The sequence below is a fragment of the Mus musculus genome, chromosome 19 (genome assembly GCF_000001635.26).
Source record: "Mus musculus strain C57BL/6J chromosome 19, GRCm38.p6 C57BL/6J".
Taxonomy (NCBI): domain Eukaryota; kingdom Metazoa; phylum Chordata; class Mammalia; order Rodentia; family Muridae; genus Mus; species Mus musculus.
Genome location: NC_000085.6, coordinates 42,724,446 through 42,793,582, shown reverse-complemented (window position 1 = coordinate 42,793,582; position 69,137 = coordinate 42,724,446). Strand labels below are relative to the sequence as shown.

The 69,137-nt window shown below is 50.4% G+C and overlaps 3 protein-coding genes and 2 long non-coding RNA genes across 26 annotated transcripts in view; 3 read left to right on the top strand and 2 right to left on the bottom strand.

The window, feature by feature from the left end:
• The window catches only part of Hpse2 (heparanase 2), a 601,936-nt gene extending 594,894 nt beyond the window's left edge, over window positions 1-7,042 (top strand). For 2 of the 3 annotated variants that reach the window (XM_006527214.4, XM_011247295.1), the window contains exon 11: window positions 4,471-7,042. In XM_006527214.4, coding sequence (XP_006527277.1) covers window positions 4,471-4,636 — 166 coding nt within the window. In that variant the 3' untranslated portion in view covers window positions 4,637-7,042. The remainder of the gene's footprint in view (window positions 1-4,470) is intronic. The other variant, NM_001081257.2, reaches the window with a different exon arrangement.
• Window positions 7,043-12,008: 4,966 nt separating this feature from the next.
• On the bottom strand, window positions 12,009-14,551 carry Gm16244. Its single transcript, XR_386720.3, has 2 exons — window positions 14,240-14,551; window positions 12,009-14,143 (listed from the first exon to the last, which is right to left on the bottom strand). It is a non-coding gene; the product is annotated as a predicted gene 16244 (long non-coding RNA).
• Hps1 (HPS1, biogenesis of lysosomal organelles complex 3 subunit 1) lies at window positions 13,568-38,393 on the top strand. 16 transcript variants are annotated; one of them, XR_003952757.1, is made up of 21 exons: window positions 13,568-13,669; window positions 14,937-15,029; window positions 15,300-15,461; window positions 22,329-22,466; window positions 22,687-22,829; window positions 23,869-23,977; window positions 26,305-26,465; window positions 26,750-26,897; window positions 27,367-27,453; window positions 27,601-27,670; window positions 29,739-29,788; window positions 31,023-31,190; window positions 31,308-31,487; window positions 32,510-32,571; window positions 32,939-33,073; window positions 33,154-33,219; window positions 33,733-33,877; window positions 34,276-34,420; window positions 35,677-35,790; window positions 37,243-37,325; window positions 37,787-38,387. XR_003952757.1 is itself a non-coding variant. In XM_006526770.4 (20 exons), the coding sequence occupies exons 3-20, from the start codon at window positions 15,345-15,347 to the stop codon at window positions 37,947-37,949; spliced, it is 2,139 nt and encodes a 712-aa protein (XP_006526833.1). In that variant the 5' UTR covers window positions 13,568-13,669; window positions 14,937-15,029; window positions 15,300-15,344; the 3' UTR covers window positions 37,950-38,388. The 16 variants fall into 16 exon arrangements, 9 of the variants coding, with proteins under 9 accessions (XP_006526833.1, XP_030106638.1, XP_006526837.1 ...); XR_386447.4 differs by lacking the exon at window positions 34,276-34,420 and having other exon boundaries at window positions 33,737-33,877; window positions 35,677-35,918; window positions 37,787-38,392; XR_877667.3 differs by lacking the exon at window positions 34,276-34,420 and having other exon boundaries at window positions 33,737-33,877; window positions 35,677-36,371; window positions 37,787-38,392.
• Window positions 38,394-40,759: 2,366 nt separating this feature from the next.
• Window positions 40,760-67,726, top strand: Pyroxd2 (pyridine nucleotide-disulphide oxidoreductase domain 2). 4 transcript variants are annotated; one of them, XR_003952824.1, is made up of 16 exons: window positions 40,760-41,246; window positions 44,180-44,199; window positions 45,993-46,086; window positions 46,163-46,236; window positions 50,920-51,084; window positions 53,095-53,248; window positions 55,251-55,312; window positions 55,397-55,494; window positions 57,546-57,687; window positions 58,026-58,160; window positions 59,428-59,500; window positions 59,706-59,866; window positions 62,110-62,264; window positions 63,855-63,961; window positions 65,806-65,926; window positions 66,594-67,726. XR_003952824.1 is itself a non-coding variant. In XM_011247383.3 (16 exons), the coding sequence occupies exons 1-16, from the start codon at window positions 41,120-41,122 to the stop codon at window positions 66,662-66,664; spliced, it is 1,755 nt and encodes a 584-aa protein (XP_011245685.1). In that variant the 5' UTR covers window positions 40,768-41,119; the 3' UTR covers window positions 66,665-67,726. The 4 variants fall into 4 exon arrangements, 2 of the variants coding, with proteins under 2 accessions (XP_011245685.1, NP_083287.2); XM_011247383.3 differs by having other exon boundaries at window positions 40,768-41,246; window positions 59,706-59,862; NM_029011.2 differs by having other exon boundaries at window positions 40,808-41,246; window positions 50,920-51,075; window positions 59,706-59,862; window positions 66,594-67,725.
• Window positions 42,147-47,859, bottom strand: Gm19437. Of its 2 annotated transcripts, XR_386719.3 has the most exons (4): window positions 47,608-47,859; window positions 43,900-44,103; window positions 43,077-43,445; window positions 42,147-42,288 (listed from the first exon to the last, which is right to left on the bottom strand). It is a non-coding gene; the product is annotated as a predicted gene, 19437 (long non-coding RNA). The 2 variants fall into 2 exon arrangements; XR_877865.3 differs by lacking the exon at window positions 42,147-42,288 and having other exon boundaries at window positions 42,956-43,445; window positions 47,608-47,854.
• Window positions 67,727-69,137: the final 1,411 nt, after the last annotated feature.

Genomic DNA, 69,137 nt, shown 5'->3' with positions numbered 1-69,137 from the left:
AAAACAAAAGGCAATAAAACACAGTTGTCCCAATATTTGGATAGTTTAGATACCCTCGGCAATTCACGGAAACTGGGAATCTAAGAGAGATAGCTCAGCTTTGGCTGGGCCACTTAGTGTTCTGTTGAAAAGTCATGACCCATGGAGGAAGATGGTGATAAAGACAGGATGATAAGAACGGCAAAGAAAGAAATGAGATCTGGCGAGCACCACCCGAAACTCAGGCAGACAACATGAAATAGGAGGAGGCAGTCAGCGACAGCCCTGGCTTACCTGCTTATTAGTTCTGTGACCCTGCCGATGCCACTTAACCTCTCTGACCAGGTCTCAGTGTGCTGTTACAAAAATAACAAAGTTTTCATATTGCACGGGGGCTTTAGCCCTGTCACGAAGGGAATCCCTGCACGTACCAGGCCTGCCTCTTCCTGGCTCTGTGACTCAGATAAGTTTTAGGCCCTCTAGACTTTGTTCATGTGGAACACAAGGCTGCTGCATGCCTGGATTGAATGAGCCCAGGCAAAGCAAATCCAAGAATCCTGCCTTTCACACCAAAGTGTTTCACAATCCATGACCCTTTCTTTCAGCACTGATTGGATTGCAAACGTGCCGATTCCTCTCTGTATACAGCTGAAGGACGGTGTTGCCTTTAGCATGATGTGATTTCACTGGGTGATAAATATTAAAAACAAACAAACAAACATAAGCAGAGAGAAGAGGACAAAAGCGGTGCTAAAGCACATTGTCCCTCTCTTAACAGAGGAAAAGGATAAAGACTGTGAGGACTCAAGGTCTCAAACAGCCTCGCCCACAAAGCCAGGAGACCTCCATACAGATCTCTACTCTTCATTTTTCTTTCTTCTTTTCTTTTCTTTTCTTTTCTTTTCTTTTCTTTTCTTTTCTTTTCCTTTCTTCTCTCTTCTTTTCCTTCTTTCTTTCCTTCCTTCCTTCTTCCTTCCTTCCTTCCTTCCTCTCTTTTTTTTGATGAAAAACACTAGCAGTGATCAATGCCCTCCCATCAAGTGGGAATAAGGTGTCTGGTGAGTGTGAGAAACATCGATAATTCAGATCTTATCTAACATCTCCACTGAGAGGCAGAGTAATTGCTAGTTAATAGAATCTATGAAGGCACTCTCTGCAAACCTCCAGGGAGCCTCTCTAGGGCACAGAAACTAATGGGGGAAGCCTAGAAATTTTGCAAAGGGTCTCAAAGACCATTTACTTATTCCTCCCAAAAAGAAATGTTGATTTCCTGCCTTACACCTCCGCAGCACTGTGAGGGACAAAGCCACGAATCACTCCACATAGAGAAAGGAGGGAGGGCGAAGCTAAGAGAGCCTCATCCACGGGTTAGAAAAGGAAACAGCCAGGCAGACCTGAGGACCCCTCACCACCAGCCTGAGAGTGGAGGACGGGCAGCTGCCCAAGGACCCAGAAACAAACTGCCAGTCAGTTGATTTGCACACACTGGAGGGGACAAATGCCGAACCTTCTCACACCAGTCTTTATCATAAAGTCTCCTCCTTGGGCTGGAAAGATGGTTCAGTGGTTAGTGGTGCTTGCTGCTCTCCCAGAGGACCAGCTTTGGTTCCTAGCACCCAAATCAGGCAGCCCACAGCCAGATGTAACTCTAGCATCACTGATACTATCAGCCTCTGAGAGCGGCCCACACACAGCATGCTATAGATATGTATTCACATAAGTAAAAATGTAGTTATCTTTTCAAGAATGGCAAAAAAAATGTCTTCCCAAAATAATAATAATTTTATAACAGTTTTAAGTGAACCTGTACCTTATTAATCTCAACCATGGCCCCTGAGTATTATTTATTTATTTATTTTGTTTTGGGGGGGTTGTTTGTTTGTTTGTTTGTTTGAGACAAGGTTTCTCTGTGTAGCCCTGGCTGTCCTGGAACTCACTTTGTAGACCAGGCTGTCCTCGAACCCAGAAATCCGAGTGCCTCTGCCTCCCAAGTGCTGGGATTAAAGGCGTGCGCCACCACCACCCAGCGGTCCCCTGAGTATTTTAATCCCACTGTACATACCTGCTTAACACTTTCCTCTGGAAAAAAAAATGTACTCCATCTATATGTAAGGCATTTTAAAAATTTTAAACCACCTCTGCATATGTATGTGTTGATGACATCCACACATTAACTGCTCGTACCCCACCTGCCCCTGCGGTCCTCAGCTGGACTCAAGCCTGGAGTTCCCAGGACTGAAAGTAGAGAAGTAGCCAGAGTCAGTGTCATACGGGAGGGGTGGGAGGTGCCAGGCATGAGGTGCCAACAGAGGATCTATAAGCAGGAGGCACAGAGGCATGCTACGAGAGGCAGGTTCTGGGCCGTGGTGACAGGGATGAAGGCGAAACACAGCAGACTTGGCAAACATTGAAGGAGGAGTGGGTTTGACTCTGTGGCATTGGCTGTGGGGGCTGGGGAAGGCATCTCAGAAGAATCCCAGCTTTCTACTTGTGTGACTGGCTAAATAGCGGCTGCCACTATCATAGATGTGCTTAAAAGTAGAAATACAGGCAGGGTTTGAACTGGACCATGCGCCTTTGAAGCTTCTGTGAGGCTGCTAAGTAGAAGCACCTAAGTCCAAAGGAAGGGCCTGGGTGCAGATATGGCCTCGGGAATCAATGACTCGTGAATGGTCATGGGTGTGGGTAACACCCCCTACAAGGAGCCCATGGTCTAACAAGAGCCCAGGGACAAAACATGGGACTCTGCGTCTGGGTAGCTGGAAAGAAAGGGATGGCTCCCATCAACAGGAAGCAGCGTCCAGAGATGGTAGAAAACCAAGAGGGAGGAAAAAGAACAGCGGGACCCAGGGGAGGGGTGCCCTGCAGAAAAGGGCGATGGGAAACTCAGTTCCACAGAGAAGACAAGGACCACCAGGAGCAGAGAGGTCCACAGTGACCATGAGAACAACAGCAGGCACGCCTCCCAGTGCCGGGCTCTTAGTTCATCTCATTCACACTGTAGCTGTGGGATATTCCAACAGGCTCAGAAGCTTCCAGGCAGAGCAGGTAAGGGGCTTGTCAGTCAGCCCCGAAGTACTGACCCAGCTCCTAAAATTGGAGATTTCGGTCCAGGGTCATGACCACGCTCCCGGTTCTGGCTATAACCCACGATGAGGAGATGCAGGAGGGGCTGGTGCGGAGCAGTGACTGTTGATGGCTGAGCATTTGCTTATCACACTACGTTCTGCACTTCCCAGAACCCAGGGGCATCGGTACTCTGGCAGCATCTCTATCTAGAGCGTGTAACCTAAATCCTTGCTCTTAAAATCTATGTATAAGGAAGACTGAGGTTTGCAAGCAGAGAGGTAGTATGCATTTGAGTATGCTTTCGAAGGTTAATTCGTGTTATCGGCCACCTGGTTACTGGATACCCACACCACCTGAAATAAAATAAAATAAAATAAAATAAAATAAAATAAAATAAAATAAACTACAAAAAAATAGAACCTGCCCGAGGCTTCTTTGGGGTCTGGACCCTTCCCCAGCTGCCCCTCCAGTAGACAGACTGTCTTCACATGAGGAAGCAAAGGTTCACCTGGCATTTGGAATCAAGAGCGTCTTCCATATTTGATGAAGTCAATACTGACTTTCAGTCCATTCTCCCTCCCCACACCATCCCGAGGTGGACCTGACTGTTCACTCCGGAGTCTGCTGCTTGCTCCCTCACTCCTCCGTCACTCCAAGTGGAGAGTGGGCGCTCCCTCTGCTCTGATGGAGCTGGACTCAGCCCAGGTCTTCCCCCATGGTTCCAGGCCTGCAGCTCTTCTGCCCCGCTCTTCATTGGATGCCGCTTACAGCCCATTTATCTCTGGGAGTCCTCTGCTTGATCAAGCACGGGTCCAATTATCTCTCTCTAAACCTGTCTGTCCTTCATGATGCAGAAGGAACAGCAAACAGAGGTCTCTATCTCAGGTGTCACAATGGAGGTTGAGCGAAGACCAAAGATAGCTTGCACTGCATGATGCTGGTTATATGACAGTGATGTGCAACCGTATTTCCAGCTGACGACCTGATTTGAATTTTTCTTCCGATCCACATACCCGAGCAGTGTCAGGAAGAGATGAGAAGCTGTGGGATTCCGTACCTTAAGCCAAAGATGGCTGCCATTTCCTTCAGTCTAACATGAGCTATTTGTCTTTTCAAAGTTTGCTGTGGATGCAGTCCCCTTTCTATGAGCTGAAAATGTCTAGTTACACAGAAAGAATAAAAAGAACCAGGAGATGTGAGTGAGGTCACACGTGTCCACATTGCCACCACCGGCTTTCTTGTTACTGCTACAGTGCAAACATCTATTATGTATCAAATATGAAACTCATTCTTAAACTTGAAACATTGGAGCTATCGGTTTGTCTTTGTCATTTCAGAATAATTCTAAACAAGTTGCGTGTCAGTTCTCTTACCTCAGCATGCAAGTATATGATAATGAATCCCCTCTTTCCCCTGCTGTAGGTCAGTGCAGCTCAATGGCCAGCCCTTAGTGATGGTGGACGACGGGACCCTTCCAGAACTGAAGCCCCGCCCGCTGCGGGCCGGCCGGACATTGGTCATCCCTCCAGTCACCATGGGCTTTTATGTGGTCAAGAATGTCAATGCTTTGGCCTGCCGTTATCGATAAGTCACCCTCTGTTCCTGAGCTACTGGTGGGCCTGCTGGACTGCTCTCTGCTCTTCCACACACGTAGCGTCCTTATTCCTCAGACACCTTCTTTAGCAACCAGCCTCTACTCCCATGCTGCTGGGAGCAACATAGACTCTCCAAAGGGAGTCTAACCGTCATAGTGTGAGCTTAGTCTAGGTAGGTGGCATCTGTCCGTAAGGAAAAGGTAGACATCCTCTGGTGTGTCTGTTTACGCATGGACAGCTGACAGCAAGCTTCCAGAGCAGTGTTTGCAAACCAGCTGCCTGCGGTCCTGACCACACAGCAATGTAACTAACTGTAAAGCCCAGGCCCTAGCCTATGGCTGCTGCCATCAGCAGAGGATGGGGGAGGAAGAGATGGGGGTGCAACTCTAATCCTCTTGTAACTCCTCCTTTGTCTGTTTCCTGCTGCTGCCTCGGGTTTCCTGACACCTCTCTTCCCATAGGGAGCTAATGGGTGAGTCAGCTCTGGCCTGCTGGGTGAGCTGTTTATATAATTTCCTGGCTGATGTATGAGTGCGTGCATCTGGGTTTCTGACAGTGGCATCCATCACTGCTGGTCCTCTGGGAACGGGTGCTTCGCAAGTAGAATGACAGTCATACTCTAAAGTTCTATTCCTCTGGGGATCTAGATTCCCTCCAGCTCAGAATGGGGGTCAGGTAACAATATTCACTGAGTGGAGAGCAATGTATTAGGCTCCACAAGAAGAAATCATCATTCTTTATGCTGCTGGGAGGGAGGGAGTTGTAGTACAAAGAAAAAGCACACGGAAACATCAAACCCAAGTGTGCGCGAGCACACACACACACACACACACACACACACACCAATCCAACAAAGCAATTTAGACCTTGCCCTCAAACTGAAAGGATTTCAAAGACTCAAAACAGTAAGAAGGCCTTAGTTGTCTGGTTGACCAAAAACCATTTAGAAGAAGAAAGTATCAATGAAGTCACTGCAGACAGTCGAACTTTTCTGTCTCTTCCCAAGTAGCCGAGTCTTAGTGCATTTTAGGGAGAAAGCTTGAAGGTGACCAGTTCCACCCTACCCCAGGTGGGTGTGCTTACGCATGGTGCAAAGTCTTCTGTTGGCTCTATTAAGGAAGGATGGGAAACTGGTCTGATAGCAAAACAGATGAATGCTATGTGGAGGGCTTCTGAGTTGGGCAGGCAGGAGAGGGACTTAAAGCCCACGCCTGGGACCTTTATTTGGCAACAGGGTATGGGAGTCTTTGGAAGCAAGTTGCAGTCACACGGACTTTCTGTGGACATGGCTGACCTCAGGAAAAAAACAACGTGAATGATGCTGCCTTCAAGGAGAAAGAGGACCCTTGACTCTCCTGGGTACCAGATAAGTCAGGGACACTGTTTTGGTGTGAATAGACAGGCCTGGGGGAGCAGCAGAGGTGTGCCTAAGATGCCTGAAGAATAAGGGCTTAGTCCTGTTTGCAAAGTGAGAGACAAGAGGAAGGTTAGACCGCAAGGTGCCCAAGACTTTCAGCTTGGAGAGCTGGGGATTTGGTAGAGGGGAGCCACCCATCTGATTCTCCCTATAAGGAAGACAGTGGGATTGGACTTTGGGGTGCTTATTTTCAGTACAGAATGAGCATCACACAGCAGATACACTAGGGCATGCAAGGGCAGAGGACTGAAGACAGGCTGGACCCAGCAGCATCTGGAAGGGTGGCCCATGAGACTGCTCACCCAGAGAGGCTCCCAGGGAGCTTCCCTTCTCAGGCACCTTCCATGGAAGCCCAGCATAGCACTGGAGGTCGGAGGGGAGGGAGGAAGGGAAGGAGGGAAGAAGGAAGAGAAAAGACAAACAGGTGGACCAAAGTCAGGAAGAATGTGGGAGGATGGGAAAGGAGACAGATGGGTTGTTGTTTTTTGGGTTTTTTTGTTATTTGTTTTTTGGGTTTTTTTTGTTTTTTTTTTTCCTTGAACATGTATCAGAATCTCTTCTAAGTACTTGTCTGGGGGCAGCTGCAGGGCCGCTGATAACAGCAAGGTGATCAGAGGCCCTTAATGCCAGGCCCCAGGCTAGTTTGCTTTACATATATAGAAGCCGCATAATAAAGTTACTGTTGTTATCCCAAGCACTTGTGAGGCATGGGACGGTCGCTAGGCTGCCCAGCATCACACAGTGAAATGGGTTGGTTTGAAGAATCATCCAGAACCTACTTAGTCACCAAGCACAGCGGCTTTTCCTGTCACCGACTTGCCCCTCACCTGGTGGACTGCTTGTTCGGTATAGCCAAGACTTCCAGAGCCCCACCCAAACACATTTTCTGTAAATAGGCGTTAATTCTTCACTAAGCCTCCCAGAATGTAGGTCATTTTTTGCCGCCTTTGTCTTTTTTCTGTGAATTAAATGCTGCACCCAAGAGGTGGAAGTTCTGTTTGTTTTTGAGCTAACAAAGGGGGAGGAGGGAAGCAATGAGATTTGTCTTCAGAGCCCCGCAGCTCTGTCTTCACAACTATCTCCAGGAAGACCTGCTTGCATTTCTCAGAGGGCACCGAGACACTCACCGGAACATCACAACTGTGCAGCAACTTTGTCACGGGGCTTCTGTCTTGATGCCCTGGGAGAGAGGTGGGAGGAACAGTGATGCTGCTCTTTCTGGGGACTCTACCCAAAGACAGTCTGCAGTAAACAGCGAGGCAGCTGGGGAGAGTAAAGCAGTCCTCCCCCAGCGGCCTCTCTGGGTCAGTTTTCCTTCATCAAGCCAGATACAGCAGAGATCATGAGAGACTTAAGAGCCCTTCATTTTAAACCAAAGAATGGGCTTGTGGATATGCGCACTGAAAGAGTAATCACTCGTAATGAGAAGTCTGTGCCTTTTGTTGAGCTGCTTTTCCGCTCCCCTTGCCTCTAGGAATGATTTTCTTTCTCATTTCTTATCACAAAGCCTCAGAATAAATTCTCTTTGTTATTGGGAGAGAAAGTCCCCATTTTTCTAATGCGCTTCGGAAAGCTGCCTCTGTGGGATATTAGCATTATCTCTGGCTGGAGAAAGGCTTGAAAATATCAGACTCAAGCAACTGTGAGACTAAAGACCTGGGGCTCCCAAAACCAGGATTCCTCCTGCAGTCTTCTCTCTCCTGGGCTCCTTCTGTAGTTCTGCCCTTCCCGGGGAATCCTGTAAGCCCCCAGAGGGCGTGGGCTCAAAGCCCTGTACTCTCATGTAGGATAAAGATAATTCTGCCTGAAGGTCCTCCACCCACTTCCAGCACCAAGGGTGAACGCTGGGGTGCTGGGGTGTTAACCCCTGAGCATCTGCAGCCAGCATATTCTGGGCCAGACCAGCATCTTCCAGTGTGCTCCACATGGGTGTCCAGCATGCACAAAGGACTCTGAGGCTGCGCCTTGCAAATCCATGCAGAGTGCCTTCTCTTCCAAAAACAAAAGGTCAACGCTTAATTTTTGCAGAAGGAAAGGCAAACCAGGTAGATTCCCATAATGGTCATAGCAGAAGCAACAGAAAGACTTCACTGTTTTGAGGTGCAAGCAGAGCTACCCAGCATGATAGTGATGTGCCCAAGAAGGCCAGGAAGGAAGAGCTCTCCCTGCAGTCCCAGCACTACTGCACCCTGCTGGTGGCTCCTCCCTTCTGTCAGCCACTGTCCCCAAGAGGGAGCCCAAGGAAATCTGCTCTTCTGAGACAGAGTACGGGTTCAATTTTAGAATTGTCTGTGCTCATTTCTCAGCCTCCAGCCCCTGAAAAGAAGAGACTGAGAAGTATCCCAGACAGAGGCAATGCCAAGATGAGCTATCCTAGTATAAGGCCCAAGCAGCTGGAACTTTTAGAGTGAAGGACCGCCATCTCTTTGTGGGGATGTCCTCCTTCTCATCAGTAGTTAGACTCCACTGTCACCAGGAGGAGGGAGACAACAGCCTCCCCCCACCCCATTTCCTCAGCTCTGTTGCCCACCAATAGCTTTCTCAACCCCTGTGCCCATCCCATGTCTCACCCGCTTGCCTGACCTGCCAGGAGAGTGTTGACCTCAGGTTTAAAGCAGCCCAGGAGCAGCTCTGATGGAAGTGAGGAAGATGGAAGTGAGGCAGCAGTGAGGAAGACAAGCCTCTGCAGTCCAGGCTCACCATGACACGCAGTGACCTTCCTGGTCTGCTTCTCTGGGTTTCTCTGTAGGACAGGCTAAGAGCCATTCCCACTTATCTCCAGCCCCCCAACCCCCACCTTTGATGGTGATGGTTGATATGTTCTGCATCATTTGGAGGTAAATGGCAGAGCCAGCCAGCACTTCTGTAGGCACCATGTCCCTCCCTCCCTCCCCCACCCAGGTATGGAAGTCTCTTCATCTGCCCACACTGAACTGTAAAGGGGATAGCAGCACCCCAGGGGTGATACCACATGCAAAACTCCAGAGCAGCCCCTGTGAGAGCTGGGAGCATTTGGGAGGAGCTGAGAAGTTTCCATTTGACTGGCTCATTAATTCCTACCATGGCCCCCCGCTAGCCTGCTGCAGGAAAGGAGTCCTTCTGACAACCCAAGTCAGGAACGTTACTCTTCTAATTATTATTCAGGAAAACACCCTAGGTCCAACTTGTAAATGTTATGTAATAAATTATCATTTCAGAAGAAATAGAAAGAAGCCTTGACTTTATTCATCTGGCAGCCAGTGAGATGAGTACAGGAGACCTTTCAGGGAAGGCTGTGTCTACAGGGATTCTAACAGGCGTTAAAGGCATCCAGAACACACAGGAGACTGAGGCTTTTGCAAACCTGGCGATTGCAGGGAGTTCGAGTCCATGAGGTAGTTCTTTACTTTAAGGTAATGTTTTGTAAGAAATAAAATATGACTACTTTAACTTTCCGTGGTCAGGGTGTTTTGTTGGGGGGGGGGGGGGGAGGCAACAGTTTTCCACACCACTCCTGGACCTAAGTCTGAGCACTGAGACTTGAACACTAACACACACCTAACACACACCTAACACACACCTAACACACACCTAACACACACCTAACACACACCTAACACACACCAGGTCCTTTGATTTCATGACGCTGTCTTCCTGCTCTCAACAAGCCTTGCCTCAGACAACTGAAGTAGAAATTGTCTCTCATAATTCAAGTTAGATATCCTGGGCATCTTGGTTACGGAAGCTGGGGTTATTAATATTACATATTATATATTAATATTACATATTATATTACATATCAGTCGGTGGGGATGTGAAAGGGGCAAAGGCTGTGTCCCACACAAGTCACTCCTGTCTAGACTGACGGGGATCCACTGCCTTCCTCAGCACCTTCTTTCAGGGCTGCTATGGGTACCAGAGGGGCTGACTAACAAAGGAGAGAGAGCATGTGGGATCAAGTGAGAATAGTGAGGGCCCTGGCCTGCACCCCAATAAAATCCCTTCCACTCGGTCCACAGACCCATCTAGAACTGGGCTCTAGAAAATGAAGCCCTTGCCTGGTGTATTAGTCAGGGTTCTCTAGAGTCACAGAACTTATGGATAGTCTCTAGATAGTAAAGGAATTTATTGATGACTTACAGTCGGCAGCCCAATTCCCAACAATGATTCAGTCGCAGCTGTGAATGGAAGTCCAAGGATCTAGCAGTTACTCAGTCTCACGCAGCAAGCAGGCGAAGGAGCAAGAGCAAGAGCTAGACTTCCTTCTTCCAATGTCCTTATATTGTCTCCAGCAGAAGGTGTAGCCCAGATTAAAGGTGTGTTCCACCACACCTTTAATCCCAGATGAAAGGCGTAGCCCAGATTAAAGGTGTGTTCCTTAAACTCGGAGATTCAATCTTCTGGAATCCATAGCCACTATGGCTCAAGATCTTCAAACCAAGATCCAGATAAGGATCTCCAAGCCTCCAGATAAGGGTCACTGGTGAGCCTTCCAATTCCGGATTGTAGTTCATTCCAAATATTGTCAAGTTGACAACCAGGAATAGCCACTACACCTGGGAAGCAATGGATGGCATGAGACCCCATCACGGGTTTGCTATTGGATGATGATTACGGTTTCTATGGTGATTCCAAAGTCTACAGAGCCTGTTACACAGTGCCCTACCCGAGCTTTCTCCTTCACCTGCCCCACTCCTCAAGTCCTGACAATCAAGTTCTTGGCTCATTTTAATCAAAGAACAACCTGAATTAGTCCATTCCTAGTGAACTAGTGAACATTAATAGTACTAGATACTGCGTCCTCTACTGGACATGTGAAGAACAATTTGAAAACCCAGATAGTGTGTGACTTTTCCTGTCTTGCGTGTGCCCGACTCAACCATCAAGAACGACGCTGCAACAGGATCCTTCTGCACACGTTTATTGGGAGAGCTTGATTGCAGAGGCGAAGAGACCCTGAGCCCAGAACTGGTGCTGCTTATATAGGCCTAGGAGAGGCGTGTCTCACACCCAGATTGGTTATGCACTATGCCTCATTTGTATGTTCCTCATCTGATTGACTACTCTCTCTCAGTACCTCACAGAACCTCATTAACATACCTCATTTGCATGTCTCACATCTGATTGGTTATATTCTCAGTAACTCATTAACATGCCCGCGCCAGGCAGTGACTTGACAAAAAGCTTTACTGCGTATGTACACATTGGTTGTTTGTCCAAACTTATGCGTGGTGGCCAGCAGTAGCCAGCGCCACTCTGCAACAGCACATGTGGCTTCCCACATTCCTGGAAGGATGTGTGCAAAGTCTACTCCGCCAAGACAGGGCATCAACGATAGACCAGAAAAAAAAAAAATGACTCCCTCAAGGTCTAGCTTAATGACTGAACACATTCACTGAGGTGACTTCCAGGAGCACGGGCTACTCAAGAGCAGCTGCACCACACAATACCCAACCCAGCATAGAGGACAAGTCATGAAAGCTGCCTCCCTGGCTCCACCAGAGTCTCCTCTCCCTAGCTTTCATGACCGTGGGGAGGGACCACGAGAATCCTATAATCTACTGAGTCTCCAAGGCTTTTCTCGTGAGCCCGAGCCTCAGAGGCTCCTCCTCCCACCAAAAGAGAAAGTTTCCGTTCAGAGGAATGAGTTACAGAGCAAACTGCAAGGTGGGCAGTTGGGCCACTGAAGGTGCAGAAGCTAAGCCACATCCACAGGCCACGGCAGCACTACCAGACCCATTTTGATCACTTCAGAAGAGAAATTGTCCAGACTCTCCGTCCCTCAGAGTCCTCATCTATAAAATGAGGACTTTAGGTTAGGTGTTCATGACTGGGCCGGGACAGGAGGTAACTCTAGAGTTTGCTGGCAGCTAGCCTGACCAAAAAGTAGTAAACTCCTCATGTACTCATGGGCCACACTTAAACATACACACACACACACACACACACACACACACAGAGACAGATCAAATAATGGTATTTTTAATATATATCTAACTTAAAACATATCTACAACATAAAGAAATCTTACAATCCAATAATAAGTCAATGGCTAAAAATAGATTAATAATAATAATAATAAAAGGGGTAGAAGATATGAATAAATGTTTATTTGAAAGCAAAAAAAATTTTAAAGCTACACAAATGAAGAGAAAAACCACATGAAGAGATGATCGGCGCCATTCTTTAGTCATCTGCAAGACACAAGTCACTAGCATCAGGTAACATGGACTAGATTAGTTATAAATTGTTCACGGGTAACAGTTATTCAGGCTTACAAACTGTTTGAAACAAGGGGGAAATGACCGACCGAAGTCAGGATAGTGTCGGCAGATTCAGGACTCCAGGAGACTGATGCTTGTGGCTGTACTGTGGAGCCTGGCTGAGCAGGGTGGTGGCGAAGGCGCAGGCGCAGGCGTTTGCGATGTTGTTTAATTGTACCTTAGGTAGCTAGAGTGGCCGCAGCACTGGCTCTTGGCCTCTGCCTAGTGGGTGCGGAGTGCTCATGCTGGGTCGTACACAAAGTTTCTCAGAAGCACCAAGGTACCCAATGAGGACCTGTGGTAGGCGCCCAACCTCTTCTGTGGACTCCATTGGCCTTCTTCACTCTTTCTGCCCCTCCAAATACACATAAAAATCTTGATAGTATGCAATCACTCGCAGGTTCAAGACAAAAGCCCTAATGTGTATGCAGCCCTCAGTCAGACTGGGAACCTTTGTAAATCAAGGAGCCCAAAGGTAGCTGGGCTCTTCTGCATGGTGTACTGGCTGGTTTTGTGTCAACTCGACACAGCTGGGGTTATCACAGAGAAAGGAGCTTCAGTTGAGGAAATGCCTCCATGAGATCCAGCTGTAAGGCATTTCCTCAATTAGTGATCAAGGGGGAAAAGCCCCTTGTGGGTGGGACCATCTCTGGGCTGGTGGTCTTGGGTTCTATAAGAGAGCAGGCTGAGCAAGCCAGTAAAGAACATCCCTCCATGGCTTCTGCATCAGCTCCTGCTTCCTGACCTGCTCGAGTTCCAGTCCTGACTTCCTTTGGTGATGAACAACAGTATGGAAGTGTAAGCCGAATAAACCCTTTCCTCCCCAAACTGCTTCTTGGTCATGATGTTTGTGCAGGAATAGAAACCCTGACTAAGACACACGGGTTCCGCCCCCTGGAGGTAAGTAAGGGAAAGCACCCACAAAAAGGGTACCTTTCACCTACAACTAGATTCGGCAAGAAAACGAAAGGCTGGGAAGGGCCAGGTGAAGGTGCAAGGAAACCTGGGTTCTGGTTCCATTTGTTCCTTCTTCAGCAAGGGGGTTCCCTCGGGGTTCTCAGTTGCCCCTTCTGTAAATCTGTGGGGAATCCCTTTAGCTAAATCAAGCAAAAGAGACTCTAGAAATGTCACCGGCTCAGCTGGTGCCTCTAAAGGCAGTGAGATACCTACTTATGCCAGGGTGAACGTGGCACGGCTCCCTAGCGGCGGGTGACCAGCAAGCACAGTAGCCTGAAGGGTGAGCAATGCCTGACGGGGCGGGGCTCGAACCCACAAAGCAGGCCCCGGTCATGTGGCTGAGTCACGTGTCCTACCCGGAAGCGCGCCGCAGGCTGGCTACACGCTGGGCGGTGCGAGCCGCGGATCCGGTACGTGGGCATCGTGGGTGACCAAGCGCAGTCCTGGGTCGCCCCTCGGTGGGCACCTCCGGCAAGCTCTCCCAGTTTGGAGAGGCCCGGGCACCCGGGGAAACCCGCATCAGTCTCATGCCTTTTGGAGCGGGCGTCACAAGCCAGGCCTTCGTCCCCGGGAGGAGAGGGGGAGGGTACGTCAGAATTTCTGGGTGTCGTTGAAAGAGTGCTAAGCAGCTATTGGGCGGAGCCACGCAGTGAGGCGGTGCTAAGCGGCGCAGGGAGAGACTCCCTCCTAGGCCAGCTGCTCCTGCTGGAGCATCACAGGCTATAGTCCCCACCCCTCGCACCCACCCCCCAACTGAGCTGTGTTAGGCGGGACAGAGGCCACGGGGACAGTTTGCTAGGGACAATGAGAGAACTGTGACCCGGGTGGTAAAAGTGGGTGCAGGGGATTTTTCTCAGAATCGCCCTTCTCTTCAAAGTTTCCTCCTTTTAGAGCAAAATATAAAGAGAACAAAGATCAGAAAATGAGGTTAGCCGCAACCGTAAAACCAGATACCCACCGAAAAGTATGCGGGTGCTTACCGGAAGTTACCATCAAGGCAAGCCCGAGAATGGTGCAGCCAGGCTCAGAGTTTCATTGCTTTCAAAATCCCCAGGATCAAACCTTCCTCCTCCGCCTTAGATTCTTCTTGCCTGTTATCAAAATGGGAGGATTCCAGAGGCAGCTTATTTCTCTTGTTATTTGAAGCCGGGAAATAAGAATAACACCTACCCACCGTTCTTGTCCTTAAGATGAGCCTACTGGGCTGAGGTTGCGACCTGGCTGGTAGGAACCCCGTAACCCGGTAGGAAGGTGCAACAGCGCTCTGTTCCCTGGCCTCCCAAGAGGAGTTTGAATCTCTGAGTTGAATGGGACCTTAGGAAAGCCCAACCAGAACCAAACCCGAATGCAGCTTTTCACTGGGACCTCCTGCCAGCTTGCGATGGGTTGTGTAGTAACCCATCCCTGCTCACCGCTCCCTGGGGCTGCTCAGGGTGGGATTGCTGACCCCACCTGTGTGTGAATGAGTGACCCAAATATAAACTGTCCAGTTGCAGAGGAGGTAGGAGCTAATGTGTCATCAACGCTTGCTCCACATAAAGGACACCTTCTAGCTTGTGGTCCTTAAAATGGGGGAACCTGTGACTTCTCAGCCCGTGTCCAGGTTGTCCACTCTCAGGAACAGGCGGCAGTGGAAACCAGACCCTCTGAATGCCTTCATGCCTTTTCTGCCTTAAGCATTTGCAGGCCCAAGGATGCTGTGCTGCTGTTGTCTGCTGACCTGGTCAGAGTATCTAGCTCCTCAGAAGCCCTGCTGTGTGCTTTGCCAAGGTAAACCATGCTCCTCTCCTGGAGGATGGAGGGTGGAGAGGTGGGCAGCACCCACTTGAAGAGCAGAATGAGAGGAGCGAACTGAACTGCCACATGCACCTCTTTGTACATTTCTTCCCCCTCCCCCTCTCCAGCCCTGCCCCCACCCCCCATGTCACTACTTCATTGGGGGAACCAAAGACAGGAACCCCAGAAGGACTGGGTGATGGCAGGCATGCAGACGAGGGTTCCGTGAGTGTCCATTGTTTTGAAGCCCATCTCCTTACCCAGGCTGAACTCACGGATGTGACCTTTGCCCTCGCTTTTCCCTGGAAGATGAAGTGCGTGTTGGTGGCCACCGAGGGCGCAGAGGTCCTCTTCTACTGGACAGATGAGGAGTTTGCTGAGAGCCTCCGGCTGAAGCTCCAGCAGTCAGAGGATGAGGAAGAGGAGGTAATTACAGAACAGGCCGTCCTGGTGGAGGTGGGGTTGGTAGAGGAGCCACAGAGCCACCCGAGGCCAGGAGGTCCCAGTGCCTCTTCCAGGCAGGCAGGAGGAGTCCGCAGGGCCTGTGCCTGGCCAACAGGGGGCAGCCTTTTGATGTCTTGAGTACTGTGATTTCCTATCTCACTGTCTGGGCCAGTGATTGGGGAAGGGGGTAAATTTTAGCCTCACAAGAGGGAGACTTGATGTCAGGTTCTCCATCTGAAAAGCTTGGCGTACCCATAATGATTAATTTTTAACAACTCTATTAAGTATAACTAGACCAACTGTTATCTGTTCACATTTAAATTATATAGTCCGATATATCTATATCTGTGATTCCATCATAGTCAGTGAACTGTCTGCCACCCCCAAAGGCTTTAACCCCTCTTTCACTTCTTTTCTCCCTAAGAGTCAGTGAGCCATTGCTGTCCGGTGAGTCTGTTATGTAGACCTATCTAGAACAATCATACACAGCAGTGTGGGTACATTTTGTGTTGTGGTTGGCTTGGGCTGGCTCTTTTACCTCAGCGTGACTCTTTGCCATGTCTTCATCTGTCCCAATTAGCGCCTATCAGTCAACCAGTTCTCTCATATCTATAGGCTGTAATCTGTTTCTTCGTTTCCTTCTTGGTGGACGTTTGACTTGGTTTTAGGTTTTGGTTACCATAGACATATGTTGGCTGTGAACATACACATCTTTGTGTGAGTTTGGACTCTGTGGGTGTTTGTTGTTGTTTTGTTTTGTGCGTATGGATGTTTTTCTTTCGTGGTTTGTTAATCCTGAGATTTGCAGGAGAAAAACCAGTCCCACCATTTTGAGCCGAATTTGAAGCAAGCTTTAATTAAATACTGACTGGGATGGGCTTTGGTCAGGACTGTCCCCTGGAGTTCCCAGCTGAGTGGCCCTAAGACACATGTTGCAGGGGCTTATAAGGAGAAACCCATACAGCCACCATATTTTCCCTTAGAGCGTAGTTATTTTCAGAGAACTTCAACTCCCAGCATTCCAGGAAGTTACCTGGTCCTGGGGTGGGTGGCCTTATAGGTTAACCTCAGGTCTTAACAGTGTATCTACATACCATGTGCATGCAATGCCCACTGAGGCCAGAAGGGGGCATTATATCACTTAGAATTGAAGTTACCAAAAATTGTGAGTTGTCATGTGGTTACTGGGACTAGAACCCAGATCCTCTGGGAGAACAGCAAATGTTTTTAACCACTGAGCCATCTCTCCAGTCCCTGTACTTCTTAAGAGACCCCCCAAACTCTCCACAGAAGAGGTATCCACCATTTTACGCCCCACCAGTCGCTTTCCAGTTCCTCGTTGATACTTAATATACATCCTTTTTTATTTTAGCCAGTTTAATAGATGTCAGCTAAAATCTCGAGTTGTATTTTTCATCCTTCAGTGACTAGTGACTCTGGGCGGCCTCTCGTGTGCTACTTTGCTGTATCTGTTCCCTATATTAGATCAGTTCTCTCAAGTGATCCTTATTGAATTTTTAGAGTTTCTTACACAGCTCAGACATGTCTTTTATTAGATCTCCGTTGCAAATATTTCCTCCCAGATTGCGGCTTGTCTGCGCATGCTCTTGAGGGTGCCTGCAGAGAGCACGCGTATATAGTTCTGATAGCGCAGTTTTCCAATTTGGCAATTACAGGTTGGGCTTTCGGCGACATAGCTAAGAAATCTCTGTCTAACCTAAAATTGCAAGGAGTTTTCCGCAGATCTTCTCCCGGAGTTGGTTTAGCTTGGGGTTTGGTTTGGTTGGGGAGTTTTGTTGTCTTCATTATTGTTGAGTTTTTGTTTACGTGCGTGCATGCACACCCGTGTGCACATGCCACAGCCCATGTGTGGCGGTCAGAGGACGCCTTGCTTTTCCTTCTGCTGTCATGGGGATCACACTGAGACCGTGAGCCTTGGCAGCAGGCATCTTTAGTTACCGAGCCACCTCCAGCCCCTATTGCTATTCAAACAAGATTTTACTAGGTAGCTCAGGCCAGCCTCTAACTTGCAATCCTCCTGCCTCCACCTCCCAAGTACTGGAATTACAGGCACACACCTCCATGCCAGATTTAGGTTTAGATTTCATATTGAACCTAATGAGCCTTTACCTTGAATGTAGTGTAGCGTATGGCCGGAAGCTATTCTGTATGTGGACATCCAGTGTATTTAGTATCGCTCAGAAATGGCTGCCGTCTTCTCTTAGATAACTCCCATTGTGCATTTCACAGGAATCATTTATTTTTTTAATAGCATTTTTCCAGGGTTAATTTTGGGTTAAACTTTTTTTTTAAGATGTATTCATTCATTCATTCATTCATTTAATGCATATGGGTACACAGTAGCTGTCTTCAGACACACCAGAAGAGGGCATCAGATCCTATTACAGATGGTTGTGAGCTACAATGTGGTTGCTGGGAATTGAACTCAGGACCTCTAGAAAAGCAGTCAGTGCTCTTAACCACTGAGCCATCTCTCCAGCCCGGGTTAAACTTTTTTATTAGAACTGCAGTGATCAAAACATTCTTGCATTTCCTGGTACACACAAATCTAGCTGCTCCCCCAGAGCCAAGAATAAGGCAGGTGCCTGGCTGGACTCACTCCCCTCCCCATGTCCACATCACCATCAGCATCACCATCAGCATCAGCATCAGCATCAACATCAGTATAGTGATGCCCTTGTCCGTTGTTAAGAGGAAACAAGACTGACTCAGGGGGTTGTGGATATTCAGGTGATTTTCTAAAGTAAAAACCAGGCCGTCTCTTTAGCTCTTTCATCTTTAAAAACCAGCACATCTAATCTTTAAGAACCTATAAGAAATATTTCAGTTCTTTTGTCTAATTAAAACCTGGTACAGGGCCAGGCAGTGGTGGTGCACGCCTTTAATCCCAGCACTTGGGAGGCATCGGCAGGTGGATTTCTGAGTTTGAGGCTAGCCTGGTCTACAGAGTGAGTTCCAGGACAGCCAGGGCTACACAGAGAAACCTTGTCTTAAAAAACTAGACAAAAAAAAAAAAACTTGGTACAGGAATAAAATCCTGTGTTTTCAGTTCCTAAATAGCTAGCATAAGGAGCGAAGTCCCCGAGTTCTGATGTGTGCATGTCACACTTAGTTTCCGCTGAGTAACAGGAGTTCTTGTGGGGAACCTGAGAACACACAGTAGTTTGTAAGAACCTCATAATGCCACCACCTAGTGCTATTAGCTCTTGAACAAATCTGCTTTGGGGCTTTACCTTTTACATGATGGGGTTAGACCACATTTATGTTTCATTTCTAGATTTTTTTTTCATTTCATTATATCAAATCATTTTTGCATTTTGTTAAATGAACACAAAGGTGTAGTTCCTAATGGTACCATTATGTCCAAACATTTGAATAAATGTATTTGCATTGAATGATTTCTGTATACATAGATAGCTATGTATGTGTATTTATATACATATATGTGTGCATGCACACACAAACATATATCCTAGTTAGCTGTCATTGGGAATATTTATTTGTGCTTGAATTTCATCCTTTTGCCCAATTATTTGATATAATTATTTATAGAAATAAAAATGAGTTGAAAGCCATTCAAAATCATTTCAGCACTTTATCATTTTACCAATTGATATATAAGAATATTTCTTTATTTGTATTGAAAAAATTAGTCACAAAAGATTCTCAATTGAAAAAGTTACTGCTTTTATTTCACTGTAGGGTAAGTCACTGCACTTAGTCTAGAGTTTTTAAAATGACTTTCAATATAATATATGACAGTTAAAGAAAACAATAGAATATTTTAAAGGAAATAATAGAATTTTAATAAATCACCAACATTTGTTCCTACCTATGCTAGGGGATAGTTGTTTAACAATACTAAGAGCCTGAGGTTTGCTGGCTTCTGGGGGTACAGCAGCAAGTGTAGCAATGTGGTCCCCACTCTTAGGGAGTGAAGGTCCAGGGAGCCACCATGAACAGTCAACTGTAGGTAGAGTAGACCCCATGCGATTACGCTGAGCTCCACCAGTGACAGCACTGAGTGGGCTGAGTGGCTGCGGTGGGTAGTCCGAGGGTGCCAACAAAGAGGCTGGCTCTGTAGCAGACCTCGGGGTGGGATCCAGGCCTAGCTTCCTGAGCAGTGGGAAGGTTGGCAAAGCAGCTGCCCGGGCCTCTGCTGCTCATCACCACTGGGCAGCCACTTGGTTCTGTTTTCAAGGTGAGGGACTCCTTTGTTCTTTATGCATTTCAACATTCTTCCTGATGAGGAGCCAACTCCCCCAGCCACATTTAAAAATCTCAGAGGTTTCCCCCTTCTCCTCACTCCAGTATTCAGCTTCCTCCAATGGTTCACAGGCTCTTGTATCTGCTGCTCCCTTCTGTTGAGGGAGGGAGGAGGAGCAGTGGGGATGATGGAGAAGAGTGTTGGGGAAGGGAGGAGGAGTAGTGGGGATGATGGAGGAGACTGTTGGGGAAGAGAGGAGGAGCAGTGGGGATGATGGAGAAGAGTGTTGGGGAAGGGAGGAGGAGCAGCGGGGATGATGGAGAAGAGTGTTGGGGAAGGGAGGAGGAGCAGCGGGGATGATGGAGGAGACTGTTGGGGAAGAGAGGAGGAGCAGTGGGGATGATGGAGAAGAGTGTTGGGGAAGGGAGGAGGAGCAGCGGGGATGATGGAGAAGAGTATGTCCAAGTAAACACATGCTTGTTAAGGATCAGAAAAAGTATAGAAAGAAAAGAGAGGGAGGCAGGGTTGGGGGAGATCACTCATAAGTCACTGAAACAGTAATATTTTAAGTAGCTGTATGAATTCTCCATCTCTTAGCTAAGGGCTTCATAAGTTTTCCCACTGCAACCTCTTTCACCGCAGATATTTTTACATGGGCCCAGATGTATAGGTGTAATATAAATGTGGAATTAAACATTTACTGATAATAAATAATTAAAATGTTTTGAACAATTCAGTTGTATTCATTAATGAAAGAGGGACACAACATTAAACACTAATGGCATGGGTGTACTTGTTTATTTTTACTAAAGAATAAAACCTGGGCTGGAGGGATAGCTCAGTGTTCCGAGCATATACTGCTGTCAAGAGTGCTGAGTTCAGCTCGAGCGCCCACAGGAGTCCATAATTCCAGCTCCAGGGTATCCCATGCCCTCTTTAACCTCCACAGGGACCTGCACTCACAGTGACATGCACACACACAGGCACGCGCACACACACACGCGCGCGCGCGCACACACACACACACACACACACACACACACACACACCAGCATGCACAGAGTTTAAAATAAAACACAGCTTTTTTATAAAACCAATTAAACTTTGGTACTGCAGGACACAGAGCACTTCCTAGGCTAGTTTATATTTTGATTTTATAACTGTTTATGTTGAGACTGCCACTTTACCTAAACATTAACACAGAATAGTAGAAATATGATTACTGCCATTTGTAAAGTTTTGATAATTCTGCCCTAAAACCAAATCAAAATTCAGTTAGTTATTTTTATGAAATTAAAGTCAATCGCTCAAATATCTACTTTTAAAATCAAATACCCTAGTATAATATAGTCTGAGACACACTAATTTATTGCTTACATGCACTGGAATGACAGTAAGAAATACTAAGTGTTTTTCATAAGCACAACAATATGTTTCTATAAAAACACAAAACTATGGGTGGTAGTGACACACCCTTTAATCCTAGTACTTGGAAGACAGAAGCAGACAGATCTCTGAGTTCAAAGCCAGCCTAGTTTACAGAGTGAGTTCCAGGACAGCCAGAGCTACACAGAAAAACCCTGTCTGGTAACAAACAAACAAAAGAAACAGAAGGTGTGTACAGTAAGAAGCCTGGAGTCCATAGCATATTGTAGTCTCCAGCCTGAGCTGGGGCATTAAAGGCTGTGTTCCTTGGTGGCATGTGGCTCAATGCCATGACAAGTGCAGAGAGTATGCCGTATGCCAGGCCAAGGCTTCCTCTGACCCTTTGTGCTTTTTATTTTGAGTTCGCTTTTGGTGGCTGTACACTCAAACCCTTGCTCCTGTTGCCAGTTTGCAACTACAGTTTAAGAAACTATGGTAAAGATGTATTACTTTTTAGCCATTTCCCTAGGATTGGACATCTCTATTTTTTTCCCGGTTGTTTGAAGTTGTACATTGCTTTTATGAACGTGCCTGTGTGCACACACTTGTTTTCTTGGGCTAAGTTCCCTAAAGCAGTCCATGTCTACTTTGATATGTGTAGGAGACTTCCTTGGAGTCATAGAGATCTCAACTGAATATTCTAAGCATTCTATGGGGGCAATGGGGCTCAATTCCTTGCAGTTTATCCAAACCTCTGTCATGGTGACAAGATAGTATTTGCAGAGTTCATGCTTAAAGACCATGCAGTAATTACAAAAGAAAAAAGGGGAAAAATTTTCACCCAAACTACCCAAGTTTGTGGCTTTGTGTCCGGCCGCTGTCGTAGCTTCTCTTGGGGTGCTTGTGGCCTGTGGGCTGCACTCAGACATTCCCATCTGAGTGTTTCCTTCTGGATCCGGACCCTGAGCTGCAATCACTGGTCTGAGCCCACCCTCCCAGACACCACACAAGGTCTGGGGTAACTGGCCTCCTACCTGCCCCATCAGGATGGCAGTGACCCCTTGGGCCGGTCTGACGCTGCTGGCTCTCTTCCTGTAAGGCCTGGGTCTTGTTTGTTCCTTTGTCCCAGTATCTGACATACTTTTCAACATGCCCAAGCTATGACTGTGTCCACCTTGTTGGTAGACATCGTATCAGTGTCAGCATGCCGGGCATCTGTGCGGGGTGGGCTATGCTCTGCTCTCTCTTGTCTGCAGCTCCCTGTGCTGGAGGACCAGCTCAGCACCCTCCTGGCCCCAGTCATCATCTCCTCCATGACGATGATGGAGAAGCTCTCGGACACATATACCTGCTTCTCAACAGAAAATGACAACCACCTGTATGTCCTGCATCTGGTGAGTGTTAAGACCCCGCAGCCCGCAGTGGACTGCAGTCCACATCTGTCCAGTCCTTGGGAGCCAGATGCCTCTTTCTTGCCTTGGACTGTAGAGTTCTTTGGAAGGCAGAAACTGCAGTGTATCAGAGTCCCCTGGGACTCTCTCAGTCCTTACTCTCTGAGACCTGGAAGGCAAAGGGAGTCCCCAGGGGACCAGCTGACACTGTGACCACCTACAGTTTGGAGAGTACCTGTTCGTCGCCATCAACGGAGACCACAGTGAGAGCGAGGGGGACCTGCGGAGGAAACTGTGTGTGCTCAAGTATCTATTCGAGGTGCACTTCGGGCTGGTGACTGTGGACGGCCAGCTCATCCGGAAGGAGTGAGTCACTGCCCCCACCCCCAACCCCTATCGTGTCCCCTGTGAGTCAGGTCTCAGAGCTCAGGAGTGCCATCGGCTCTGGTTTCAGTCTGCAGATGGGGACACTGCAGAGAACTTAGGCACCCTCCCTAGTGCACCCAGCTGTGTAGCAGCAGCAACCACCAGCTGTCCCAGCCTTGGGCTTCCCTGCTTCAACGTTCCGACATTACACGGGGATTCTGCTCATCTCTCCTGACTTCTCAAAGAAGCTGTTTAGTCCCCGTACAGAAAATTCAGTCCCCTCCACCTTGTGTCATCCTGGGCCTACACTAAGAGCATACGTGGAGCAAGGAGGGCCGTGGAGGAGGGTGGTTTGAAGTTAGGACCCACGGGAATAAGACTCAGAGTAGAACTGCCTGATTCAACCGCATGAAAGGAAAAGCCTCAGGGGTTGAGACGCTCGCTGTCTTTTGAGTTTTGAGGCGCTTGCTGGATTCGCCAGCATTGCTTTCTTGGGTCACTTCAGCCCTGTGGCTGTGGTGTCAATAATGCAGGCTCTAGCATAGCCGTGGGTGCCTGGAACACAGCCACAGTGGCAGCGCTGGCTAATAACCCTGAGTTGAACCCTGGTTCTGAGACAGCCCTGTGGGGCTGTAAGAAGTCTAGGAAATGGAGGTGCATTCTTGCCCCTTTCTGACTTGCCTTTATTTCTGTCTCTACTTCTTGTTGTTGTTTTCAATGTTGGGCTCAAACTCACCCATTTTAGGCAAATACTCTACCACTGAACTATACCCCAGCCCCGTAGTGGTCTTATATATCCATATAAGAAGGAGTCCAAGGAATGAAGTCATTCCCTCCAGGGCCTGAGCCCTGGTTCCCTGCCCACGCTGCCGACTCACACCAGTACACACAGCTGGCTTCTGCGCATGCCTGGCCTCTGTGCACACGGCAGGCCTGACCACTTAGGTGTCTGATGCTGACCTGGGACAGGAACCTTGGATTGGGGCCGGACAAGACCAACTTTCCCACTGACCCTTGCCCTCCCTGGTTCTCCCCCCAGGCTTCGTCCACCCGACCTGGAAGAGCGTGCCCGGGTGTGGAAGCACTTTCAGAGACTGCTGGGGACCTACAGCTACCTGCGGGACCGGGAGCAGAGCTTTGCTGTGGAGGTGACTTGGGCCCAGGGTCATCAGGACTCAGGGGTGTCCGGCTTGGGGGTCTTAGATCCTGGAGGTGTCCAGCTGTATGTTTTTACCATAATGGGCAAGAAGACAGCCAGACCCTGAAATTATCCCATTGTCCTGTTATTTTTTTGCCTGGGCAGCAGGCTACATACTCTGGTATTCTGTTCCATGGTGAGCAACTGAATTCCGGGTGAGAGTTTCAGGGCAATATTTGGGGCTCACTGTAAGTTACAGAACCCTCTGAAAATGACCTTCAACCTCACTCCTCCCAGGAAAAAACTACAGTGAGCTTAAACTAGAGTGGAAAGCAGTGAGCAGAGGCAGCAGGTGAGGCAGGTGACCTCGGTCCTCTCTGCTCCCCTAAGGACAAACACAGGGTGTTTCTGTGGGTCTCACTCTCTCTCAGCATTTGTCAGATAAGCAGGCCGGCTCACTGAATGCAGGGGAGTCCTCACCCACAGATTCTCGCTCAGCAGAGGCAAGACAGAACTGTGGAGTTTCAGCTCTAAGAAGGGCCCAGTGATACCGTGTGGCCTCAGCACTCTCTGAAAACTACTAAAGTAGAGGGTGTGTGTGTGTGTGTCTTTGTGTGTGTCCATTTGCCTGTCTCTGTGTGTATGCCTGTGTGTGTGTCTTTGTGTGTGTCCATTTGCCTGTCTCTGTGTGTATGTATGTCAGTGTGTGTGTGTGTGTGTGTGTGTGTCTGCCTCTTTGTGTGTGTGTGTGTGCATGTGTGTCTGTCTGTCTTTGTGTGTGTCTGTGTGTTTCCCTTTACAATGTCTGTGTGTGTTTGTCTCTGTGTGTATGTCTGTCTATCTGTGTGTGTCTGTGTGTGTGTGTGTATTGCTCATAGTTAAAGATTATCAGAAATACAAGGAAGGAAGCTACCATAGTGAGCCAGGATATCAGACAGTTATCAACAGGTTTAGATACCAAGAAGTTGAAATTTCTGGATTAAAAAATACAAAATGAAACTCTTAAAGATGTGAAAAAGAACACCACAAATAGAAATAATGAAAGGCCCCAAAATGGCCAGGCAGATTGAAATAAGAACTCTCTCGCAGGTAGTGTAGAGATGAAAGTTGGTGGAACAGCTTGGGATGTGTTGGACAGCCAGTGAGATGCAGAGGAAAAGCTCTCATGAGCTGGGAATGGATATGAAAGCATTTGTTCTCACATCCCGCTCACTCATAATGCCAAGAAATGTACCTACTGTGTGCTGGATGATGGACCAGACCATAATGCCTAAAGACACCCCCAATCTTGAGAGGAAAACAGACATGCATACATTCTAAACACACAGCAGAGTGGCCTGGTGCCTGATACCTTCTCCATCGAAATCCACAGTGATACAAAAGATGGAGTGGCCAGCTCTGTCTCGGGTACCAGGAAAGGCTGATGTGGTTAAGATGAAATCCTAACCCCTCCCCAAACCCACCAGGGCCTAGAGGCTCTGTCATTGTCTACCTTGACCCACCTTCCTGTCAGGCCTCTCACTGTACAGTGGTGACATGGGACATCCATGGTCTCAGGAGTCCTGTGTCTCAGGCCACGTAACAAGCTTGGAGCTTCTGAACACCTGAAATGCAGCTGGCCCAGACTCAGCTCGGCCGAGTGTGTCATGTGACCAAGCTTTGATGATGACAACAGATGTGACTAGTGATGCCTTTACACTAAGTTATATTATGTTGTTAATATTCGGTAAAAAATTTTCCCCTTTTTTACATTTGTTACTGGGGGAGGGGCAGGTACCCAGGTGCCCTTCCATGGCAGTGGAGGTCAGGGGTCAGCTTGTAGAAGTCAGTTCTCCCCTTCCACCTGTGGCTCCCAGAGGCCTGATAAAGGCATGGCAGTGGGCACATTTACCTACCGAGTCATCTCACCAGCCCTGAGAAACGGCTTAAGTGTTCATTGCACTTGCCGTCCACTTGAGTTGCACAGCAGTTCTGCAGACTGTCTGCAGGTCTCAATGCCTTTGTGTGCATGGCCCTTTGCTTCTCCTCTGCTCTGTCTGGCAGGCTTTCTGATCCCTCAGATATCGGTTTAAAGGTCATCTCCTCAGGGGGCATTTCTTTGAACACTCTTCTCTAGTTCAGTATTGTGTGTTCCTGCTTGGCACATACTACAGTTGATTTTTCCATCTTTTCTGCGCACTGTTGGAGCCTGGACCCTCACAGGACCCTCGTCCATCTTCTTCTCCCGGCTTGCCCACGCCAGTCTCCTGGTGTTCTTCGTTCCCTATGGGCTGTGGGAAAGCAACCTCCAGCCAGCCTGACCTGCCAGTGACCCTTCCCTCACTCGTCCCTCGATAGGCAGTGGAGCGGCTCATTCACCCCCAGCTCTGCGAACAGAGCATCGAGACGCTAGAGCGGCACGTGGTTCAAGCCATCAACGCCAGCCCCGAGCGGGGCGGTGAAGAGGTCCTGCACGCCTTCCTGCTGGTGCACTGCAAGCTGTTGGCTTTCTACTCCGGGTAAACCTGAGGGCCTGACCTGAACCAAAACCCTTCCAGACCCTTGTCTGCAGTGAAGCGCCCCAGGTTCCGGTCTCCACCCTTCGCCTTCTCCCTTCTCCGGAATTGGTTCTAACCAACACTTGGAGTCTATCGATGGCCGCTGGAGCCTTCCTAATGATAACTTTTGTTTTATATATAATTTTTAATTTTTAAAAATCGGTAGGCTAATCTTCTTTAGAACCTGTATATCTCCAGCAAGGTTTTAGTTGCATGCTCACAGCCCCCCTGCCCTTTGTCTGCAGCCATGGTGCGAGCACCCTGCGCCCCGCAGACCTCCTGGCGCTCATCCTTCTGGTGCAGGACCTCCAGCCCTCCCCAGGAACCACAGAGGAGGAGGAGGAGGAGGAGGATAGCGACAGCCCTCAGGTCCCGGAGCACAAGGGGAACAGGGTGACATTTGTCTTGCTGCTCTAAGATAGAAGGACTCTGGAACGGGTGGTCTGGAGGGTTGCACAGATCCGGGGAGTTGGCACTGTTTTGAAACTTGGCTTTTCCACTTAGCCGTGTGAGCTGAGCTCACACTCACTTGCCATCTCAGGGGGCCTGGAGTTCCTTGTCCGGGTGGTGGGGACTCTGGGGACAGGGTCACTCATGCGGATCATAGAGAACCTTGCCATGCCCAGCATGCTGTCAGCCTTGCCACACTATCGTATGTCATCAGTGATGCCAGGCTGCACAGGTTCAGATACAACATGTCAGACTTTCTAGGATTGGAGGGCCCTGGACAGCCGGAGGGCCATGTCCCCAAGCCAGGGCAGAGAGGGGGCATCTGTGAAGAACTGGGAGATGGGGCTGTGGGAGCAGCCAGGTCAGCCTCACTGACTGCATCTCCCTGGCTTTCCCACAACCTTTCCCCCAGAGGAGACCCAAGAGCAGCCAAAACATCCCAGTGCAGCAGGCAAGGAGCCAGAGCACCTCAGTCCCCACCAGGAGTTCCAGGGAGACAGTACGTGCTGGGTCCTTCGGGGGAAGAGGGCGTCTCCATCTTACCTCAGGCCAGGCCAGGCCTTTCCAACTTTCCCCAGGAGGGCAGGCTTGGCTGAACCTGTTGGGAGAGGCTGCCTGGCATCTAATGTGATGTCGTCTTTTGCAGGACACAGACAGCATCTCCCTCCCTGAAGAGTACTTCACTCCTGCTCCTTCCCCAGGCGATCAGAGTTCAGGTGATGCCTGTGGAGTGGGTGGGTGGGTGGCGTCACGGGGCAGAAGCCAGTCTGCAGCCTAGAGAGGGCGTCTTGGGGGTCATTGTGTTCTGTTCCTTGTGAGGGACTGAGTGCGTCACTTAGACTGCTATAAATCAGCTCTGTGGCAGCCCTCCCCAACAGCCCCAGCTTGAATTCAAACAGTGCTAAGGTGGCTGGAGAGATGGCTCAGCAGTTAGGAGCACTGGCTGTTCGTCCAGAGGACCCAGGTTCAATTCCCAGCACCCACATGGCAGCTCACAGCTGTCTGTAACTCCAGTTCCAGGTAATCTCACACCTTAATAGCCTCATGCAGGCAAAACACTAATGCACATAAGGTAAAAATACATAAATCTCTTTAAAAAAAAAGCACTGTGCAAATGGTATCACCCAAAACTCTGTGCTTTTATATAACTACATATATGTGTTCTCTCTCTGCTTCTGTGATCTTTATAATTAATAGTTAAGTTAGCAACTAAAATTAAGCAATAGTTCACTTGACTTCAAGCCCATTTTAGAGTATAAATACTCAGTTACAGAGTTTTTTTTTTTAAACCTTACCTGTTTTTCCAAGATCTGTGAGTAAGTAGTAAAAACTCACTATTAACACTATTAATGTTCAAATTGCCGTTTGAATGCACAGCATCGCTTAGAGGAGGAGATAAGCCAACCGCCAGCCTGTCATCAGCAACAGGAAAGAACCAAGGTCTTAGGACAAAAGGAGGGAGCCTGTGGCTCACCCACCTGACAAGAGACTGGCTTGCAGAAGGGACACATTAGGAACTATTTTTAAAAGAGTTTCTATGAGGCTTCCCTAGACTCAGTGGCTCTGAGCCCTGGCTGCACTCAGCACAGCCGAGCCAATCTGAGGACCTGGGGCCATGGGGACCTGCGGTGTGCGCTGAGCCCCACCTGCAGCTGGCCACCCCTAAGGAGCTTCACAAACCACCAAAGCTGAGCTCATTCCGAGATGGTGACAGAATTAAGTTGCGCTTTGGTGGGGCTGCAGGATAGCTTTCCTACAGAGGAGCCCAAATGATTTCCACATATGGCTCAAGTTGAACACGCTGAGCTAGGTGTTCTTAGGAACCTTAGTTAGGGCTGGGCTGGGCTTTGGGGTACCTGGGAGACTCAGAAATTACAGACTGATTTTTATGGTCAGACATTTTTCCTGGGGGTGGGGCCCATAGCCGCCTTTGGCCTTTCTAAATACCTCATGCCCCAAGGCATAACTGCAAGCTTTGTATGACCTCAGCCTCCGTTACACACTGCCTTCCCTGTCCGTCTCCACCCTCCTCTCTCTGGGCGGCTGGGTTTGTACTCCTCAGAGCTGTGCATGTTCTGGCATGGAGGGAGCTCCCCGCTTACGAATGGAGCAAGGGTGTTCCTAGGTTTCAAACACCTGATGTACAATGGATGACTGCAGTGCAGGTCGTTTGTAAACGGAGAGTCCGCACATGCCAGAGCTCTATTCGTAGCTCTGAAGCATCTGAACCTAGCCACCCAGAGACAGGGAGGCAGCTTACAAATGAGGGCTATTTACAGTGAAGTGCAAGAAAGGATAATATTACAAACGTGTAATGTTTCAAATACATAGTGGCTTCAGTAGGCTGGTGAGCCGGATAGGAGGGAGATCAAACTCAACTCCCTGCACACAGGGGGTGCTTAGCAAGCTCGAAATCTGAAGAACTGGACGGGGAACGCTGACTCCCTATGCAAGGAAAACCTGAAGGAATAGAGGGCAGAGACAAGGACTGGGTGGCGGGGGTGGGGGGTGGGGGTAGGGGTTCTGAGGAACGTGTCCCACCCTACGGCCAGATGCCTGGTGAGGGTTCAGTTCTCGGAAGGCAGCTTCTGTTCCTGCTGCTTTAACCCTGGACATCCAGAGCTCAGCTGGCATTGGGCAGCTCTGAGGGAATGGCTTTCAGACACTGCCGAGCCCAGTGCTGGGGCCAATGGCTGGAGCGTTCAGTGACCTGGAGCCCCTGGGCTACAGGAGTGGGGGATGGGCCGAGGGCTCTTTCCACAGCTCTGTTCTCACTTGTGGCAGGTAGCCTCGTCTGGCTGGATGGTGGCACCCCGCCCAGCGATGCTCTTCAGGTGAGTCTCCCGTGTGGCCTCCTCTGGCCATGCTGAGGGCCAGAGTTCCCTTCTGGGTAGCTCCAGCAACCGCAGCTGCACCACACCACGGCCTCCTCGGCTCTGGAAGCGGGGCTAGGGAGAGCAGCGAAGGTGACCCCCTCCCCAAGTTCTTGGAAATGAAGAGCCAACTTAAGTTTTAATATTCAAAAATTAAAGTTTAAATATATTTCTTAAATTTAGATAGGAGAAGTAACAAAAGTCAGATGTGGAAGGGACTGTCACTAAGACCCACCCTTGAAGATGGCATAAGTTCTAGGTGCTTGCTTCTGGCCGTTTATTTTGTACACACACATTCATATACACAGATGCACGCTCACACGTGCATACTCATACATACATACACACACACACACACACGCACACTCACACACACTTTACATGAACATGTGTACATAGCTTATGCATTTTTCTTTTTCATAGTTAGAGCCCACTGGGCTTCATTGTCCTTTCTACTGAAGCGTTCGCCTGTCTGTGTAGAGCCCTTCAGTGTTACTTCAGCATTATATGAGGGGGTTTCTAGAGTCCACCCATGCACATGTCATACTTACTCAGGAACTCCCAGAACAATGAGCACATGGCTCTCCACTTGTTATTGTTGTGTATAACTAGAGGGACCTCCTTACAGAGACATCCCTGTGGTATCTCTAATGACTTAAGATTTCTTATACATGCAGAGCCCCTTAGCCCCACCCCAGGCTGGAGACCGTTCATAGTCATCTTGTGCCTCTGTTTCCCCAGTGTAACTGGGTAGAGCCATTGGGATGTTCTGGGGGTGACTGGAATGTTAAGCACATTAAAGCTCTTTCCTCAAGGCAGAGCTTTCCCCAGCCTGCCTCTGTATCTCTTCAGATGTTCCTTGACCACCCACCCAGTTCCTGTACCCCCTCCCGGTGCCCATCGAGGTATCCTGTCCTGATTGGACAGAACAGCCCAGCAGAAGCTGAGAGTCAGACGGAAGAGAAGGGAGCCACTCTTGGCTACGTCATGGCTATCTAAGCAAGCCTGTTTCTTGTCTAAAGCACTGCCCTAGCAAGGGCAGCTTCCACAGCACAGAGACCTTGGGGCTGGGCTTTGTGGGAGCTATAAGTCGGGCAGGGAATGGAAGCCAAGGTGCATGGCTTCAAGTTGTGGATGAGCCTGGACCTTCCTTCCTCCACTTCCCACCAGACTGACAGATCTTCCTCCCCTACAGATGGCTGAGGACACCCCCGAGGGGCTGGCGTCTCACTCCCCAGAACTTCCCAGCCCCAGAAGGATCTTCCTGGATGCCAACATAAAAGAAAACTACTGTCCCTTAGTGCCCCACACCATGTACTGCCTGCCCCTGTGGCCAGGCATCAACATGGTGCTGCTGACCAAGGTACCGAGCCACCAGCCCACCTTAGCAGCTCCCGGGCCTGCGTAGCCTCTCGCTTCCGGGCCTGCGTAGCTTCTCTCTGGTTGCCCCGTTTCACTTGTCACCCACTCTTCCCGGCAGAGCCCCAGCACCCCACTGGCCCTGATCCTGTACCAACTGCTGGATGGCTTCTCCCTCCTGGAGAAAAAGCTGAAGGAAGGTCAGGAGGCCGGAAGTGCCCTGCGATCCCAGCCCTTTGTTGCAGACCTGCGCCAGAAGATGGACAAGTTTATCAAGAATCGAGTTGGGCAGGAGATTCAGGTATTGTCACAGAGGCTGCGTGCACCAGCTTTGGAGGAGAGGCGGAGCTGACCGTGGGCCCAGCTACCCGCTCATCCCCGGAAGATGAGGGGCTCGCTCTGGTTCTCGTCCATGTATCCCTCGGTCTGGGGCCCTAGTCGTCCTCATGAAAGGATAAAAACCAAATAGTTGTACTTGATGGTTGTTTAGAATCTTTTTCTAGGAAGTTGGCAGGACTCAAACTATAATTCCAGTGCTTTAGACAGGAAACAGGCTTGCTTAGATGGATAGCCATGACGTAGCCAAGAGTAGCCTGCCCATAAGCAACGCACCCATAAGCCAGAACTTGTGCGTCACAGGGCACTCTGCCTGCCAGGCTCCTGGAGAGTAGAGCCGGGTGGAGACTGAGGCCAAGCACTGAGCAGTATGGGAAGTCAGTGACGAGGCCATCATAGGCACCAATCACAGTCTACCTCGGGGAGGGGGTTCTCGAACAGAAGGGTTCGCTGATACAGCGAACTGTAGCTGCTGTAGCTGGCTTTGCCTGAGTCTGTTTGAGGAGCTGGTGTTCATTGGAGCTAGAATGTGTGTTAGTCTGAAAGGGGCAGAAGGATTAGGGGAAGCAGAGCAAGTAACCGGAACCCTGGCTGTCGGCCGACAGCACAGTGTCCTAGAGTGCCCTGGGCATCGTGGTGGCACACCTGTTAGAATGTTGGCTTCTCGCTTAAGGAAGAGTCATCCAAGACCCCCCCCCTGAAGCTACCCCAACCCACCCACAGGCCACCTGCAGCAGCCACTTCTTCAGACCCCAGCTTGTGCCCCCTTGAGGGACTCACCTGGCCCCTCTGATGCCATTACAGTCCATGTCTGTGCCCACCGAGGCCACATGACCTTCACCTGGCTCACAGAAATTGCTCTTTACATCATGTCCTGCTCAGTGACGGAGCAGGTGTGCCTGAGTGTCAGGATGTAGGACGGAGTCTCCCCTGGACCTCCCTGCAGAGCACGGCCCAGAACAGTCCTGTTACCTTTCTTCTTTACAGAACACCTGGCTGGAGTTTAAGAGCAAAGCCTTCTCTAGAAGTGAGCCAGGATCGTCCTGGGAGTGAGTAGCTGTACTTGGGGCAAAGGGGAGTTGTTCAGGGACAGTTGCTACAGGGTCTCCCCAGGCCCTGTGGGAGAGAAGCTTGAGGATTTAACAGTGGCAGAGAGGGAGTCCCGGGGAGCTGGGGCCGGAACCACAGGAGGTTGGAGGGGACATGGACCTAGCACCAGGCACGTAGGCCTGGGCTATACCGAGATGCAGCACCAAGCAAGTGCCACTTAAGGAAGCCACCACTTATTAGCAGAGTGATATGGTTCAAGGAGATGCAGTGTGTCAGAGAACAGCAGGAAAAGCTGGGCAGCTGCCTCCCTGTGTGGTGGGGGAGGTGGCCATGAGCTCTGTGTGTCTTCTCCGTATCACTGCCCAGGCTGCTCCAGGTCTGTGGAAAGCTGAAGCGACAGCTGTGTGTCATCTACCGGCTTAGCTTCCTGGTCACTGCACCCAGCAGAGGAGGACCGCACCTGCCCCAGCACCTGCAGGACCGAGCCCAGAAACTCATGAAGTAAGGGTGCCATGCTTGAGGGAGCGAGAGGTGGGCAGGGCTCGTGAACAGCTGCCTAGCTCCCAGTTTTCCCTCCCCAGGGAGAGGCTTCTGGACTGGAAGGACTTCCTGTTGGTGAAGAGCCGGAGAAATGTCACCATGGTGTCATATCCTCTGCCTGGCTTAGCCAGAGGCTAGACATGTGTGTCCCACCATGGTGTCCCACGGAGCCATCTATAGGAATAGCCCACAGCTGCATTTCAGAATCCTGCTGCTCCAGAGTTACCTTAGTCATCTAGGACTTTATGTCCGTGATTTCCACCCATCAAGTGGCAATCCTTTTCCAGGGGTGCCAGGATGCTTGCTGTGAGAGCGCCCTGCGTATCCTCCGTGGATGGTCACAGAGTAGTGACAAGGAAGGGCACCGAGAAGGCCTGCCACAGATGTCTCTGCATTCCAAGAGGCACAACCTGTGTATTGTAGAAGCTAGTTCTGTTGAATGCTGGTTTTCTGGGGAGGAGCTGAGGGAAGATGAGGTCCCTAGGGCTTAGTGGAGGCAGAAACTTGTGTCGACAAGCAGCCTGTCACCTCTGTATAGCCAGAACCCCATGACCAGGCCAGAGGCACCCCCGTCATCCCCACTGTCTCTGGCTTTTAAGCCCCTTAACTCAGGCCTGCACCTACCTGGAGGATTTCCCAGGCCTGGTCCACTTCATCTATGTGGACCGTACAACCGGGCAGATGGTGGCCCCCTCTCTCAGCCCCAACGAAAAGATGTCTTCCGAGTTGGGCAAGGGGCCCCTGGCTGCCTTTGTCAAAGCCAAGGTAACTGTTCCCCTGGCCCCGGGTGTTCTTTGCTGCTTCTCAGGGTGGGATACACTGAGGCCCAGCCCCTACTATGACCCAGGAGAAAGAGGCTATTCTGGTCTCTGAGGCACTAATCACTTCCGGTGTGACCCTGGCATTGCCTGTGTGCCTAGTTAACCCACCATGAGTTCCTCAGGCACAGTGGCTTGTCCTCTAGACCAGTGGGGCTCGGTACACACGGGCAGCCCCTTCTGGTGTACCTCAGTGTGCCTGGCGTCCCCAGAGTGCTGGTGCCAGGCCAGAGCCCAGCGTAAGTGGATGCGCAGCAAGGATCTGCTGAGTTGGCTGAACTGGAAAGAACCCCGGGGGCCAAGCAATCTGAGCATCAGAATTTGATTTAATTCTTGCCCTGCTAGGTATGGAGCCCAAGGACTCGTGTACTGAGACAGCACTCTGCCCTCTCTCTGAGCTGCTCCCACACCCCAGCCGAGTGGACAGGGGTGGTTTCCACTCAGGAAGCATCGTTCTCTGCTCTTCTGATTTAATGACGCTTCTTGACAGGCTGGTAGTTTTTAAAGGAAAGACTCCGCCATTTCTAAAACGTTTTATTTTTATTTCATCTATATAAAATGTATCACGATAGATAAGCTAGGTGGTGAGAGGCCAGAGCTGGAAAGCCTGGTCAGTTCTGGTTGACTGTGTGGCCCTGACGTGCTTTGGTTATATTTCAGTTCTGGTTTAGTTCAAATATCCATGGCAGAGATAATGCCGGTGTAAAGGGTATAGGTCACTAAACACAGATGAATTCACAGAACAGGGGCAGAGCTGAGCCAAGCATGCCTCACACAGCGCGGCCAGCTTCCTCACCTACCACATTACCCCTGCATCCTGCTCTGGGGCAGAGGGGACTCTAGGCCATTGCCCTTCATTGTCTTCATCTCAGTGCTGCCCACTCTGCATGCACAGGCCTGTGTGACAGATTCTCATGTTGTGTCAGGTGCCTCTCTTCCTGCTGTTAACTCTTTCCATGCCTCGCCTGTAGCAACCCTATGATGCAGGCGTAGCAGAATTCACACAAGCCGTTCCCCGCTGAGTCCTTGGTCAGATGGGAGGGCTGTTATTGAAGTCATCTATTTCTGTGGTCAGGGTACATTCCTGGAGCTGGCAACTGATTCCCGTGTCTATTGCAGATATAATTAGATAGTATATTGTGTCAAGTGCAAAGAAAAGACCACATCCCTTCACTGAGGCTTCTGACAGAGTGGGTTATTTCCCAGCCCTGGCACACAGTAGGCAAGCCTAGTAGAGCAGATCTTCCCTCAGGCTGCTCTTAGGCAGCCTAGGTGCCAACACTCGCTTTTGGCAGAACATTCCCAGGGCGCGAATGTCCTTCAGAGCCTCTGTTTCCAGCCACCATATAGTGAGCCTACGTTTGGGCCTGACACCTAAGCAGGTGATGTCAGAGCTCAGGGCTCACTGTACATTTAGGTACCCCCAAGGCCTCCAGCACAGAGCCTGCACCAATTCTTCCCAGCCCTGCAGGCCTGGGCAGTTGGATTTATTCACAGTCTTCTTGGCTGTTTTTGGTCTCAACGAGCAGTTTACTAATCCATTGGGTTGTGTGCAGTAAAGTTACATGAAGCACTTCCACTTGTATTTTATCCCCATGGCAACTGGAGGGGGAGCCTTCTCAACTTCCACACTGTTACGGTTCGTTCCTACAACCAGGACCCCAGACCTCCATGGCTCCGTGCTGTGCTTTTCCTTGCAGAGGTGGCGGCCCTGAGAGTGATACTAAGCCATCTCCCCCTCCCCAGGTCTGGGCTCTGGTCCGACTGGCGCGCAGGTACCTGCAGAAGGGCTGCACCACACTGCTGTTCCAGGAAGGGGACTTCCGCTGCTCCTACTTCCTGTGGTTCGAGAATGACATGGTGGGTGTGCCCAGTCTCTGGGCAGGGCGGTCCTGAGAGCTGTCCACTGCTCTAAACCCTTGGATACCTTTCTTCTGGGCTGTTCAATCTATCTGTCTCATCTCCTCTTGTCCCTGGTGGAGCTGCAGGTAAGCACGTGACTGGGGTGTAAGACTGCCCAGGTAGATGTGAGCCAACGGGAAGCACTCCCTGTTCTGAGGAGAAGCCATTGTACCTGGCTACTATCTCCTAGCCACAGGACTGTCAGTACTGTCACTTGTAAACAAAAGAAAGCTACACCATGACCTCCACTCTCTGGGAGGACCCAGGTTCAAGGCAGTTAACCAGCCTGTCTGAGGCTTGCCTCCAGCAGGGCTCAGGTCCCTCCCTGGGCAGTACCATAGACCTCACCCCACCACAGTACCACAAGGCCATTGGAACCTACTGTCTCTCCCTTTCCGCCCCCTTTCTCTTCCTCACCTCAACACTTCCCACTCACTCACGCTAATTATCTAAAAATCACTCCTCCCTCCTCAGGGTCTCTTGTCCTCCCGTTCCTGTACACTTCCTGGCTCTTGCTCTGTTCTCTCCGCTTGCTGAGGGTGTGTGTAACAACTCAACCTTACTATAGTGTGGTATAGTTTCTTCATCTGTGCCTCACAACCTGGGGGAATGGTTGGGATGAGTTCTGCTGACCCATTTTACAGATGGGGACACACTGCTGTCTTGGAAATACACATCATGGCTGAGTCCACAAAACCCAGACAATGTCACTAGAAACCAAGATTTGATGTCCTGAGCCTCAAGTTCCTACTCTTCCTAAGTGCCCCAGAGTACTAGAGCTTCCAAGGACAAGTATTTGGTGACTAGAGTGGCCCCGTGGGGCAGTGGAATGCAGCCCAGCCGTGGGAAGCCAAGTTTTGACCACTGACTATGACACTCAAGCCACACAAGGGTCCCTGAACACTGCTGAGTCATCTCCCTATGGGGCAGGCCTCACGGTGCCACCCGAGCCTCTGGTGGGAGGATCTGTGGACACCGTCATCGTGCCTGGCACTGTACATGTGCCTAGCTCATCCTCTTCTCCCCTACCTTACCCTGCCCTGACAATTCCCATTTCTTCCAAAACAGAGACTTTGGGTCTTTTGAGAATTCTTTGTTTCTCAAGACACACACACACACACACACACACACACACACACACACACACACACTCTTCCTGGGCCTTTGTGAGCTCCTCACTACTGCAGCCTCGCCTGTTGGTAGCAAAAGCTGCACAGTATGGTCAGAACTGATCACGGGGCCCCATTCCATTGTGTAAGGTGGTGGTGGCTCTCTCTCTCCTTCCCAGGCAAGGAAGTAAGGCAAAAAGCCAGGCCCTGCAAGGGCTCCCACACACCCCTTCAAGCCCAGCCCCACCCTTACACACTGCTCCCTCCCTCTCATTCTAAGACCATCTTCCCCCTCCCACAGGGATACAAACTGCAGATGATTGAGGTGCCTGTCCTCTCGGATGACTCCGTCCCCATTGGCGTGCTGGGAGGTGACTACTACAGGTGACACTGACTGGCCCCGGAGCCACATGTGCCCCAGGTGTTGGTGGCAAGGCCTCAAGCTCCCATGGGCAATAGCCTTTCTAAGAGAGAGCAGCTACCTTGATAGGATAGAAACCTGGTGGGAATCCCACAGGAAGAGAAGAAGCATTCGAAACACGCCCTGCTCTCCTGCTGCAGCACGGTCTTGGCTGCGTGGGAAGACTTCAGTAGGACGGACACACACACACACACACACACACACACACATACACACACCACACACACACCCTCTGTCAGCTAGAACACTGTCCAAAGATAGCCCCCAAGAGAGGGACTGTGTCCTGGTGTTGAGCTGGAGCTTAGGGACATTAGGTAGTGCCACACCCTGGGCCATTCTGTGAGAACTGTGGGGTGGACATTTGGAGACTTCTGTGGCCAGGAAGACCCCTAGCCCTGCCTGAGTCCTGTCCCGTCTCCTGCAGGAAACTTCTGCGCTACTACAGCAAGAGCCACCCCTCGGAGCCCGTCAGGTGCTATGAGCTGCTCACGCTGCATCTGTCCGTCATCCCCACGGACCTGCTGGTGCAGCAGGCCAGCCAGCTGGCCCGGCGCCTGGGGGAGGCCTCCCGGGTGACCCTGCCCTAGGCCGTCTTGCTTGCAGGCTTCTTCCAGTGCCTTCTCTCATACCCCACTGTGGACTCCTCCACAAAGGCTGAGGAGCAAGCCTTCTCTGAAGGGCAGGGATGCCATGATTCTGTGGCCCCCAGAACTGTGTGGTCAGAGGTGGCAGCAGCTGCTCTGGGAAGCTGCCCTTCTGGGTGCCCGGGAGAGCAGAAGAACGTCTTAGTGCTCAGGCTGTCTGAAGCCACCCACTTCCTGCCATTCTGCATAGGGTAGCTGCTCCCTACCCCAATCAGAAGGTACTCCCTCTGGCTGGCGCCATTCCAGCTTGGCTCCTGCTCCCTTGCAACTGAGTGGATCCAGTTTCCTCACAAATTGAACTGACAACACCTACCTTTCAGGGTGGTCAGGAGGATTGCTGGATGTGCTCGGGTGCTCAATAAATGTTGATTCTTGTCATTATTCAAGCCTGTCCCTGGCCTTTCCTGTGCCACTGAGATTCCCTTGCCTCCTAAATACCATGATTTGGGAAAAAAAATATCATGTATGTGTGTATGTATTTGTGTGTGTACATATCTGCCTTCTACCTACCACTCTTTAGGATGCCCATTTTATTGGGAAGAGGGTGTTGCACATATGCGCTTGAGACCAGAGGTCGGCTATAGGAGTTCTCCAGATGCCATCCACCTTGTGTTTTTGAGATGGTCTTTCACTTGGTCTAAAGCTAAGCTAGCCTGGCTTACCAGCAAGCCCCAGAGCCTACCTGGCTCCCTCCCCTGACTCCTAGCACTAAGGTGCATGAGAGCCACCACTCAATGGGTTGTTTTTTATGTTGTCATGACTGTGTGGCAAGCACCTGACTAACTGAGCTATCTCCCAGCCCCACTAGGATACCCGCTTTAAAACTATAAAAGTTTTCTCTTAAGTCTTAGAAGCCACATGGTATGAGGTATCTAGTTTAACCCATACCCCCCACTTTACTATCATCCCTGGGTATCTGTGGAGTATATTCCAGCAACCCCTGGAGATAGCAATATCTGCAGACTTATAGCATTTTCTTAGAGCCCTCAAATCCCCTCTACTTTAATCTCTGTGTGTCTTACACCACAAACTATTCAAATACCATTGAACTCGTTATTGTACCTGCTGAGTGAACAAAGACAGAACAGGTGTCTGCTTACTGAGTGCAGATGCAGCTGTTTATTAAATACATCGATTTCTAATTGATTGCATGAGTGTGGAGGTAGAGGCTTTGGACTCGGGGTTTTAGGAGAGATTCTTGGACAGTGTAAACCTTCCTCGTGTGCGGAGTGCTGCCCATGCTGAGGGTCGAGGGATTCTCAGAGGCCCTCTTACTCAGCCATCTTTGCCATGCCTTCTGGGTTTGAATCATTTCTGACACAGGTTCCTATTACCGTCTAGGGGGTCTTGATCCAGTTCATTTTCTCTGGCAGTTAAAGACTTCAAAGGGAAGGAAAAAAATCTTGAGAGCCAGAGAAATAAATTCTCAAACATAGCAACCAGCAGCAGACAGAAACACTGGAGAGGCTTTTATTAGGGGTGAAGAAATACACCCCAGCAGGGTACACACAGAGAAAAGGCCGTCTGCACAGCAAAGGAGGTGCCCTGGAACCCAAAGGGCCAGGGCTTTTAAGAGTGGGGTAAGCAAGGCCTGGGCTGGCCTTGAACTTGTCATCTGGTCCCTGGGCAGGCAAGTCTACTTGTTAGCATTTCCTGTAGGCTTCTCCTAACAGTTACCTAGCAAGGGCTAGGTGTGAGCCAGGAGCCAGGCACATAAGGACTGTTTGGGCTGCTGCTTCTGCTTCTCTGCCTCCTCCCTCCCTCCTTCCCTCCCTCCCCCTCCCTTCCTCCTCCTCCTCCTCTTCCTCTTTTCTCTTTCCCTCTCCCCCTCCCCGTTCTCATCCCCCTCCCCTTGTTCTCTCCCTCCCTCTATCTCTCCTCCCCTCCCCTCCCCACCCCATCTTTTTCCTCTCCACGTGTTCTTGCTGGCCACTGCCCTTCTTGCTCCTCTCTCTTTCTGTCCTTCTCTGTCCCCTTTCTTTCTCTTCCTCTACTCCTTTCCCCACACCCCCTTCCCGGGTCTCAGATAAACTTCCTTCTATACTAGGCCTGTCCTATGGCTGACACCTCAGAGGAACGCCTCAGCATGGGCCTGCTAAAGCACCCCTCTGCTGCAGCATACCCAGTTTTTAAAAAAACAGCGCTACTAGCCAAGAAAAACCTCGTCAGGCTTTTGTCCCAGGTCAGGAGGGTAAGGAGGAAGCCAGCCATCTTGGAAGCTGGCCAAAGTTATGACCTAGCTACGGCTCCGCCCCCATCTGTCTTTCTCTTGTCCAAACTGCCACACAAGGCTGCCCGTTTCATGATTGCAGCTCGCCACTTCCAATGCCTTTCTCCTGTAGAGGAGTGACTCCTGAGGAGTGGACCGGTCCTCTCTGTTCAAGATAGGGCACAGGGATTGTATGTATGGACTCATACTAGTTGAGGTAATCTACAGGTGTGAGCCCAAATCTTTGAGAAACTTTGGAAAACTGGAAAGGTGCCCAAACTGTCCATATCCTTCCTCCCAGCAAGACTAGCCTCACTGGAGTGTGCGTGAGAGAACACACACACAGCTCTTGGAGACGTGGGTGGCCTTTTCTGTCGTCCAAAGGCACTGAAAGATGACTGGGGAGGATCCCGCAACAAGGAGCAGTGGTCACCTTGCAAGGTCCCTGACTACCAGACAAGCAGGAGTAAAGTCTGAGTTGACAGCGCCCATCCCACAGCTTAGGATCTCGGCCCCGCCCCCAGGCTTCTGCCGGTACAGAAAAGGGAGGCAAGAGGAAGGCGGGGCCTCTGCGTTGGCTCCTCTTCTCCCTTAGCCCACTACCGGGCCTGGGAGAACCTAGTTAAATTGTTCTCTCTTTGGTCCCTACTCGCTTGACTCCTGGAGGCTACTCAGACTCTGCCACCTACTCGCTTGACTCCTCGAAGCTACTCAGACTCTGCCAGTTCTTAGCCTACATGCCCCCTCCTCTAGGCTGGCTTGCGCAAACTCAGAGCCGCAGAAGCTCGGACCCTGGGAAACGGTGGCCCAAGGCCAAGGCTGACACTGAACTGTAACTCCCAGCCCCTCCCCTTGCCTGGGCCTCTGGAAAGCTGACTGTGCAAGCAAATTGCTGGGGGCAGAAATGGCTGCCGGCGGCCGAGGTCTCATCAGGGCCTTGCACTCCTCTCCCTGCCCTACTTGGAAACGAGCTCAGTCGGGAGCCAACGGGCGCCTGAAGCCCGAGTACGATGCCGTGGTGATAGGAGCAGGTAAAACCAAAGAGGGCAGAGCCAGAGCTCAGGGAAGGAAGGCAGCGTTCTGCCCACCGGCCTTGGAGGGGCCTCCAAGGAGCCTTGCTGCTGCCTCTCCTATGGGCACGACCTGGCCGGGAGTTCCAGTGAGCAGGACCTGGGATGGAAGTCCTCCCTGGCCTGGGAATCAGGATCCCTGGGTTCTAATTCCACCCTGGTGTGCTGTGTGGACTAGAACGGCTCTTGCCTTCTGGGTTTAAACCTTTCTCTCTAGAATGATAATGAGTGACTAAATAAACGCAGGAGTTTCCCTGTATCTCCCGCAAAATGAGTGAGTTCCTCCCGGGACCTTATGCAGGAAGCAAAGACCTCCGGACTGTAGACAAATGAGAGCCAATCTCACTTCTGCGATCATCCATTGGAAAAGGAAGCCAGAGTTGTTTCATAAAGAGAAAAGGTGGTTGAGGGGTTCCCAGACACCCTAATGCATCCACAAAGGGTGTCATCTCCCATGGCTTCCCTCAGACATAGATACCTGCTACAGTGGTGGTCCTGCAACATCTTGCTGACTCTCAGCCTCAAGTACTAGGTTAAGGCATAGCCTAGGGCCAGGCTGCACTCCACACCAGGGCCTTCCGGGTCACACTTTTGGGACCTGAAGGCTTTTATTCCCAGCTGGGCTTTTACATAGATGATAGCAGGTTCACATTTTTTTGTGAGACGCATCACACAGCTTTAAATAAATGCTGGCCTGGTTTGGCTTCTTCTTGTGTCTACTGAGAACCACCCTCTCCAATTTGTGCACGCATGAGTGAGTGTTTATTATACACAGACTTGGTTTTTTTTATTATCGATACTAAAATAAAGATATGTCTCACACAGTTTTTACAAATCAAATATATGCAACTCTTGATTTAAATACCAAGTTGGTTTTTTTTTTCTTTTCCCATTGAAAACATCCACTCAACACTCCACTGTGTGAAGACGATGGCAGAAGGGCCCAGGCTCAGTGGGCTCCTGCTGGGTGGGCATCCCCCTGAGGGCTGGGGATTAGCAGATCCTGCAGCAGAAAGGGACAGGTCACCTGAAGCCACAGGAGAGTCAGTCAGGACTTGGGGACTGGACTTTGGGGGTTTTGTTCTTTGTCACTTAAAATCTCCTTGTCATTCATTCATGGCTGAACTGAGACCAGTTGCCAAGGAAACTTGACAAGTTTTCCAAGACTGATGAGCCACCAATGAAAAGCCGATAGCCACCACGTTTGATGCAGCCTTGCAGCGGGCTGAGTGTTTCTTAGACACTGCTAAGTCTCCTCCCTCAGTACCACAAGGTTCCACATTATATATGAATATGTATGTATATTATATATATATTACATGCATATTACTCTCTGCCTTACAAATGGAGAACTTCAAAGCAGCCACTGGTTGTTAGATGCCTCTCTGGGGGTCAAGCCAGGTGAAGCCTGGGCTGCCTGCCTTGAGTTTATGTCTATATTCAGAGAATGGTTCCTCCAACTGCGGGTTCACACCAAGGACAGGCCCAACGGCATTTTTTTTAACTCTCATGAAATTTTTCTAACATTTTAAAAATAAAACCACATCGAGTCTCCCAACCTGTGGGTTGTGACTCCTTTGAGGGTCGAATGACCCTTTCACAGGGGTCAGATATCAGCTATCCTGCATATCAGATATTTACATTATGATTCATAACAGCAAAATTACAGTTATAAAGTAGCAACAAAAATAATTTTACGGTTGTTCACCACAACACGAGGAGCTGCATTAGAGCCACGGCATTAGAAAGCCTGAGAGGCACTGCATGGCATAGGTCATCGCATAAACTTACCACAGGATGGGTTACTGTGAGAGCATGGAGCTTTGGTCCTGTGAAACATTTATTAGTCAGGTGAGTGCTAGGTCACGGTGTAAAGTACATTTATTCTTGTGAATAGTGAGCAAAGGGCTTGAAAACTCCAGTTTCGGAGACTCCGTTAATGGCTGAGAAGTTGGCTCAATGACCTCTAAAACTCGGGACGTCTCCATGTGGGAAATTTAAAACGAAAGCAACTCAGCCATGGAGAAATTCATCACAGGGGGGGTCACGGCTGCTCCCCTGCGTGTGGACATTTGTCAGATAAGAGTCAAGCATTTAGATCTGAGCCCACAGTGGGTTCGTCCAGGCGGGTGCTGCAAGATCACAGGCATCTATTGACATCTGAAAGATAAGAATGGCATCTGTCACCAACGTGAAAAATAACCAGGGGCCCCAACGCTGGCCAACACCCTCATGGCCTATTCTCTGCCTGTGAATGATTCTCCATCAACAGCTGACCTGTCTCCGTGGGCAGGGCACAGCCTGAGGCCTGTGCGCTCGGGGTAATTCTGATGCTGTTTGCACAGAAATCACTGGGAAATTGTAAGAGATCAGGTTCCAACACAACACCCGCAGCCTGCAGGAGGGAGCCTGTGTTGTTACTGGTGCACACCTTGAGGCTCTATGAGTTACTCGCTCCATTTTCTAAAATTCTGAACTATTCGTATGTCCTTGTTGGAGCACTGTGGACTGACAGAGACACTATTGTGCCTAGTTCGAGCCACCTTGGGTCAAACAAGCTATATGTGACAGCAGCTGTCCCCATGAGTGGCACTCAGCCCCTGCCCATACTTACCTTCGAAGCCTTCCCAGTCACGTAGACCCAGACCATGCCACTTGCACACTGGCTCTCTAAGATCAGAAGTCCAGGGACATCCCCCTGACCTGAAAGCAAGGAAGAGAGCTTCTTCCAAGCCGAGTCCAACAGACCCAGAGTGGCTTCCTGGTGCCCCGTGAGATGCTGAATCCAATGGAGGACAGAGGAGAAGATACCCGGGGCCTGGGGAAGAAATAAGGGGACTCAGCGCTTAAAGAGCATGTGTTTAGTAATACTTTTCTTTCTTGTCTCGTTGCAGGACACAATGGGCTGGTGGCTGTGAGTACCTCTTTGGTCTTACTTCAGTGTCCCCAGCAGCAAAGGGGGGGGGGGGCAGGGATTTGAAAAGGCGAGCAGGACAGAGGCCACAGGAACAAAGGGAAGGGCAGTCTGTCCATGCATCTAGTGTTGATCCAGGGCCAGCTAGTGGGGATGTCATAGACTGCTTCCTTGTCCTTGCCCCAAGCCATGTGGGAGGGTCCGAGGCTTATAAAATGCCTCTCACTGGTGTAGAGGAACAAGTTGGAACGTGGAGTGGGAAGAGTACCTCACCCCAAGGCAGTTTGTGCTCCCCAAGGAAGAACGCGTTGGAAAGGACCTAGTATAGAGTCTAATAAAGAAGGCTTTGCTCGAGATTAGATATTGTCAGCAAATGAAGACGACCTGGGACTCTCAAAGCTTGTCTGGAGTAGACGGGGAGTGCTCAGTATTCTGGAGACGGTCAGAGACGCCCTTTGTGCTCAGACACTGCTGTGCAGTGGGCCCGCTCAGTGATTGCCTCATTCCTGTGGTCTCAGAGCAACCTGCTTCACAGATGTGGGTCTATGAAGTAGTTTCTGTCTCTTAAGAGAGCAGCATGGCTTCGCTCTGTGTGCCAGGCCAGCTAACCAGGCTCACTCTTTTCTGTTCTCGGTACAATATACCTGGAGACTAGATTCCCAACTGGCCTCCTCAGAGCTCCGGGAGCCTGAGGCAAGCTGTTAGCCTCACTGAACCTCAGTTTCCCATCTGTAAAGTAGGGGGTAACACAACAACTGTTCCTAGCATGGTGGGCTAGCTACACCCATACAGTAGTTACCAAGTGGACTTTGCAAAAGGTGACTTAGGAAGTTCACTGTCTTTACTGTCACATGGATATCAGGGGTACAAAGACACACGTGTGTGCGTGTCTGCACACATGTGCATGCACACACACACACACACACACACACACACACACTCACACTTTCTCTCTCTGCAGGTCTGTAGGCCTAGACTAGCTTAATTTAATTTCCCACTAAGTACCAGAGAAACTGTGCATCAGTCATTTCCCTCAAATAAAGTTTTACTAAAGCCACGGCGTCCCTTTATTGCATAGGCCACAGGTGTCAAGGCACAGTCAGTAAAGCATATTTTTAAGGACTCACTAGAGAGCCGCTAAGGCAGCAGTTCTCAGCTTGTGGGTGATGACCCTTTAGGGGGTCGCATCTCTGATAGCGTGTGTATCAGATATTTACATTACGATTCATAACAGTAGCAGAATTGCAATTATGGAGTAGCAATGAAATAATTATATGGTTGAGGGTCACCACAACACATGGAACTCTATTTAAGGGCAGCAGTGTTAGGAAGGTTGAGAGCCACTGAGCTAAGGTAACCCTCACCAGCCCTGTGGAGCTGCAGAAGTCAGAACTGTAATCACTAGCTCTGCCTTTGCATGTGAGGGAACTGGGCCATGTGGATTATCAGGAACGAGATGCGGATGAGAACCCGAACCTGGAGATCCAGGCCTGTGTCCTCAACCCCACCATACTGCCTTTGATGTGCCCCAGTGGAAGAACAGGGCTTGCTCCAGCCTGGGAGGAAGGAGATGGACACCCAGGGCAGAGTAGACACGATGCAATATGTGTCCTCCAGGCCTGCCCTCTGGGAGGAAAATCATCTTCAGCTAGGAAGTTGAGGGGCAGATGTAGGCACACCAGGTCTGAGAGGACAGACATATAGACATCATACCCAAGGGTTTGGGGCAGGCCCGGCAGTGAGGCTCCTTGGTCAACCCCAAGAGATCAAGAAAGGACCCTGTGTCCTCCCAGGCAGCGTACCTCCAGAGACTGGGGGTGAACACCGCGGTCTTCGAGAGGCGCCATGTGATTGGGGGCGCAGCTGTCACGGAGGAGATCATTCCTGGTGAGCCCTGAGAAGAGGGTGGGGGGGATGCAGTGGTGATCGGGGTGACTGACTGGTTCTTCTGATTTGGTTCCAGGGTTCAAGTTCTCCCGAGCATCCTATCTCCTGAGCCTACTGAGGCCACAGATTTGCACAGACCTGGAGCTGAAGGTAGATCGCCTGGCCTGGCCTGGTGGTTGGTAGAGGGTGGGTGTGACTCCTTCTTCTTGGCCTGGGAGGGAGGCATCATATCCATGCCCTAAGCAGCTTCCTGCCGGAGGTCTCTCTTCTCTTCCAGGCTCTGTCTAACCCACACCTGTTCCTCGGTATCCCATAGCTTGATTTTTGTCTCAGCCACCCTGTGCTTTAAGATCTGGCAAATCTCAAATAAGAAACAGGCCTCTTGAAAAACGAGGGTTGTTGTTGTTGTTGTTGTTGCTGCTGCTGCTGTTGTTGCTTTTACCATCAGACTTGCCGTCTGCACGCCAGCACCTGGCAGGGTCTTCCGACTCCTCCTAGCTCCCTTAGCCTCCTGGTATCTTATCTGGTCTTCATAAAGCACCCATAATGCAGCCTTGGGCACCCAAGTTTACAAAGCTGCCCTTGTTAAACTTTGGCATCTACCACCATTCTTGATAGCGTGAGCAGAAAACAGCGTCACTGTGGGCAGAATCCCCTTTACGAATTCATGGTCTCAAAGATAAAAGAATCTTAAAACAGACACAGAAAGAAACTCAGAGGTAATGTATTCAAGTCAGAGGGAGACGGTCCTGAACATGACGTCAGGGTACCAGGAGAAGGAGCTAGTGAGGGAGAGACAGTCATATTTTTAATGACGTGCAGAGCAAAAAAAGTATGTTATGAGACACAACATAGGCACACCAGAGATAAAAAGAATCAGATACCCATAGCCTTACCCCTGGGTTTTTGTTGGAATAGTGTAAGATTGTTCCCTTCCCAGGGTTGACGTGGGCTTTGCACGCTCCACCTTTTAAGGCCGAGCCAATGAGGGAACATTGAACCTTAGTGTTTAGGGATTAGACTTACATTCTACTAAGAGTTAGTTGCTCTCTGTGGCCTGGACCTTGGGATGTACCTCAAACAGGGAGGAGGAATAAGTATCGCCTCAGTTTACCTTTTAGTTGTGTGACCAGAAAGGAAAAGCATTTATTACCACAAATTTATCCTTCAATTCATTAACGTTGGGCCAGGAAGGACTAATTAATTGTATCTACTGTCATCGTTTACCCCTTAATTCCAACAGGCCTGCTGTGGGGGTCCAAGACCTTTGGGGGCAACACTTGGGGTGTAACAATATACTTGTATACTTTTCTTTTGTCTTATGAGACAAGTTCTCTTTTTGTAGCCCTGGCCCAACTCTGGGACTCACTCTGTAGATCAGGCTGTCCTCAAATGCACAGAGATCCACCTGCCTCTGCCTGTGGAGTGCTGGGACTAAAGGCGTTCTCCATCACACCCACTCCAGTATACTTCTTTTAAGGGCGTGGCTGCTAGTCACTTATCACAGTCTGTAGTCCTTACCTTCGGTTGGCCTCATTTACTTGTCAAACAGGGTTTTCTCTTTCATGTGTGTGGAGATCTTGGCTAAAAGAGACTCCCCTTCTTCACCCGGTTCAGACTTTAGTAGAGGACCCCCTGAGACATTCGTCTCAGAGGACTGGGGCCTCTTCTGGGTTCTGGGCCGTCTGGTTCGTCTTTCCTGTCAGCTCACCTTTGTTCACTGGCTGGCCTGCCTTTGCCCACCTCCTCCTCCCCCTCATAAACTCAACCGCCTCAAGTCCTGAGGCCAACTTGGCTGTCTCCCATCTTGGGAAAAAAAAAAAAAAGAACCGTGGTGCCTTTTATACTGCATAAGTCCTGCATGAAATGAAGAAAACACACAGGCACTGCTTACAAAAGCTCTTTCTAATACAGTGGTTCTCAACCTGTGGGTCCAGACCCCTTTGGCAAACCTCTGTCTCCAAAAGTATTTATATTAAAAGCCATAGCCATAGCAAAATTGCAGTTATGAAGTAGCAAGAAAGGTAATTTTAATGGTTGTAGGTCATCACAACATGAGGAACTGTATGAAAAGGGGAACTGTATGAAAGGGTTGCTTTGGGAAGGATGAGAACCACTGCCATAGAATCAAGGACCAGAGACTACGGACCAGGCGATAACAGAAGCCCAAATGGAGAGAGAGAGAGAGAGAGAGAGAGAGAGAGAGAGAGAGAGAGAGAGAGAGAGAGAGAGAGAGAATGGAGGAGATAGATACAATATCAGAACCAGACAGAGCTTAACCAAAGCCTGGCTAAGGTCCAGGGTCGTCAGTCTGTCTCACTGTAGCTGAAGGAAACTGTATTAATGGAGTTCCAGTTTGTGGCGGCAGACCTGGGGAGGGGCAGAAGCAGCCTCTGTCTTCCCTCCCATCCCCAGGGGATCTTCTAGACCTCTTCCATCAATGCTCCTCCCACTCCTGCTTTACTGAGGAAATCTGCCTAGGGCGAGGCCCCTGAAACCTCTCTGCTGGTGGGAATGACCTGACCTATCTGAAAGAACTCAGCTTCCCCCGGGCTGCTTATCGACTGGTATGGTCAGTCTGTGTTCCCTGAGTGCCTGCTTTGCACCAGGCCCAGAACAGGCCTAGGGACAGGGACAGTGGGGAATCTGAGACACAGCAAGGGAACGTTAAATGAAGGTAGGTGACAGAAAGAAAAGAAAAAACAGAAGACAGTGTGATAAGAAGTGAAGTTCCACACTTCCCTGGTGACGGTGACTCCTTGAAGGGGTGACACATGCGCTGATGTGATCTAGCCACATGTATGTCTGAGAGAGAAAGTACTCTGGTCAGAGGAAAATGGAAGCTGGCAGGCCAAAGCAAGTATGAGCAGAAAGCCCCTGTGGCCAGAGCATCCCACTACAGACTATGTGGGGGACAGAGCAGGGGGAGCTCACGCTAGGACTGTGTTTCATCCAGGGACAGTGAGGAGCCAGAAGAGGTATTCAGTCAGGAAGCAGAAGTTTATAGAAGATTCATCAGTCCCCTGGCCCGTGCTGGAGATGGTGTGGAAAGCCAGATACCAGAGGCAGCTGCTCAGTGGACCACAAGATGGCAGTCTGTGACGAGGGCACAGGGCTGGAGAGGCGTGCACACTGTACAGAGCTAATTTAGCAATATAAAAGATGTCATTGGTAAGGCAAAGGGAGGAACTGAGGATAGCCCCTGCCATTATCAGGAGGAACCAAGGCAGGGGCTGGAGAGCTATCTCCACACTTCAGTTAAGAGCACTTCCTGCTCTTGTAGAGCTCTTGGCTTCAAGTCCCAGCACCCACAGGACTGTTCACCCCAATCTGTAACTCTGTTTTCAGAGCTTCTGATGCGGTCTTCTGACATCCACAGGCACCTGGCACATGATGTACCACACACATGCACCATACACATACATACAGATAAGACAGAGACATATACATACATGCACACACATACCATATATACACACACACACCACACACATGCATATACACACATACACATGCATGCACACACACATGCATACACACACATACACATGCATGCATGCATACATACATACATATATTACACACATTATACACACACATACCACACACACATACACACACAGGAACAAAATATCTCTATGCATAAAATTAAATTTTAAAAAGAGAGCCCAAGGTAGAAGTTTCTCCAACCTGTAATAAAGATGTCTCAACTTTAATGTTTAAAAAAAGGCCAAAAGTTCCCCAGGCCAGACCCCACCCACATGTGGATTCTGCTCTGTGAACGCCTGCGCCTGGGCACTGGTGTGTGCTGGAGCATCTGTGGTTTGGGCAGCCCCTGGAATGTTGGTAGGTCATCTTTCCACATGCTTCCCTAGCACACGGAGTGAATGTGCCATGCCCATGAGAGGGACACAGCAGCGGCAAAGCAGACAATGCCCCCTCCTCCTCAAGGAGACGGAGACAAAATGTACGTGTAATTAACCATGTGGTGACAAGGGCTTTGTTCTTCTTTGGATGAAGAACACAGATCGTGCCAGCGTGGTTGGTGCCGGGTGGGGCTTGCTGATTAGTATCTGAGCAGAGCCCTACAGTGAGGAAGCAGGCCACGGATCCGGACAAAGAAATCTCCAGAGAGCGGCCACTGTCCGTCCAGCTGATGTCAGCTCAGTCTCTGTTGTGTCCGCTGGCCCTTTGGAGAAGCCGACGCGCTGTGAGGAAGCTCGAGAGAATCAAAGCCGACTTTAAAATGTATGGAGGAGACATCCACTTAAAGTGACAATAGTAAAGTAGACTGCCATGCAAATATAGAAACTAAATGACTAGTTCACCCACCTTGTACACGTGAATTTTCACATAACCATTGCTTTACTGTTTAGCTCCAAGTACTGCCTTCTGAAGTGATGGGAGGCAGCTATAGATGAGGGTCTCAGGTCCTGGGAGTCACAGAGGTGTGGCTTTGATAGACAGATTGCCTTCTAAAATGACGTGGGAACAAACTATTCAACTCCCTGAACGTATGTGGCTCTCTAGGCTTGTAATGTAGACGTAACTGTAAAGATCCCTACCTGATGAAGTGGGTACTGGGTGGATGGGCGGGGACGTGGTACAATATGGTATGCTCGGTGTGACATTGTGCGTCTTGGTTTATTGCTCTATCACTGGGTCTCTGGACAAGAGGGCTATTTATAACCTTTGTTCAAAAGCTAGGAACCAGGTCTGTACACCTCAGGACCAACGACGAACATACCTAACTGGTCCCACAAACAGAACTGGAGAAAGGTCAAGAGCAGAAACATAGATCCCTAAAGTGTGTGTGCTTTGTGTGCTCTGCAGAAACACGGGCTGAAACTTCATCTGAGAGACCCCTACTCCTTCACCCCCATGCTGGAAGAGGGCACACTGAACAGGCTGCCCAGGTCCCTTCTGCTGGGCACAGATATGGCTGCAAACCAGAAGGAAATCTCTCAGTTCTCACGGAAGGATGCTCAGGTAGGGAAGGTGAGCGGGGACTGAAGCTTCCCTCAGCAGCCCACACACAGCAGGCTCTGGAGAGGAAATGGATGCCAAGGCTGTAGCTCAGTGGTCTGCTTTCCCTGGACAGCGCGGCCCATGCTAGCCTGTGACCTGAGGCACTTTGACCGGGATTGGTGGACAGTGCTTAAGCACAGTAGACACTGGGACTCCTGGCGCCCGCTGCTGGTGTTCATCTGAGGCGGCTCGCCAGGCGGTCTTTGCAGGCTGAGTTTCCTAACGGAATCCCTGGAATGCATTACCCCTCTGCTTTTGCTCAGAACCCCACGTGTTACCCATCCCAAAGCCCAATGAAAGACCACAAGAAGAACTTAGGACAGGAAAATGTTCTTTCAGTTTGACATCAATCCATGACAACCAAAGCAAGAAAGCGTCCGTGGTGGTGTGCAAAGCTGCCTCCCAGAACACACACCATATGGAGAATGCCGGCTGCTTCCTGCAGATCCAGTGCAGGAACACGTTTGCTGGCTTTCTCCAGATGAGTGGATGGGTGATGTAATGGACCTGGTATGGCGGGTTTCTGCAGTTGAGGAAATATTTTAGAACGGCCGTTCTTGTACCAGCCCAGATGCCGGCCGGAGGTGTACCACCAAATCCAATCTCAGTGGAGGCATGTTTATAAAGAAAAACCTAGGTTTTTGCCCTCGATGCACTTGCTTTCTGGTGTGCTAGCCTAGCACTGGGCAAAGGCTGGACAGCCACAGGTGAGCAGCTCTCTCCCCTTTACCCAGAGCATCCTAAACCTGGCCGTGTTAACTGCTATTCTCGAAGCTGTAACAGAGAGTAAACTACAAGTAGCTTAAAAGAAGAAGGCCTTATTTGGCTTGTTTAAGAGGGAACGGTTGGTGATGGCAGGAAGGCGTGGCAGGAGCAGCTCGGCTGTGACGGCAGGCATGTCAGGGGCTGGCTATTTCTCCTCAGCTGTCAGAAACAGCTCTGTGGAAGCAGAGCCAGCCCGTATCCCTCAGAGCTTGTCCTACATCCTGCCAAACAGTCCCATGTCTCAGAGCTTCTTCACCCCTCTCCCAAATAGCATCACCTCGTTCCAAACTGTTCCAGTCGCCTGTGGGCAACTCGGATGGAGATGTAGCGCTGACTGACAATTGGGACTGTCCTCTCACCTCCCATGCCCTCAGCGTCATGAGCATCTGATGTAACATGCTGAGGACCCCTCTTCCCAGTGCCTGTGGCCCTACTTGCTACTAAGACCACACAGTGGGAGGGCTGGGTCCATTTCCCAAGGAACCCAAAGACCTCGGCCTATGCTTTTGTGCTTGAAAGCTATTTTGCATGCCTAGTCTAGGCAAAAATGTATTATTAGCAATAATAAAAGTTTAAAAGTTCTTCACTACAGAACTGTATGTAATACCACAATTTCCTGGGTTTATCTCTATATATATATATAGCTGAGCCAGACTTCTGGTAGCAACTTCCCTTGGTGTTCCTATCACCTAGCCCCAGTAAGGAGGGAAGAGTCTAGAACACGGCTGTAGAGAGTTCTGCTGTGGGGGCTGCTAGGTGAGAAGATAAAGATTTCTGTGGCTATATGGGATGAAGCAATGTGTCAGTCTGAGAGACCAAATGAGAGTGGTCAGCATGCTGGGAAGAGATCTGCCTTCCACCAGTCACAAACAGAGGACATGAGAGAATTTCTGATCTGTTTTTGTCACAGGGCCTATACTCTCAGACACACGACCGTTTTGTGTGGCTAGTGTGGGGCCATGCTGACCCTTGGCCCTGGTGGCTGTTCTATTGCACAAACTGCTCTGCCCTTCACATATGACATACAGACCTGGAGATGAAAGAACTGAGCAGAGCCAAGCTGAGCCACAGCTGGGGATATGGCCCGAGGAGCCACCAGGGCTACACTCTGGGGAATGGCAGCCATATGGGAGTGTGGCACAGAGGACCAGGCACGAGGACATTCTCCTGTGGGATTCTGGGCTGTGGCATGCTAACGTGTAAGCTCTGTTGCAGGCTTTCCCCAGATACGAGGAGTTCATGAAACGCTTGGTGCTAGCCATTGACCCCCTACTGGATGCAGCTCCAGTGGACACAACAGCCTTTCAGCATGGCTCTCTGTTGCAGAGGCTCAGGGCACTGTCCACCCTGAAGCCCCTGCTGAAAGCAGGTAAGTCTAAAGTCCAAGGATCAGGGTGTGGGGAGTGACCTTTGTGGAAACAAACCTGGATTTCTAGACCTAAACCTGATTCCCAAGGGAGCCACCAGGTGCAGTCAGCTAAGCGGCCATGGCCCACAGAGGCTGCCAGGAACTCTCCAGGGAGAGGTTCAGCTTAGGCTACCCCCAAAACAGAGCCCAAGACCAAGGGTTGTGATTACTTAGAAGGGTGACCACAAGGCACCCACAAGGGGGATGGGAGGAGGAAACTGCAGAATGCATTAGGTACCCTGTATCACTGCGTTTATTTTAACATAAGGTTTCAGAGGGTGAGAATCCATAATGGTAAAGACAGCGTGGCAGCAGGCAGCAGGAGTCGGAAGCTCGCTGGCCAGAGTTCATCCACATGCAGGAACTAGAGGCTGTAAACTGAAAGGAGATAGGGCCTATAAACTCCTAAAACCCACTCGCAGAGACATACTTCCTCCAGCAAGGCTCTGCCTCCTAAAGGTTCCATAAGCCCCACACACCTACTCATCACCACCACCACCAAACAACGTCAACAACTGGGGACCAAGTGTTCAGACACATGAACCTGACAGGGGCATACCTTATGCAAACTGCCACCCAGAGGAAACCAGTACCAGAGTGTGTGTTGGCCCTGACCATGGGGTGGTGAGAGATGAGACAGTGGTCCTGATGAGACTCTCTGAGGACTCTGAGACTCACAGGACGGATGTGGGTCCTTAAGGATAATTCCTAAGAGAAGGAGGGGGCCCTGTTCCCAACTGGTCCAGGGTTCTTTCCTGAGACTGTAACCTCTGGACATGCACCTTTAGATGAGCTGACAGTGGCGCCAGAGAAGCCCAGAGAAGAAAGGGTCCGTCCTATTGAAGCCTTCACTTGAGGCTATTGGAATTTCAATATCAGAGCCTGAGTGAAGTGCCTTGCCACAGCTAGATCATGATATCAGACCCAAGAAAATTTGAGGAGCTGCCCCCATATGAGGAAGAATACTAAATTTAGAACCCCCCCCCAAATATTAAAAGGTCTGTGATCGATTAGTGAGGTCTTCCAAGGGTCTAAGATAGAAGCCTGATCAAATATGCTGCTATTTTCTACAGTCCTTCGGGTACACAGACAAATTCCCATATCCTAGAAAAACACTGAATTGGTTAGCTATGGTCGCAAGAAAAAGAAACCCCAAAAAACTCCTCTGGCATTTAAAACCCAGCACTTATTTTCCTGGTTCTTTGTGGTTCAGCTGATGCCAGCAGGAGCAGCAGGTCCAGTCTGGCCTCGTGCATGTGTTTGTGGCTGAGGATAACTGGCATGGTACCCTCTCTGTTCTCCTGTCTCGTCATATGTGTGGAATCAGCATGCTACACTGGCATGTTCTTCTCACATCAGTGGAGATGCTCAGGGGGCAAGCCCCACTGCCCAGGCCAGTTACGAGTCTCCATCTGTGACACATTTATAAACATTCCATTGGCTAGGGAACCCCATGGATAAGCCCTGAGGCAAGGTCAGAGCAAGTCTGCCAGCTATGGTGGGTGGTTATCGCGTCTGGAAATGGAGACAGCAAGTCAACTTTGTCCCCTCCTTTTCAGATGACTCTCATGCAATAACGATATCAATTATTATAAATTCACTATGTTAATATTTATTAAGCAAGTACTATTGACAACTGCCAAGGTATGCAAAGGGGCCACAGTGGCCAAAACTCATGAACCCTGTCCTTTCGCTAAAATATAACTAGTGCCCACAAAATTATGCATCTTTTCTATTACATTTAATCCTTACAGTGGCATATGAAACACATCCCCCATCTTACAAAGAAACAGGCTCAGAGTTGAGTGTGTTTAAAGGGGACCTGGAGCCTTCTAAGCATACTTTGCCTTTGAATGTCACACTGTCGCCACCAAGTCTCTGTCTCTTCCTGTTCTTTCTTTTCTAGAGATAGAGGGAGTCTCTTCAAAGCCTGTCTCACTTGATGTTTGCATTTCTCTTTCAGGGCGCACCCTGGGAGCCCAGCTTCCCCAATATTATGAGGTCCTCACAGCCCCCATTTCCAAGGTGAGTGTGGCCAGACAGTGGCCTAGGGGAGCTTTCCTGCCACCCAGGCCCTTGATTGAGCCTGTCTGGGGCTTTGCTCTTCAGGTGCTGGACCAACGGTTTGAGTCTGAGCCTCTGAAGGCAACTCTGGCAACAGATGCTGTGATTGGAGCAATGACGAGTCCCCACACTCCGGGGAGTGGGTGAGTGGGGACAGGGGTGGGGGTGGGGCGAATGCTGAAGAACACACTCCCTGATGAGAGGATGCTCACAGATGCATTTCCTGAGCTTATCTAGCACACAGGCATGAAGATCAGCATAGCACACATGCGGAATGAACTCGCTAAGAGTCACATCTGAAAACCGGAGTTCAGAGAAGTATCCCGCCCAGAGACACGTGGCTAATGAGAGGCAGAGCTGACTTCTAGCGCATGCTGTCTGAACCCCAGAATTCCTGCTAAGCTGTTCTCCTCCATGCATCTTTTGACAAAGCCTCTTCCTGCTGTCAGTATCTTCTGTCCTCCTCTTGGTTCTCTCCCTCTCCCTCTCCCTCTCCCTCTCCCTCTCCCTCTCCCTCTCCCTCTCCCTCTTTACTCCTGCAAAGCCCGTGTCTCTCCTCTCCCCACATACACACAGTTTCCTGCCAGGGCTGAGATCTGACCTCTGTGAGGACCTGTGTGTGCCTAGAGCCCAATAGGAGAGGAGCAGCCAGACAGCGAGGGCCATGGTTGTGTTTTGAACTCCTTGGCCTCTTGTAAGATCAGGAGTGGAAGGGTGTGTGTGCTGGTGTGTATGTATATGTGTGTGTGTGTGCATGCATTTGTCAGTGTGTGTATGTATGTGTGCATGTGTCAGTGTATGTATGTATGTGTATGTGCATGTTTTGTGCATACGTGTGTGTATGTGCATATGTGTATGTGCATGTGTGTGTACATGTTTTTGTGTGTATGTGTGCATGTGTGTGTGTGTGCTCGCACATGAGCATGTAGAGATGGAAAGGGCCACCAAGAGTGTTTCTAAGATGCAACTAGAGCTGTCAGTGTGGCTTATCTCTCAGGATAAAAGCACCCCCAGGAAGTGACTTTTCAATAGATGTCAAGCCAGTCCTGAAGTCCCCAGGGCCATGAAGAAGAAGCAAAGACAGCATTTGCTGCACTCTGCCAAGCTCTTGAGTAGCCAGCCAATACAGATCTGGGGCCTCCCATCCTTTTTTTCTGTTGGGTCTCAGGGAAGGTGAGACCCAAGCTACTTGTAAAAGATGAGTTTTAGAAACCCATTGCTTCGCTTAGCAACTGCTCATGAGCACCTGCCAGTGCTGGGTGCTGGAGACACAGTAGTCCAGGGACCAGAAATCCTCACGGGGCAGAGACCCAGAGCAAGCAGAGACTATCGGAAAGTGTTCTGTTAGTGGGCCAGCAGGGAAAGCTGCCCTGCTGTAATGAAAGGCCTGCAACAGGAAGTGTTTGATCTGAAACGAGTGGAAGAGAAGGGCTTGCTGAAAACAGACGAGGAAGGAAGAGGTTCCAGGCTGGCAGCCCAGCAGGTGCAGAGGCTGGAGTGGCAGGAGCAAGGGCTCCATTCCAGCAACCCAAGGGGTGTGCAGCTTAGCAGGGACATGCACTGTGAGGGGAGGAGTGGGCTGACACAGGCAGGAGTCATGGGCACCACCTGATGACACTGGCCTGTCCCCTCAGGCAATACTGTGCAGCAAAGGCTCTGAAAGGAAGGAGGATGGTAGCATTCGGGCTCTGAGACCAGGGCTCCAGGCTCCGCCAAGATGACCTGCAGGACAAGTGCTGAGGAGAGCTGGTGGCCCTGGTCTGGGCCTCCCTCCGCATGAGGGAGAGAAGAGAGAGGGAGCTAGTCAGGGCATCTGAGCATCTGCAGAGTTGACACGTGGTCAGGGTTGACGTCAGGGTTTCTGGTGGGTCATTGAAAGTGCCCTTCGTTTGGGTGGGGACACCGAGCACGGCCAGCTCAGAGGATGACAATGGTTCTGGGGTCACCAGAAATGCACACATGTAGAGATGCCTAGCTGGTGCTTGGCATGCTTGTGGCACATGGAGGCTGGGGTCCTGTGTCACATATACTCACGGGGGGGGGGGGGCTGTGGTATGGCACTGAGTTCGCGCAAAGGTGCAGGGACAGGGCTGGTTTGGGAAGTTGCTGAAGATCCAGGACAGAAAGGGCTATTTGCTTCTGAAACTGAGCTGGCCGCCGCCTCAGCCCGCCGTGCTCTGTGCTCTGCCCTGAGGTATGTGCTGCTGCATCACGTGATGGGTAGCCTGGAGGGGACGCAGGGCGCCTGGAGCTACGTCCAGGGTGGCATGGGCGCCCTCTCTGATGCCATCGCGAGCTCGGCTGCTACACGTGGAGCAAGCATCTTCACAGAAAAGGTCTGAGCCTCTTCCCCAACCCTGACTGTTGGCCTGGATGCAGGGTGGAGGGCGGAGCAGCCTCGGACTCAGAGAGACTCTTGAGTCACTGATGAACAAAGTGAAGCCCGGAGTTCAGGTTCTCGCTTCGAGACTGCCCAACTTTTCAAGTTCACCAGTCACAAAGCCTCGCGTGGGCTGTGCTCCATGGTGGGCAGGTTGCATCAGTGCACCCCGAGAAGCCTCTGGCTTGAGGAATGGGTTAGGGGTGAAAAAGGATGGGTGCCTACGAGCCACACCCACAATTCTCAACCTGGGCTTCCTTCTGGGGGTGCTTTGGGGGTCTCCTGCTGGGGCAGACTGTGGCTAAGGTTCAGGTGAACAGTGAAGGCCGTGCCCAAGGAGTCACACTGCAGGACGGCGAGGAGGTCAGAAGCAGAGTCGTCTTGTCCTGCGCGTCACCACAGGTCACCTTCTTAGAGCTGACACCACAGGTGAGACTGGTCAGGGGAGAGATAGCATGTCCGCCATACAGGCCTTGGAATGTGGTGTGGGGAGCGCACGTTACACCAGGCTGGACTGTCAGAGAGCTAAGGCTTATCTGAGCAAGTCAGCAGCTTGCAGACAGTAGAGAAGTCTCATGGTTTATGGGAAGTTCCACAGAGGTGAGGGTACTGAGACCTCACAGCTGGCAATAGGCCAAGCCGGTGCCAGGGCCCAGGTCTGGCTTCTAATTTTTACCACTTTCCTACTACTGAGATTTGGATTGCTCTCCTTGCCAACTTGGATTCCACCATCTGCCAGTGATCTATTGCAGTATTAATGCCGGGAATGGAGGTTCAGGGGTTGTTTTGCTTTGTTTTTTAGCACAGTAATAAAACTTCTGGGCAGATAAGACCGTCTCTCAGAGACAGAGAAAGCTGTTGCTCTTGGCTGGTTCAGCTGCTGGGGCATGTGTGTCACCTGCTGCGGCGGTGGCTCTGCTGGTCTTGACTGGACTCAGTTGTCTGGGAACTGGCTGGCTGCGGCTGGTCCAGGACAGACTCTGTGGAAAGACAGAGTGGGGGACTCCTGTGTTCCTCAGCCTCTGGTACAGGGGCTGCAGCGTGTTCTCAGGCCGGGCAGAGGGCGACAGCTGGCAGGCTCAGCATGCTCCATCGTTTGACTTGGACCCATCTTACCTGCTGACATTGGCTAAATCCAGTCTCCCAGCCAGTCTAGGGTCAGTGGGTGTGAGTTGGGGGGGGGTTGGGGGGAGCTGTGGAGAAACATGGGAAGGGGCTTGCATCCAGAAAGGGCTCAGGACTTCGGAACATTGCAATTGGCCATACCTTCCCTGTCCCTGAAAGATAAGATAATCCGTATCTGAGCATGAGCATCCATATGTAGGCCTGTTCTTGGGGGCAAAGCGCTATGTACTGTCTCTGACTATTTCCACTACGGAAATCCAACAGCCTTCAGTGAACACTGTGAAGCAATTCTGAAACAGCAAGAGCCGTGGCCAGCAGGAGTAAGATGAATACAAATGTCAGTCCCTGTCCCAGGCAGGACATGGAGAGAGCTACTCCCAGCTGGGACAGTGGGCCAAGTGCAGAGGAAGACATGTTCAGCCTAGATTAGAAGGGCTCTGGGAAGCTCTCACAGAGGAGTAGTATGGGGCTGTCTCTGATGGAAGAAGAGGATGTCTTCAGACAGAGCTTGCAGGGCTGGTCTGAACTCCTTGGCTACCCCCAGGCCTTACACAGAAGTCTCTCCTTCCAGGAGTGGCTTCCCGGGGCTTTTGTGAAGAGAATCTCCCAGCTGGACACCCAGTCTCCTGTCACCAAGATCAATGGTAAGAGATGTCTGATTGTGTCTGCCCTTTGACATATTGCATAGGAATCTCCAAATTAGGAGAACCCCAGCCACACTGCCCTCTCCTGCCCTGACCCCAGCTTGTCATACTTTGAGACTTCTGGACAAGCAGGTCCTGACTATCGAGGGAGGACCCTGCTAGGCTGGGGAGCTGACCTGACCTGACCTGACCTTTGGCTCTGCAGTGGCTGTGGACAGGCTGCCAAACTTCCAGGCGGCCCCTAATGCTCCCGGGGACCAGCCCCAAGGTCACCATCAGTGTTCCATCCACCTGAACTGTGAAGACACCCTGCTCCTCCACCAGGCCTTTGAAGATGCCAAGGGTGGCCTGCCTTCCCAAAAGTGGGTGAGACCTGGCTTTTGTGTCCCCTGTGTGTTCTGAGCCCCTTCTACCTGGCACTAAACCTTCAGGGTCCCAGAATCAATCTACCAGTGTCTACCCATGTTTAAAGGCCACGAAACGTATCTCAGACAAGAAAACTGAACATCAGGGCAGTGGAGATTAGGAGGGGGCGTCTTAGTTTGGCTTTCATTGCTGCGAAGGGACACTATGACCTCAGCCAGTCTTATAAAGACAAACCTTTATTTGGGGCTGGCTTACAGTTTCAGGGGTTCAGTCCATTGTCATGGTGGGAAGCATGGCAACGTGCAGGCAGACATGGTACTGGAGGAGCTGAGAGTTCTACATCTTGATCCCAAGGCAGCCAGGAGGAGACTATGTTCTGCAGGCTGCCGTTTTGGGGGCTGGGGTGGGGCAGTTCAGCACTGGGCAGAGCCTGAGCACTAGGAATTCTCAGAGCCCACCTACCCAGTGACACACTTCCTCCTACAAAGCCACCCTGTTCCAACAAAGCCACACCTCCTAATAATGCCACTTCCATGGGCCAAGCATACTGAAACACATGAGTCTATGGGAGCCAAACCTACTCAAGCCACCACATGGGGGCCTGTTGGGAGTGTCCCAGGCGAGTGGGGACAGTCCTGAGAAGGACAGTACTCAGAATAAATAGAAGAGGAGGTACTTCCTGGGCGGGAGAAGGGTTCTCAGATTCTCTGACAACAGAAGGCATGCTCACTTAGCCCTTAGTACGCGTCTGAGGAGCCCCTGCATCCAACCCCCCCAAAGCACCCCCCATCCAGCTGTACTGCCACGGGACGAGACAGCAGGCATCGGCATAGCCTTCATCCTCTGTGTCGTTCAACAGACATGTCCTGTGATCCTACTCAGCGTCAGGCTCCACGCCAGGCATGGGTTGTGGGATGATGCGAGGAGAGACGTGAGGTTGCTCACGTGGCGCCTACTCTTTGTCAGCTCAGACACAGAGCAGCAGGAAAGACCCCCAGGATCCCCACTCTGTGTCAGTCCTCCACTAGAAGAAACGAGCCAGTCATGTGCACCAGTGATAGGCACTGAGGAGAAAAGGAAAGTGGGTGGGTGGAGGTCTGCCTTCTAAAAGAAAAGCTCCCCCCCCCACCCCCCCCGGCCCCACTCCACCTCATGATGTGACATCTGAGCAGGGACATCTGAGCAAGACAGGTTGTGTGAATATCCGAGGAAGGACACCCAGAGAGAAGGGCGGGTGCAAAAGCCCTGAGGCAGGGGTGTACTGCTGGGCTGGGACAGAATTACCAGGCTAGAGTGGAGCACAGAGCCCCAGCAGCTGGCCAGGCATTGTCCACTGCCCTGGCTTTCACTCCAGGAAACCCTGACTCTTCCTTTAGAAAGAACTCCCCATCCCCATGGACAAAGAGGGGATGCCTCTTACAATTGGTTACTGGATGCAGAATCTGAGGGCAGCAGGACAGTGGCTGGGACCTGAGCGGAGGCAGCAGAAGTGGCGGCGAGGAGAGCGGGGAGCACGCAGGTGCTGAGCATGTGTTAAAGGTGTTTAAAACACGAGGGTAGGGTTTGCTGTTAGGCAGAAAATGGTGTGTGAGCGGGACATTGTTTATAGGATGATGCCGAGGGGAGAGTGAGCATGATCTCTGAATATAGTTTTCATTCTTTATAAATTTTCAATCTGTGGTTGGAGAATGTGCGGAGCCCCCAGGAATGAAGGGTCAAATGTATCTAGAGACCTGCCGTCTTGTGTGGCAGGTAGGAAAGGTGTTGGCTGCAGGCTAAGGTGGTAGGCTGGGCATGGGGCACCAGACAATGCTGCTCGAGTAGATCTAGATGCTCTGCTTGGCCTGTTCATTCCAGATAGGGTTCCTGGGCCAGGAGGAGAGGGGCAGGCATGGCTGGACCCTGACCACTTGAGAACCAGGTGACTCAGGCCTGACCCCTCCATAGTTCTTACTATCTGGCATTTGAGATGGGGAGCCCAGATTAGAACACAGGTCTGTGAGGAAGGAGGACAAGACTGGGCCAGACCTCTGAGCCAGTGAGAAAGAACCAGAATCCTGGGGGCTGGGCTCTCTGTCCCAGAGAATGCCACAGAGGTGGTCTGGACTATGCTAACCGCCGTGGCTTCACAGTGTTAATCAGACCAGATCTCTGGGTGGCCTTCATTTATCTCATGCCACCTCAGGATGGCCCCGAATTCTTCTCCTCAGTCCTGACCCTCTCTGTTCCTCCTGACACCACAGGCCTATGATTGAACTCTGCATCCCTTCATCGCTGGACCCTACCCTGGCTCCACCAGGCTGCCATGTTGTCTCCCTCTTCACTCAGTATACACCCTACACCCTGGCAGGAGGCAAGGTCTGGAATGAGCAGGAGAAAAACACCTATGCGGACAAAGGTAAAGAGAGTAACGCAGGTAGCTCTGCAAGGTGATACCCAGCCGTGGGGTCCACTGGGCATGCTCCCTGCTTCCCACAGCCTCATTCCAGCTAAACACTGCAGGGGGTGTCCCAAGGGAAGAAGAAGGAAACCTCCTGTCAGCATGGTGATCAGGCACTAGGTTAAGAAAGGCAAAAGGACAGGGTCGCAGGCTAGAGAGATGGCTCAGTGTGTAAAGGCACAGGTATAAGCCTCATAACCTGAGTTTGATAGTGTAACGTAGAGTGGAGGGAGAAATCCAACTCCTAAAGTTGTCTGACCTCTACACACACACACATTCATATACACACACTCACACACACATATACACACACTCACCCCCCCACACACACACCCCACACACCACACACACACATACAAACACACATACATACACACACACATACACACATTCACACACTCACACACACACACACACACACACACTTACACACATTCATATACACATATACACACTCACACACAGATACACACACATAAACATATTCACACATAGATACACACACAGTCACACACACATATACACACTCACACACAAATACACACACATTCACACACATACACACAGATACATACATGCATACACATACATGCATACACATTCACATGCATACATTTAAACACATACAGACTCACACAACAGATACATACACATGCTCACATTCACGTACACAAACTCACATATTCACACACACATACACACATATACACATGCTTATACATTCACTCACACTCACATACACACACATTCACACACAAAAAAAGCTCACATAGTCACAGAGAGATACTTACATACACTTACACATATACACACATATATATGTAACACACACTCACACACTCACGCACACTCACGCACACTCACACACATGGTCACACACACTCACCTACACACATACACACACATTCAAACATACACACAAACTCACATATTCATACACAGATACACACACATGCGCGCTCTCTCTCTCTTGCTCTCTCTCTCTCACACACACACACACGCACACACACACACACACACACACACACTAGCACATAGCATTTTTTATAAAGCTGGAGTCTCTGTCCTTGCCCTCCAGTTTCTCACAGTCCAGTCGGGGAGACTCCCTAGGTAGTGACAGATCACCACAGCAGATTGTACTTTATGGACCAAGAGGAGGAAGCCACGAGCCAGAGACAGGAGCACCCCAGGGAACTGGGTTTTCAACAATGAATGGGGTAGGCCGGAAGGCAAGAACATTCCAAGCAAAAGCAACAGCGTGGCAAAGCATGGAGAAAAAACTACTTCGCATATTCCAGAGCAGACAGGTAGCATCATGCTTAGGCCAGGGTAAGGGATGAGGGAGTGAGGCTGGCCCAGCTACAGGCCCTTTAGATAAAGCGTGTATTTGCTTATGGGCCATTTCTCATTTTGTTTTTTGCTTGCTGGTATATAATTTGCATGGGATAAAATAAACTACCGACTCATATAATTCAATAGATGTTAGTAAATTTATGAGTTGCGCAATCTTATGGTCCCTCTCTTCCCGGTGCTTTTCCTGGGCTCTAGTGTTTGACTGTATCGAGGCCTATGCCCCCGGCTTCAAGAGATCTGTGCTGGCCAGAGATATTCTCACCCCACCGGATCTAGAGAGAATCTTCAGGCTTCCTGGAGGGGTGAGTGGAGGCCTGGGGGCCTCATCCTGCTATCTTCCTGCCTGCCTCCCTGACTGGCCCCTTTGGGCTTTGCCCAGCCTTCATTAGAAAGTGGTGGAGGCCCTGCTGAGTAGGCCAGGAGAGGGGACACAGATGCACAGGTGCCACTGAGAAGGTCACTAGGCCTGTAGCACAGCCTCGCCTTTCCCATCAGCCTTTTCTAAAGAGAGCTCCCTCCCTAAGGAAGCAGGACCTTGTAGTAAGCTTTGGTTTACCAGATAAAGTAAACTGGAGACCAGAAGCCAGAAGCCTGGTTGGAATCCCGGGAGCCCGGGAGCCCGGGAGCCCTGGAGCACGGGACCACGGGGAGCCAGGAGCCCAGGAGCCTGGGAGCCCAGGAGCCTGGGAGCCCGGGAGCCTGGAACAGGAGAGCCTGGGAGTAATGAGTCAGGGAGCCTAGAGGAGGCCGGGAGCCCATGACAAGTCTGGAGTTCCAGGCTGACGCAGCTCCAACCCTGCAGCCCCTGGCCATAGGAGCTACTGAGCCTAAGGAGGCCATAGTGAGCTGAATGGTCTGCGATGCACATTAGTGGGGAACCCAGCAGGGACACAAGTGATGCCATCATGTTAAACCATGCCATTGACTATGTGCCAAAACAGTCAGATTCAGAATCTATTAGACTAACTAAAATACACTAAAATATCGACATAAATGTCACTAATTTGCCGTTTACTTCTCTCTCTCTCCTCTCTCTCTCTCTTTCTCTCTCTCTATCTCTCTCTCTCTCTCTCTCTCTCTCTCTCTCTCTCTCTCTTTGGATTTTCAAGACAGGGTTTCTCTGTATAGCCCTGGCTGTCCTGGAACTCACTTTGTAGACCAGGCTGGCCTCGAACTCAGAAATCTGCCTGCCTCTGCCTCCCGAGTGCTGGGATTAAAGGCGTGTGCCACCACGCCCGGCTTTGCCGTTTTCCTCTTAATGCGGCTCCTAGCAACTCTAAAATGGCATGCATGGCTCTGGTCGTCTTTGTTTCAACAGCACTGATCCAGACAGAAGGCAAAAAGCTGGGCGGTGGGAGGGGCTTCAGAGACTGAGTGGATGGTCAGTCCGAGGCAGGGATGGGTCAGGGGGGTTGGTGACAGAATGGCCTGAGGGGTGGACATGACATAAAGGTTGAACCCCAGAGGCTAAGGACAGTGTCATCACAGAGGCAGGATGGCTTGGGGAAGAGGTTGTTCACATGGGGACCAGATGAGGGGACAGTAAGAGGGGCAGTCTACAGTGACATCCAGCAGGTTCTGGTCTCCTTGTTCAGGACACCCACTGCCTTTCTGGGCCAGCCTGACCTGGACCTGTGAGCAGAACCAGCTCCTACTGTACCTTGTCTGCTGTCCACAGTGCGATGCCCGTGGGACAGGGGTGGGGGCGGGGATGCTCAAGGCCAGACTGAGATGGTGGCTTCCCAAAGCCCCAAGCCCCAGCAGGAGCCTGTGCCCACACAGCAAGTCAAGCCTGTCTTCCTAACAGACTGAGAGTTCATGGTCCACAGCAAACCCCAGGGTCCCTCCTTTTCTTTTTCACTCAATCTTCCTGCACTCTGTAGACATTCCTACTCCTCTTTCTTCTCCATGAAATACCCCCGGGAGTTCGACCTGGAGTCTGGGATGTTTCCCTCTCCTCTCTCACCCTGAGTTAAGAATCCAGGGAAATATCTAGGAAGCAGGAGGACCTGGATTGGAAGATAGGAAAAGGAGAAGCCAACCATTGTGGCAAAACCCATTGCTCTCCTACACTAACAGCTGGAACCCTGCTTCCCCATAGCACTCCTACACTAACAGCTGGAACCCTATAACCTTGCCTCCACAGAACATATTCCACGGTGCCATGTCCCTGGACCAGCTCTACTTTGCCCGTCCAGTGCCCCAACACTCTGACTACAGATGCCCAGTGCAGGGCCTGTACCTCTGTGGGAGTGGGGCCCATCCTGGTGAGTGACCTACTTCCTGTGTGGGCTGTGAGGGCTTGTGGGGTGAGTGTCTGTCCTAAGCTTGCCTACAGAGGAGGATGTGGGAAGCCATCACACAGGGAAAGCACAGAGCAGCATCTCTGCCAGGCTGCCACAGCCCTCCACTTTGGTAAACATCTCCCCCCACCCAGGTGTAGGGACACATTCTGATGCAGGGGTGGAGGCAGCTCCTCCAGGGGCTGCGGGAGCCTCGCTGTCCTTAATTCGTCACCCATCTTTGAGACCAGAGAGGATCAGGAATGTTCCTTAACCTTAAAATGCTTTGCTGTACCAACTCCAAGCCTAGGTGACTTCACTGTGGCTGTCATCTCCTGGCAACGCCCTCTCTGAGATGTGGGTGAGGCCCCCATAAAGAGCTGAGACTCCCACCCACTCCTGATTCTTACACTTCAGCTGTACCTGCTAAATTGCCAAGTGCCACCCCCCCCGGCCCCCCCGTTGAGGCAGGGAGGCTGGCAGAGAGTGGCACAAGAGGCCAATGTGGCCACAGCCTGCCTGCTTTCCCATGGCTGTGTGTGGAAGCTGCAGGGAGCCCAGGCAGTTTGGCATTTGTTCCAAATTGTGGCTCTGTCTATGAGTCCCGCCCTGTCCCTTTCTGGTGGGCTTCTGAGCAGAGCTTTGGTTCCAGGAGGAGGCGTCATGGGAGCGGCTGGACGGAATGCGGCCCACGTAGTCTTTAGAGACCTCAAGAACATGTGACGCTGGACCAGCTCTGACCCTGGGGAGGAAAGTTTTCCTGCACGTTGAGCCACCGAGCAGGCCATCTGCCCAAGACGCCCTGCTCCCAAGGAGGCCATTGGAGACAAACTGTACTAGCAAGGTGCCATCTGTTCCTTAATCAGAGACTCAGTTGTATTTAGCACAATCTCACCTGTGGCCCAGGTGTCCATGGATCAGCTGGGTTTGTCTCACCTGTGCCTCAGGTGTCCATGGATCAGCTGGGTTTGTCTTTTTAAAAACCATGTTTTGTATAGAGACTGCTTGTATTGTTTTTCTGTGTCTATAGCTTGGGGGAACTTGGCACACTAGTTGGACACAGTCCATCTAATGCATGGAAAAATTTGGACCAACATCCAACTGTTCCCTTCTTATCAGCGGGTTTCCCACTACCAACTGATTGAAGGCCTGGCCTACCAATGCCCAGTCAACTACCGTCATATTCCTGTCACTATAAAACAAACTCACAGTGACTCACAAGCTCTCTCTCGGGCCCACACGATGGGCCCGAGCAAAGGTCTGCATCTCAAGCCGTCAAAACCTCTGGTCAGGAAATAGCAGTTGAGGGTGACTGTAGAGTGGGCTCACCAGAAACTGCAGGAACCGCTTTCTACCTTCTGCCTGCCAGGTACTAAATCTGCCATGTCCGACACTAAACCTTTCAACCTAAAAAGGCCTCATTCTGCAGTGAGTTGGGCTGTCACTGCCAGAAAGAAACACAGGACAGTTCCATGAATAACAACTGTGCTGGCAGCCTCTGCATGCGGGTCAAAGGCCACCATCCTAAGCTGTCCCCTCTGAAGGTCAGACAGAGGCTTCCTAGGACTCTTACACCTACCTTCTTCTGCACAGTCAGTTACCACTGGACAACACTCTGGTCAGCCTTTCAGGCAACCAGGAGACATTTTCATATTCTTAATGTGATGTATGTATGTCTTTCTTTGAAGTTACTTTATGTCAAAAACTATCCAGTGTTCTTTTGAAAACATTTTAATAGCTGTCTGATATTCCCTCGTGGCAAATAAACCATAATTTACTGTGGGACATTCGGTCCAGCCTTGGCCTTGATTGCTAACACCAGCCCAAGACCAGACAGCTGCTCTATGGTAGTCCTCCTCCTGTGCGGAGCTTTCCTACCAAGGCCTGGCGCACGGGCACAGCTGCTGACCATTCTCTGCTAACAGAAGGAACTTGGAGGGGGTGGGAGTAAGGAGGGGGCTGTTTTAACGCTGTGAGAAGAACTTCCCACAGTTTGGAGGTTCCCCACCGGATGTCTCACATCTTGGAAGGATGGACAGAGAAGACCAAGGCTTCAATACTGTGGAGTGCCTCAGACCCTACAAGGCCACAGCTCATGCCGACCCACTGAGAAGGGTGGATTAGCCCTACCCAAAGTGATGGCTCGGCAGATTGGCCATGAATCAGGCAAACGGGTCCCTTGCTGACTTCGTCACATAAAACTCTTACCAGAATAAACAAGTCAGGGCTCTCCCCTTACCTGATTTACAGCTGCCCCACCCGCCCTCTGTTCTTCCAGGTCCCTGAGCAGGAGGGAAACTTCCTCCCAGGCACAGATCTTGAAGAACCTCAAGCACACAGGAAGCTCACTGGTGAAGTCATTATGTCACACAGCGGCTGTGACAGTGAGCAGAGGTTCAGCAACATGTGAGGTTTATGGCTCCGGAAGAGATCTGGCTATCCTGGTGGGAGGAGGGCCAGATGTGGCCAGAAGCAGAGTGCCTTGTGAGCTGGTTCAGCAGCTGACAGCCTGTGTTCTGGGACACTGAGAGCGCTCAGTGGTGGAGGATGGGACACGGCAGAGTGCAGGAAGGCATTGGAACAGGGCTGGGGAAGAGATGAGAAATGAAAAGAGAGAGAAGCACACAGGCTAACAAACCCAGAAAGACTTTTAACCCCACCAGGAGTTAACTAACTGTGATCCAAACCAAATGACCATGCTTTAATCTAGAAAGTTTAAAAACATTGTGACAGAAAACTAGCAGCATGGATCTCCACTGATTTGATTTAAATTCTGTTAGCTCTGTAATGCAAGTTGTCAGATCAACAGTTCTCGAGCTGGCTAGATATACCTCTGAATAACAAGAGGATTGGAAGATAAATTAAATGATACTGGGCAAAGGGCATTTGCTCAGGATGCAGTGATCTTCCAAAACAATTCTTGAGATAAAGTAATAAAGGAGGCTCTCTTTGATTGTCCAGGGCCTGCAGAGAAATGTAGGTGGCTCAAACGCTATTGTGTATAGAAGGGGAAATGATGCAAGGCCAAAGTGTTTTCAGATTTCAGTTTTCTGGATTTAGGACCATTGGCATAGACTGTCCTGAGTTCCTGAATGAGCATCCCTAGGTGGGACTCTGAAACCCTGAACCTTGGTGAGCATCAGCCCCTCAAAGCCTTGGGCTTCTGAGCATTTGGGTTGTTAGATGTTCAGACTCA

Coding starts and splice junctions, on each gene's coding strand:
- Hps1 (NM_001346703.2), top strand. CDS start 15,345: ATGAAGTGCGTGTTGGTGGCCACCGAGGGCGCAGAGGTCCTCTTCTAC. Junction 22,467..22,686: donor ACCTGTATGTCCTGCATCTG/GTGAGTGTTAAG, acceptor GACCACCTACAG/TTTGGAGAGTACCTGTTCGT. Junction 27,454..27,600: donor CCAGGAGTTCCAGGGAGACA/GTACGTGCTGGG, acceptor CGTCTTTTGCAG/GACACAGACAGCATCTCCCT.
- Pyroxd2 (XM_011247383.3), top strand. CDS start 41,120: ATGGCTGCCGGCGGCCGAGGTCTCATCAGGGCCTTGCACTCCTCTCCC. Junction 51,085..53,094: donor AGGATGCTCAGGTAGGGAAG/GTGAGCGGGGAC, acceptor GCTCTGTTGCAG/GCTTTCCCCAGATACGAGGA. Junction 65,927..66,593: donor TGGGAGTGGGGCCCATCCTG/GTGAGTGACCTA, acceptor CTTTGGTTCCAG/GAGGAGGCGTCATGGGAGCG.